The 69,055-nt window shown below is 49.1% G+C and overlaps 5 protein-coding genes across 13 annotated transcripts; 3 read left to right on the forward strand and 2 right to left on the reverse strand.

Annotated features, from left to right (window-relative positions):
• Positions 1–4,798: 4,798 nt before the first annotated feature.
• LOC112978090 (carboxypeptidase A2-like) lies at positions 4,799–13,851 on the forward strand. Its single transcript, XM_026091216.1, has 11 exons — positions 4,799–4,878; positions 7,203–7,284; positions 8,151–8,285; positions 9,073–9,171; positions 9,820–9,921; positions 10,161–10,262; positions 11,030–11,140; positions 11,503–11,593; positions 11,970–12,169; positions 13,174–13,258; positions 13,664–13,851. The coding sequence occupies exons 1-11, from the start codon at positions 4,814–4,816 to the stop codon at positions 13,849–13,851; spliced, it is 1,260 nt and encodes a 419-aa protein (XP_025947001.1). The 5' UTR covers positions 4,799–4,813.
• Positions 13,852–16,824: 2,973 nt separating this feature from the next.
• On the forward strand, positions 16,825–20,511 carry LOC112978111 (carboxypeptidase A1-like). Its single transcript, XM_026091268.1, has 11 exons — positions 16,825–16,889; positions 16,981–17,062; positions 17,417–17,551; positions 17,717–17,815; positions 17,898–17,999; positions 18,705–18,806; positions 19,163–19,273; positions 19,575–19,665; positions 19,830–20,029; positions 20,142–20,226; positions 20,324–20,511. Exons 1-11 carry the CDS (start codon positions 16,825–16,827, stop codon positions 20,509–20,511), a joined length of 1,260 nt encoding a protein of 419 aa, XP_025947053.1.
• A 299-nt stretch (positions 20,512–20,810) lies between these two features.
• LOC112978049 (carboxypeptidase A1-like) lies at positions 20,811–23,793 on the forward strand. The gene is made up of 11 exons (XM_026091108.1): positions 20,811–20,875; positions 21,150–21,231; positions 21,346–21,480; positions 21,587–21,685; positions 21,803–21,904; positions 22,036–22,137; positions 22,230–22,340; positions 22,431–22,521; positions 22,878–23,077; positions 23,384–23,468; positions 23,606–23,793. Exons 1-11 carry the CDS (start codon positions 20,811–20,813, stop codon positions 23,791–23,793), a joined length of 1,260 nt encoding a protein of 419 aa, XP_025946893.1.
• Positions 23,794–27,397: 3,604 nt separating this feature from the next.
• Positions 27,398–39,267, reverse strand: CEP41 (centrosomal protein 41). 2 transcript variants are annotated; one of them, XM_026091283.1, is made up of 11 exons: positions 39,184–39,267; positions 38,522–38,585; positions 37,656–37,703; positions 33,531–33,592; positions 32,338–32,407; positions 31,699–31,843; positions 30,445–30,596; positions 29,907–29,974; positions 29,002–29,116; positions 28,577–28,792; positions 27,399–28,099 (listed from the first exon to the last, which is right to left on the reverse strand). In XM_026091283.1, the coding sequence occupies exons 1-11, from the start codon at positions 39,214–39,216 to the stop codon at positions 27,951–27,953; spliced, it is 1,122 nt and encodes a 373-aa protein (XP_025947068.1). In that variant the 5' UTR covers positions 39,217–39,267; the 3' UTR covers positions 27,399–27,950. The 2 variants fall into 2 exon arrangements, with proteins under 2 accessions (XP_025947069.1, XP_025947068.1); XM_026091284.1 differs by lacking the exons at positions 37,656–37,703; positions 38,522–38,585; positions 39,184–39,267 and adding an exon at positions 35,990–36,296 and having other exon boundaries at positions 27,398–28,099.
• A 2,831-nt stretch (positions 39,268–42,098) lies between these two features.
• COPG2 (coatomer protein complex subunit gamma 2) lies at positions 42,099–64,718 on the reverse strand. Of its 8 annotated transcripts, none has more exons than XM_026091193.1 (25): positions 64,694–64,718; positions 62,735–62,787; positions 61,824–61,904; positions 60,900–60,971; positions 59,970–60,049; positions 59,069–59,144; positions 58,684–58,776; positions 58,146–58,386; positions 57,435–57,544; positions 56,158–56,315; positions 55,373–55,506; positions 54,587–54,654; positions 53,734–53,922; positions 52,755–52,850; positions 51,431–51,674; positions 50,470–50,545; positions 49,227–49,330; positions 48,126–48,251; positions 47,150–47,212; positions 46,883–47,022; positions 46,282–46,453; positions 45,162–45,259; positions 44,214–44,352; positions 43,708–43,806; positions 42,099–42,616 (listed from the first exon to the last, which is right to left on the reverse strand). In XM_026091193.1, exons 1-25 carry the CDS (start codon positions 64,701–64,703, stop codon positions 42,486–42,488), a joined length of 2,853 nt encoding a protein of 950 aa, XP_025946978.1. In that variant the 5' UTR covers positions 64,704–64,718; the 3' UTR covers positions 42,099–42,485. The 8 variants fall into 8 exon arrangements, 7 of the variants coding, with proteins under 7 accessions (XP_025946978.1, XP_025946976.1, XP_025946975.1 ...); XM_026091191.1 differs by lacking the exon at positions 64,694–64,718 and adding an exon at positions 64,535–64,600; XM_026091190.1 differs by lacking the exon at positions 64,694–64,718 and adding an exon at positions 63,439–64,174.
• Between the last annotated feature and the right edge of the window lie 4,337 nt (positions 64,719–69,055).

Below are 69,055 nucleotides of genomic sequence, written 5' to 3' on the forward strand. Positions count from 1 at the left end.
AAGACGTTTGGGGGATCATGGGGAAAATCCTGCTTTACTCCTTTATCGGCATTTTGACTATCTGTCTTGTCTGCTGCGTTTGTGCTCGAGTAAGATATTATTTTATTTTGTGTTTTGTGCTGACACCTGCTGGCCCTTAGCAGAACCTTACTGCAGGCCATATACAAAACTCTCCAGCTTTAAAGATTTCACAGCCTCAGAAGTTACTGTTATACCGTTGTTGTTATTATTTATAAATATTATAACCTCATGGGTTGGTGTCGCCATCGGTTTCAACGAGTCCTTAATCTTGAGGTAGAGGGGATTGGTTATATCTCTCCCAGTACCCTTCCCCATCCTGTCTTAACTAGTTAAAAATAATCAACGTGCTTGGTATCCTAAAATGCAACGTGATCCAGTAGAGTGTGTGGTGCATTAGAAACTGCTACGTGACTCAGACATGTGAAATCCCGGGACCCCTCTGGAAAGCTGAAGATCTTGATTTCCTAATTTTGCTGCTGATAATTTGAGTCTGTCAATAAGTAGCTCCACTGTGGTTGGTGTTACTACATTGGTGTATAGCTGCGAATGTTCCACAGAGATCAAAATGAGGATCCCGATCCCAAAATGATGCTAGTGATGTCTACAAACAGCGAGCGACATATGGAAATCCCTACTCATTCCTTACTCAAGGCATCCCTAAGGTGCCTTGTGGATTAGGGACATGTAAATAATCTGTTACTTACCCAAAATAATAGTTCGATCACCAGCAATGCATAATGAATTGTGTTATGGGGAATCGCACGGGATTAACTTTGATAATTCAGGAGATGAGTTACAGGTGGAGCCCCTTGCCATTTCAGTGCTACGGGTTTATCCCAAGATTGCGAGAAAAGAGACATTTCTATCCAAAAAGGTGCCCCGTGTAAAAAGAGCGGGATTTCTGAGGAGCATTGCCCTGTTAAAAGTCTCAGCAGAAATGCCAGCGACTTGAGTGCCCCCCTCAAGGCAACGGCGTTTTCCTCTGGTCCGCGCTGGGACACAGCGGCAGGGCAGGGGTGCAGGATCTGGCCCTGCTCCCCATGCTATCGCTGTGTAGGGATTAGTCAACCTTGCTTCCCAAGGCCATCACAACTGCGTCTGTCACCAGCTCGCTCACGCTGTAAGAAATAGCGCTATATGTTATCGCACTAGCTATCAAGAAAGTAATATTTATACATTCTTCTAAGTAACAACGTCTGTACGACGTGTCTTTTTCTGAAACAGATTCGACGAAAAAGCCAAGAGAAAAGATTATCTTCTGACAAAAGGGCTAGCGATTCGAAAGGTAAATACGAGTTTTGTAAGGTTATAAATAGGGTTCAAAAAAAGAAGGTGCAGAAAATGCCGGGGGCCCATGTGAGAGCGCAGGAGGAGATGCAGAACTGCCGAGACGCCAGAGGAGACAAGCAGGGCAGCAGGGGCGCAAGGAAAGCTCAGCCCAGCGTTGGTCTTTTCCCCTTTCCCGTCTCTCTCCCTCCCCTTGAACAGTCCCTTTCCTGGCGGTCTGGCGAATTGTCCACAATTTATTTTGAGCCACACGATACGAGAGGACAGGGGACAAGTGGGGCCGCAGCCTGTGGGCTCCGGCTTGGACATGCTCTGCGTGCATGGCAATGACTAATGGTCAAGCAAGAGGGTGTCTCTTCCTTCATCGCCGCATAGGCAAGCTATCTCTACTTACAGTGGTAAGAGCGGCAATTTTAAGGAACGGGACAAGTTGAACAAAGTTTGGTTTTACAAGATTTACAAGGTTTACAGCCTTTCATTGTTACTGCGTCATTATGGTCTATTCATGATTCACTGCATAAGACTATGTCCTCTCGGGATTGTGCATGGTGTCCCCCACCCTGCCTGCATTAATGCGCCTGGGCCCTGAGAGCACTAACTGCCCTGACCAGCCTCATGTGGGTCCCCCACCCACGCACCCGCTGCCCATTGACCCAAGAGCTGTTTTTAAGCTGAGGCCCTCAGCCTTGACCTTTGCGCGAGCTACAGTGGGTGTATGGCGCAGCTGGTCTCGTAGCTCCTGGCCTTGCCAGCGTGACCTCCTGGCTTGACTTTGGGCCTGCCTTGTGACTGTGGACTTGCCTGGTGACCTGGACCATGGCTGTCCCTGGTTAGTGTCACCAGACCTGCTCTGCTCCTCTTGTTTGGGTTCTGTGGGACCGCACGGCTTGTTGGTGAGGTCTCTACCCTACCTGCCTTGCTGTCACCTTTGACTTCTGGCTTGTGGCTTTGCTGCACCCCTGTTCTTGCTGCTCCCTAACTTGCTCAGGCTGTTTTGAGCCCTGAGTTGAGCACTGTGGAGCCTGACTCTCCTCCTGTGCAGGACCTTGCCCCCAGGACTTAACCCGTGGTTCAAGGCTGACCTCCAAACCCTGCAGGACATTATGGCCAGCCTACAGAGGGAGGTCACAGCCCTGTGGACTTCTGTAACACCCCCTGCAACCATATCCCCTAAGCCCTTCAGTGGGGATTAGGAGAGAGCACAGGGCTTTGAGTTTAAATGTGTTTCCCGTGTCAGTGGGTGGAGGCCCCAAATGAGGCTGGTCAGGGCAATCAGAGCCTGTTGGTGTACTCTGGGCACCAACATGTTTGGCAGGATAACTCGGCAGCCTCTGAATCCACGTGGGATGCAGCATGAGTAATGAAGCAAGCTGTAATTTTACTCTAAACTGGGTCCCTCCTTTCTGGATTAAAAGAATGAATCAACAGGAGGTTGCGGACAGTCTATCAGCTCCTTACAAAACTTTGAAGGATATAAGCTACAGGCCAAATTTGTCTTCTGTCGGAGTTATTGTAGTGCTAGAAGCAGGGAGTTCTCATGATGGTTTGTCTTCTAGGAGAAACTCCTGCAATCTGACTCATTTTGAGGGGAATGGAGACTCCTGGTTTCCCAAGGACTGGAATAGGTTAAACCTCAGAGACCATAATTATTTGGAAGACCTGAATATAGTTGGCAAGGGTCACAGGGCCCATTTTTGTCTGGCTTCCCGGCCTTGCCCTTGTGGGGAATCTTTGCTGCAGTGTCACAAGTCATTTATTAGAGCCGATGGGGGCCCTGGCTGTGTCTGCGCTGTGGAGAAGCCTGTTCATGGCATCTCCCACCAGAAGCTGTTGCGGCTGGGAGATGAGGTGTATTCCTGCATGTCCCCAGGACTGAATATTGCAGAGCTTACGCTCTCCATGGTGTGCCCCCAAGGTGCAACCATTGCAGGATGACTAATTTTTATGTGCCGAAACAAGCAGAATCCCTGCCGAAGGCTCCCTTTGTTCTCAAAAACAAGGGCCTGGCCTTTAGAGAGAGACTTATTTGGAGCTGTCCGTGATTGCACGACGAGAAGCCACTGCCCTAACTGCGGAAGGGGCAGCGTAGGAGTGGGTGTTGGGGGAGGCTCCTCAGGGAGGTCCTGACGAACGTTTTTAGAGCAATATGGGTGAGGTCTTTCTTAATGGCTTCCTCTGAGGATTGTCAGTTTTCCTTTCCTTGGCCTTCCCCCCCCCTCGATTTTGAAAGGTTTTAGCGTTGAAGGTGTGGCTCCCAGGAAGTGAAGCCAGAGGCTGATTACAGTGTAGTACTGGTTGCTCCCTCTGATGTTAGCTCCTAGGAACCCCGTCTGCAGGTATCACAGCAGGTTCAGCACCTGGCTCTCCCGCAGTAGATTTTTTAATGGCACAAAGCGTATCCAACAGCCCTGTGACTCTACCCTTCCTTCTGGGGCAATTGCAGCTGGGTACTCCCAGGACAAAAAGCAAGAGAGACAGTTCCCAAAGCCCAGCCAGGAGAGCGCCTGTCGCCGTTACTCCTTGGACACGGACGACATCGACAAAAATATCTGGGCATCTGTATGGAAGGAGAATGAGGCAGAGACTATCCTCCCTGCGGCAAGATGTAGACAGGGACCAGCACAAGAGCAAAGAGACACAGGGAGCTACTGGATCAGGGACCAGCCTTGCCCTCATTGTAAAGCTGAGAGGACCAGGCAATGGCTGTCCCAGCATTTCTCTAAACCTGTCTCACCTCCCCCTGGGGCAGACACTTCAGTAGAAGAGGACTTCTACCAAGAAATCAATCCATGACTTGCTTTCACGAGAATTTTACTGCAGCCTAATTTTTCCCTGAAGCCCTGGAAAGGCTGGCTGGATCTGTATGAAACCCCAGCAAGTGAGGATTGGGGGGAACTATATTTCAATAAAAAACAAATTTAAACCATCTGATTTCTGCCTAGAAGTGTGTAATTTATACATAAGAGTGTATTTATAGCATTCCATAGGCACAGTCTATTAAAGACAGCTTGTTTCATAGCAGGCAAGACCCCGAGCTCATTCTTCAACACAGTCACTCAAATTAATCGAATATTTCAGCCAGTGTGAGTTTTTTCTGCTGGCTACCTGTTTATAACAAGGAATGGGTTACTAGAAAACTGTAGTAGGAGAAATATTAGCATGGGAAAAGCCACAGCCAAGAGTCTACTGGCAGAGCTCCCCCCGCACCCCAGTGAGAGTTAGAACGTCCTTCAGTTTGACTCTTATTTTCTTCTACCTAGAAAAATCTTTACTACAACACCAAGGAGCTTTGTGGGCAAAGCTTTGAAAGCAGCTCCTGTTTCAGTTCTGAATGTGTCAGTGGAAAATATTTTGAGGCCCCCTATCTGTTAATTACTTTGAAAGCTCTGATACCCGTGTGAATTCGGTCACATGGAATTCAGATATGTTTTATCTGAAGAAGGCTTTCCTAACAAGTCCTATATAAATTCGCCTTTGCTAGACTGATCTGCTGTTTCCATCAAACATGAAGCTGATTTTGGTCTTCACTGCCCTCTTTGGGGCTTCCTTGTGCCTGGAAACATTTGTTGGGTGAGTTACACTTTTGCAGAAGACCTTTCATTTCAAGGCCATACTTTTCAGTTACTCCTTTTCTCATTATCTTCACTTTACAAAATCTGTTTGAGGCGTATTCTTTTCTTTTCATAACTAACTTGTCTCCAAAATATGTTAACTTAGCTCCTTGTGTATCTCAAATCACTTGGAGGTAAGGGGAATCTGGCTATGCAGTTCTACCAAAGAGTATCGTAGTCCTAATACTGCACTAAATCATACGATATAATTAAGCCACTATGAAGTTGGTGGCTTTGATACTTCAAGATTTGAATGAATCCTCCTCTTGATCTGGGTTTTCCAAGGAGATGGGTCTAGCTGCAGAGTTAAATTCATCTTAAATTCATGTTCACCGAAAGCTTTTTTCAGCTTCTGGTAGAACTAGGGATCAGCCTCAAAAACCTAGACGTGGATCTGAACCTCACTGCAAAGCTTGAATATTCAGCCTAACAGATCTGGTCCAGCAAATATTGGAGCCAGAAGATCACAACCTGGCTTCATATCTGAACAAGCTCAGGAGTTGGTGTTTGAGATTCAGGGTTTAAATTCTTTCTCACAGACCTGTGAATGTTTTGAGTTATGAGTAATCCCAAAAGATAAGAAGTGAAGCTCATTTGAAGCTTTCATGTTCCACATGATTTTAATAAATGGCCAGAAAAGAAACTCAGAATTCCCACTAAGACTTCTGTTTATGCTGTTTTCCTTCTGCAGAAGTGTGATTTTATGTACCTGAGTGATTCTGTGCTATCACTCCATAAAGTTTTATTTCCACTTCTGGTTTTAATGCATTTGCCTGAGAAATTCACTCAAAATTATATGCAGAACTATTCCAGGGAGATCCATGATCCTAGAACTAAACTTTCAGTAAAAGTCAGACTCTGTACACAGCTTCTGCCTCAATAAATGTTATTCCTTTCAGTCCTGAAATTTCACAAACCTCCAGCTTGGATCATTATTCAAGTGAAAGATTATTAGCTTCTCATTATTTTTGGAGATTCTTATTTCCCTTTACATGTTTAATCCTCTTCAGAGCCTTGCTAAGCAATTTGAATCATTATTTCCAACCATTATGTTCTAAAGTTTTATCTGCATATTGCATCACAAAATATCTCCTTTAGGTTTGCTTCCCCACAGCCTTACTGAGCATGTAAGAACCTTAATAGATGATAAAAAAAMCCCAAAAAACTAACAGATGCTTCCTGGAATATAGTGAGTGAACAGTAGATTCTAATGAATAAATATCTGTATATTAAAATGTAAGGATTAAGAACAAGAGATATAAATTTAGTTTACTAAATCGACTCTAGAGTTTATTAAGACTAGGAGAAACTATTGTGATCATTTAATCTGGTCTCCTGCATAATATAGACYGGTTTCTCTTGAATTCATTCCTGCATCACATCCAGGAGTGGTGGCTAGTGAGCCCTATCTCTTAAAAAAAGAATCCAGTCAGGAAATGGAAGCTTACAATGATGGAGAATCCAATAAAAAGTTATTGCCRTGGTAAAGTACTTCACTGTTTGTTTGACTTGGTTCTTATCCTTCTCTTCATCAGCCTGAACAAGCCCAGATTCATCAACCTCTCYGCACAGTGCTGTTTCCTTGTACCCATTTTACCAAGCAGCCTGGGTCACCCTGTGTTTAGATGTGATAAACCTGTCTTTAGAGATCTAAAAAGTACAATGTCTAGTCTAAGTTAATCACTGAGGTTACCTCTGTAACCAGTGGAGGGAGGTCCTTTCAGGAGGTGATTCATTCCACCCGACTGTCTGGAATGGTACAAGCCACCCTCTGATGGTATCAGCTTCTGGTAACAGAGGGAAGTTAGTCAACAGTCTTTGCCTAAACAACTAAAGCAAGGTGAGATGAATCCCATATTTAGTGTCTGCTCTACTTTTTTTACATAATGCTCCCCAAACATTTTATCATTTGCAAACATTTGATCATTTGCAAACTCAACCAGAATTTTTTTTTTTTTGGCAAGTTGTTGACAAAACTAATAAATAGGTGCAAGACCGATCCTTGTAACCAATTAAAAACTTGGCCACTTGATGATGTCTCGTTTCCAGTGAAACCTTAGGAACTGCCATTTAACTAGGTACTAACCTAAGGCAGTGTAGCAGGTTGGATCTGCAGGTTGCTAGTCAAACTCTTGGGTGGCACTAAGTCAAYTGCATTAGAGAAGTCTGTACTCATTGTATCAATACAAGTGACTATTCTCCAAATCCATAATCTCAATAAGAAGCAAGTTCAACAAGGTCCTTTCGCAAGACTGTTTCTCAAGGCTTGTTGATTTACTGCAGACACCAGGTTCTCCGAATCAAGGCAAGCAATGAGGAACAGATTAAACAATTACAGCTTTTGGAAGTGCTGGAACATCTTCAGGTATGTTATTACCACGGAGGCATTTGTTGACACTTCAGACCGTGGCTTCATCAGGGGTAGGACTTTGCATTGTGTTGGGAAGGTTCTCACCATAATGTGGCAGCTGCCATAAATAAACAGCTGCCACAGTAGTTGGTGTTTGATCGACAAGTTCTAGCACCAGCCTGGCAGTCAGGAGTGCCTGCATTCAAATTCTCTCTCGGCTGGGTTTGCAATCATATTTGAACCGATCTGCTCTAAACCTTAGTGTCAAAACCCCTGTTTTTAAAATGGGGGTGCTAATATTTCTGTACTTGTCTCCAAGAGTGGTGGGAGGAATTTGTTAGTTAGAGTCTATACCATATCGAAACAGTAAAGCACACGATAAAATTCTAGGTATTAGGGTTCTTATTGCCATTGCAGAGAATTTTTATTATAATTATCTTTAAAAATATTGATTTGAATAATATATAAACCAAAATTTTAAAAGTCATACAAAAGGAGAAATAAAAGCAGTGTTTCAGATTACCTAATAATGTAATATGGAGCTTTTCTTGAAACTATGACTGGTAAAAAGGAGAACAGTAAAATAATCATAATAGAAGGCTAAAATCTCCTCTTGCTTATACAACTGAAGCTCTGAAGTCAGTGAAAATGCTGACTCTAACCTCCCCCTGGGTCTTTTTTTCTTTCCCAAGTTGATCACGTTAACTGGTACAAGGTTGTGGTGAGGCTGAGCTGAAGAATGGAACATGCCATAAGCATGACGTGGCACGACGCTGCCGGAGTTGTACAATTTGGGAGAAATCAGTGTTTCTAGAGCTTTAGGGAAGCTGTCTGCAGAGCGCGCCTTCCCAAAACAAATCCATTTTCCTTCTTGTTTTCAGCTGGATTTCTGGTTAAACCCCTCTACCCCTGCTCTCCCTGTGGATGTCCGAATCCCCTTTAACAGCCTCCAAGCCGTCAAAGTCTTCCTGGAGTCCAACAACATTGAGTACTCTATCCTGATTGAAGACCTACAGGTAGACAATGCTATGGGCATATGATTAGCTTCTATATCCAGTGGAAAGAAATAGCGGTGCATGATCTGGCCTCGTTCATTAATTCATGCACTGTTCCCCGTTCTGCTTTCCGTGAGGACCGCTTTCCCTTCCCTTGCTTTTGCAGACTGTGGATCAAGTTACTGTCTCCCCAGAGATGGTCTGTGGACCACCGATGCCCTGGGAAGCTGTGGAGATCACTCTGCAGATGCTCTCTGAAGCCATTCTGAACAGTGACATTATTAAACTCTTTCGTTCCGTAGGGCTATTCTGATAAGTGAAATTTTGTGTGATCTTTTGCCATCGGAAGTTTGGGAATCACTGCAGTAAGTTACCCATAATTCAGTAAGCTGTGCTATGGACAGCTCTGGACATCACAACCCCAAAGAACTGTAYAGCACAGTGTGAGGGCAAAAACCACACTCTTGGGCACTAATCTAGTACTGTTTCATGAGCAGTAATTCCAGAATGGCATCTAAAGATTAACTCAGCGGAAACACTGCCCTTTTCTCAAGCTTTCCAATACTAATCTTGTTCATCTTAACAAGCGTTTAAAATTTAATACTGACCATTTAAATACCAGTGATCTTGCCTTCTTCGCTACAGCTAAGTCCATCAGAAACATCAGTTTGCTCCGTAGCTGTGTGAAGCTTGGGACTGTGTCCAGAGCCAGTACACAGCGGCACCATCTCGTTATTTGAGGTGAACATTGGGTGAGAAGTCTGCCAAGCAAGCAGGCTTTCCTCCACATTTGAATGGCTTGTTTTAGGTCGTACTAGATGAAGAAAAGCAAGATATGGCCCGCAGTCAGCAACGGGAGCGCGGCAGCAACACTTTCAACTATGGAGCTTACCATTCTTTAGCTGCGGTGAGTAGCTTGAATCCAACTTTTGGGGAAGATGATTCTTTTTTCTGGCTTTTTTTCACGCTCTCTTCGATCAAATCCTATACTAGGATCTAAAATTCCTTTCTGGCTTCTTCTGGTACACAGTTTTGTTTTTAAATGGATTTTTTTTTCTGTGGTCAGCACAGTGGGCCAACACTCTCCCTCGCAGTGTTGCAAGAGGCCAGTGTTGATCACACTTTTTCTTAAACTTTTGGACAGAGCTCTATCAAAATATTTCCTTCTGACCCCTCAGAGATACTTCAGAAGAGAGCGAGAAATAAATAAATCTTGAAATAGGGAAATACAGGAAAGCTGCAGCCATCAAGCAGAGCAGAGGATAAGGTATTTTTTACTACCAGAAAGTTCTTGAAGTGGATTTTGAGCTTATTCTTGGATTGAGTGGATCTTGAAGATACGGCAGTACTTCCTCATGCATCCGAGAAGCTGGGGAATAGCACTGACCACCCTAAAGTAGGGTGAGCTGGGGCTTTGGAGAGGCCATACTAATGCAGGCAGAAGGGGATAAAGTGGGTTTCACCAGATCCTACAGAATTCATCAGATCCTACGATTGTTCTGGGCAGCACAATACATAGATGGAATATAAGTGTCATGCTGACTTTTAATTTTAGATTTATGAAGAACTGGATAATATTGCACAGGAGCACAGCAGCATTGTCAGCAAGCTAAAGATTGGGGAATCCTATGAAAAGCGGCCTTTGTATGTGCTCAAGGTATGGTTCCTGTGTATATAACAGATTAAAGAGTGTGTGTACGTGTATATGTGTGACTATATACATATATATATATTTATGTATGAATATATATATACACATATACTACTATAAAATTATTATAGATTGTATTATATTATAGATATGGTACAATTCAGTCCAAAGCATCCCAGTCTCTATGGGGTGGTTGACTAAGAGGTGTCAGTAAGAGTTTTACAAGTTTCTGCTTTATTTGACAGTTCAGCACTGGAGGAACCAACCGTCCTGCAATCTGGATTGACGCTGGTATCCATTCCCGAGAGTGGGTTACCCAAGCCAGCGCAGTATGGATAGCTAATAAGGTCACTTCAGCAGTGATTGATTTTCTTTTGCCTTGGGAATGCCATTGACTGTTTAAAAGTATATCTACCGCACCTATATGTACTTAACCAGATCTGCTGCCTCTGCTTCACCTGTCCTAAAATGCAGCTGACTCCAGACAGAACATGGCAACTATTTAGACACAGARTTGAAATATTACAACAGCAGGGAGAAGTTTAGGTAGGCAAAATGTAATAGTCCAGGTGGAATTGCTGAGGACTCCAGGACTGATAGCTTTACGAGTGACTGAGGACTTTGAAAAAATTAAGATTATTTTGAGAAAATTATTATTAGTTTGCTGCTTCGGTCTGCAGACACAGAGGAGCACTGTGTGGTTACCTTTCACAAAAGTGCTAAAAAATTCCAGCTCTATTCAAATGAGCATTTAAATTCCACTGAAAATGAGTAAGCCACCAGAGATGTGCAGCATAATTATAGATTCCCAAACTGGGCTAATTCATCTCGATCCTAGTGCTAGCTTTGGTGCGTTCTCGGGGACTTGCMGGAGAGAATTTTGTTGCCCTCTTCCATTAAATCCCTGTCTTCTGAATAAAATAGTAGAACAGATTCATTGCTCTCTCCAAGCCCCAGGTTTRACAAGGAACAGTTACTGCCAGCAGATGATTAATGTTTCTTGTTTGCCTATCCAGAAAGCCAGACTTGCCTCTGTACCCAGCTGTTAGAGTGTAAGCATGAGGGAAGGAARTATGCTGATCATCACGGTGTGCCGTACTTTATCTCCGCTTAGATTGCTTCTGACTATGGCAGTGATCCATCCATCACCTCTCTGCTGAAAAAAATGGACATTTTCCTGCTGGCAGTCACAAACCCTGATGGATATGAATTCACTCAGACCAAAGTGAGTAAGCACACTGCCTCCRAGCCGATTCAGAAAGCTGTCATGCTCTTCCAAGCCGACAATAAATCTGAGGGAAGTAGGTTCCAAAAGTCCGTTTGTTAATGTTGTGACGAGGAAATGCAAGAGAGTCGGGCAGCCCAAGACACCGATTGCTTGTCTAATCCATCTTTTTTCTTCACTGTAAATTCACCAGCCCTTTGGTTGTTTCCATTGGTGCATCTTGGCAGTTAGTCCATCAGAAGTGATCTTAGGCTTGCGCCTAGGATCGCTTCCTGTCGAATGGTAACCGTTTCTGGGTAGCAGGCGTCACGCAAGCCCTGCACTTTGTTCCTTTGCAAAGCCACAGTGTTGCTTTGTTTTAGAATCGCATGTGGCGGAAGACACGCTCCAAGATTCAAGGCAGTCTGTGTGTCGGAGTTGATCCAAACAGGAACTGGGATGCAGGTTTTGGAGGTAGGAACAAGGTTTTTGGATTCRGGCTGTCACTAAGAAGAAGGTTCCCTTTCACACTCCTGGATCCTGTTACACGGGAACAGCAATCTCCTTAACATAAGGATTCCGAAAGCAAATGGTCAAATATAATAGTAGTTGCCTTTTGTAAAGATAATTTCTTACTGACTAGTTGCTAAAGAGCTGAAGATGAGACAAGTAACCTGTACCTTCTAGCAGTAAGTCTCTTCAGCATCCATACTCTGTCACTGCTGTCATCTATCAGCATTCAAGGCTTTGCTGAAGACCTGTTGTTAGGAATCGCACARCTTTGTGTTGGTCTGCTTTGTCCTTCCCTGAACACCAGTTCTTACTTTGCTCTGCTTTTGTACCAAAACAGGTCCTGGAGCCAGTAATAATCCCTGCTCTGACTCTTACCATGGGCCCAGTGCCAACTCGGAGGTGGAAGTGAAATCTATTGTAGATTTTATTAAGAATCAYGGAAATACGGTGGCCTTCCTCACCCTCCACAGCTACTCTCAGCTCCTGATGTATCCCTACGGCTATAAATGCACTAAACCAGCAGACTATGCAGAGCTGGTGAGACACATTGACTCAACTATATCTTCCTCTGTCCTTCCAGCTGGCTTTCCATACTTGAGTATTATAGTGAGATAACAGGATAAATGGGCTGAATTCAGCCATCCTATCGTAACGGTAACCATCCATGGGAGTGAACGGGAGCTGCTGCAATGCAATACCTTTAAAAGAGAAGTCTGGGTCATATGCAAACACATGCCATTCCCACCCGTTGTCAGCCCTGTTCACTCACTCCGAGGCTGGTCYGCATTTCCTTCTTTAGCTTAAATGACAGTATTCATGTCTTTGAGGGGATATGAACCATACCATCATAGGACAATTTAGGTCTGGAGGCCTCTAATCCAACTCTCTGCTCAAAGCAGGCCAGCTTTGAAGTCAGGACCAGCTTCAAAGTTAGAAGAGGCTGCTTAGAGCCTTGCCCATCTGAGTTTTGAATGTTGCCAAAGACAGATTCCACAGTTTCTTTGGGCCCATTCTGAAGTTTTCCGTGCTCGTGGGGATTTTCTTTTTCCTAATATCTCTGTGGAATTTCCTGTGGGGCGTTTTGTTTGTTGCCCCTTGTCCTTTTGCTGTACACCTCCGAGAAGAGCCTGGCTCTGTTTTTTTCTACAACCACCCATTACATAGTTGAAGTGAGCACAAAGCTGACTGCTAAGTATTGGAAAAGCTCTGAATGCCTTGGGGTTTTCTTGCATCTTCTGAACCTTTTATTGACAAGACAGTGGGTGAGATGAAACACCAGGTGATTTGATATGGAAGCTTTTATGTTAATTTGCCTGTAATATCACCTCCTCAAAATACTGTGGAAGCTGTGATTGCTGTCACTAGTATCCAGTAATGAAGACATTAATTCATTTGGCACGGCTCATTTTGGGGGGAGTGAAAGTAGGTTGTAAACCAGTTTGGAGACTTCCCTAAATAGGGTTCAGGATGGTGAAATCTGAAGATTTAGTGTCATTAAGCGTGGCTACTTTCTGACTCTTCCTTCATCCTCTGCTCTCCAGGATACCTTGGGGAGAGCTGCTGCCAGTTCCGTCCGTTCCCTGTATGGCACCGCCTATAAAGTGGGAAGCATTTGCTCTACTATCTGTGAGTATTTCGCCATTCTGAGCTTTATGGGTTATCCCAGGGAAACATGCCACGCTTTGGTCTCCCCCCAAGTTCTCTGACCCACAAGGTCCTTCACGAAGGTAGTGTTGCTTCAGCAGAGTGACACCACCAGTCAGATGTTGCCAGCTGAGCGTTCACATGAAGGCCTAATACTTGTCCCTCACAAATATTACCACCGTAAAGTTCTCTTCTGGATAGCATCGTCTCTGTGCCATATGCCCCAAACCAAGAATGCTTTCGCTTACTTGGGTATGGCCTGATCCTGAGAAATTCCCGGCATATTCAGCACAAAGTGGCTATGGTAGCCGCGAGTGCTGCGTGGAAGCATAACCCAGATCAACCCTCCATTCATCCCTTGTGGCTTTTTCTCCCTTTCTCTTTCAGACCAAGCCAGTGGAGGCAGCATTGACTGGAGCTACGATTATGGCATCAAATACTCTTTTGCCTTTGAGCTGAGAGACACAGGTAGTTACGGTTTCCTCCTGCCAGCCAGCCAAATCATCCCAACTGCAGAGGAGACCTGGCTGGGTCTGAAGACGATCATGGAGCATGTGCGAGATAATACATACTAAAAGTCGGGACGGGAATCGACTGTCTAAATTCTCTTCCCTTGACATGCTTGAGACAATTGTAACCACATGGCATATGGCTGAATAAAAAGTTTGTGTGCATTCCTCCTACAGCAATGCGTGTCTGTATATAAAGAGCATTTCATGCATATCTCTTTGGTTCTCTGCATTTGGGTTTGCATGGTAGACTCCTTACGAGGCGTTAGAGATTTTAGGACCCAGTCAAAACTCTGTAACAGGCCCTGTTGGAGTCCACCTCAACACGACACAGTAGGAGCTGGAGGGTGGAAGATGTGACTGCTCCTGTGACTGACTACTACTGAGATTTTACAAATGACCTCCAGTTAGAAAAAGAAACCAAGCCTTTTCCCACCTCGATAAAGAGGTCATCCAGGGAACTTCCGTCAGCGCAGAGGCTGAGGAAAGAATTAAAATCTAAGAGCAGTATGGCTCAGAGCAAGGGGTAAAGGTCTGCTTGGAGAAGAGGCATCCAACCCCCAGCCTGTGACTGCAGTAGCCTGTCCTGCCGTGTGGCCCCTCAGGTGGCTTCTGCAGCTACGTCTATATTAGTAAATAAATACCCGGAATTATTCCCGGGCACCATAATGCAATTATCTATACTGTTAAACTCTCGTATACACTCCCAGGTGTGATTTCAGCCCTATTCCAACTCAGATTCTCCACGTTCCCGTGATGATTTAATTTACTAGTATAGGCAGACTGTGAAACCGCCGCGCCACGAGTCGCGTTTGCACTTCCTCCTTTGGATGAAGTGCCTGAGCTATCTTCAAAACCGATTCTGCAGATCTGGCGCCACCTTTTCATCTCTTGCAGGAGCAGTGGGCGATACGTTGCGGGGGCGAGAGAGTGGGGTTGGCTAAAAAAAGCCGCTAACGGTTCTCCGCGGTGGTTAGAAGCAGAGGCAAGGAAAAGTTCGYGGACGAAGGATGCTTTGGGGCTTATCGAAGACAAAGATTCGGGCACAGCATCTGCCTGAGGATGCTGCCAAGCCACCGGCCACTGAAGGTGTCCTGGGGTGGCCTCACCGTGYGTTTGTCCCGGCCCTTTCCTCCCTCCCTAGGTTTGGCCACCGGGCATGGTTAGAGAGAGGACCACGATGGAAGGACCCCTGCCCTGACCCAGCGTGGCTGGGCTTGAGCATCCCGTGTCTCCCTCCATATGGGTGGGCTCCCTTGTTGTGTCTTCCAGCCTCCCAATTTCTTGAGCCTCACGAGCCGACAGCTTCTGGCCGTGTTTCCGAGCCACCAAGGCGTCGGGCATCATCAATCCCTGCCCCTGGTGCAATAGCTATCAAGTCTAACAGGCTTATATTGATGTCCTCTGCTTGCCCCAGCAGCTGGTGAGTTACTCACGCCGTCGGGAGCGCGGCTGGAAAACAAACACGCCCTGCGCGAGAGGGCGAAACCTGGGTTCAGGCCCAAAGGACGCAAGGCTGTTGGCAGGGAAAAGCAGGTGAAGGTGCAGGTGAGGCGCCAGGCAGCTCCACGTGGGTTCGGCACGGGGCTGGGGAAGCCTGGGCATGGAGGGACTCTGCCGTGCTGCTGCTCAACCCGTGCATCTGCTGGTCCCTCCCGTTGGCGCTCGGTGACTCTCCGGGATGGGGCCGTGTTTCCAAACTGTCCCATCCTTCCGTGGCTCGTGACGGAGCTCAAGTGCTGCTGGCTAAAGGTTGCTGGTGGGAGGCACCAGCTTGGTCCCCAGATCCACCTGAGCCGCTGCCTCTGCGTGGGCGACCCTGCGAGCGGCAGGAGCGGTGGTGGGCGACCAGCTGCAGGTGCCTTTGCACTGGGCTGGACGGGGTGGTAGAATTCAGCTCTGGTCCTGCCCTGGCTTTGAAGCTCCATCCTGGCAGAGACCATCTGAGCTTCTAGGCCATCTTGTCCCTCTTCTTCTAAGTGCATGGCTTGATGACAACGGCATCCAGTTTTGGGACCCCCCACTACCAGAGAGACACTGATAAACCAGAATGAGGTCAGTGGAGGCCACCGAGATGTTCAGCAGCTGGAGCACACGTCCTGTGAGGGACAGCTGAGGGAGCTGGACTGGTTCAGCCTGGAGAGGAGACCTACGAGCAGCTCTCCCGTACCTACAAGAAGGTTACGGAGAAGATGGAGCCAGGCTCTTCATCGCGGTGCATGATGGGGGGTGAGAAACAACAGTATGAACTGAAACAAGAGATGTTCGGACTGGATGTAAGAAAAACCCTTCCCACCATGAGGACAGAGCAGCAGTGGTCCAAATTGCCCGGAGAGCTTGTGCAGTCTCCATCCTTGAAGGGTTTCAAGACCCAACAAGGCCCTGAGTAACCTGATCTGACCCCAGAGCTGACCCTGCTTTGGGCGGGAGGTTGGACCAGAGACCTCCTGAGGTCCCTTCCAACCTGAATTATCCCGTGATCCTATGATCCTAATATCCTGCCTAAATGAGGACCTCTTTCCCCATCATCCAGGCCCCCAAAGCTTGTCCCCGGCTGTGTGGAGCAGCCCAGTGGCTCCCAACGGTGCTGGCCGGGGACGAGCTCAGAGATGCCACCACGGATGCGCGTGGGGATTCCCGGCAGGAATCGCCCGACAGCTGGTGTACTGTGAAGCCACAAAGGTCACCCGCACGTCCCTAAATCCTTCCCTCCGCTATGCAGACCCGGGACCTCCAACTCCCGCTGGGACGAGGCAGGACACGGGGAAAACGCCCTCCCCGGCCGCCCGCAGCAGGTCCGGGGCCTCGAGGAGGATATTTCCAGAGCCTCCCTGGTTTGGCGGCTCCTTTATTTGCTTCTCCAAATAAAACACACGTTTTTGGCTCCGGGGAACTGTTCCTCGCTTATCTGTTTGCTGTGTGCCCAGCAGATGTGGCCTTGGTGAGAAGGTCCTCGAGGTGCCCCAGCGGGATGCCTGGGGGGTTATATAGGTCCTCGGGGGCTGAGGCACGGCCACGGCCACGGCCACGGCCACCACCATGCGGGGCTTCTTGCTCGTCGTCGCCGTCGCGGCGGCCACCTGCGGCGAGGAGCTCTTCGTGGGGTGAGTCCGGCCGCGGAAGCCCTTTCCCGGGCGGATTGAGCGCTCCGCTACGCGATGTCTCCCTTCATCTTCCGCTCTCGCCTTCCCGCAGGGACCAGGTCCTACGCGCCGTGGCGGGTGACGAGGAGCAGCTCGCCCTGCTCCGGGACCTGGGGGAGCAGGCGGAGCTGCAGGTGAGAGCCCATCGCCCCGGCRTCGGGGCTGCGCCCCGGTCTAAGGCACGTCCACTGTGCTGCACAGCTCGGCGGCGGCGCCGGATCCACTGCCGGGAGGGCTCATCCCGTCCCCGCGCACGGCTGGGCTCTCTCCCGAGAAACGCAGCCTGCAGTGGAGACCCCATCCCACCTCGGATGCCCATCCAAGGTCAGGTGGAGCCACGTTCCTTGCCCAAGATGCTGGTGACCAAGCCGCTGTTTTCCTAGCATCCCTCGAGAAGCCGCCCAGATGTCCCCACGTGGCTCCCCGGCGCTCCCGGCAGAAGAGCCCGAGGCGCCGGTGGAGTCAACCTCCCCCTTTCCCCAAGCCAGGTTGACTTCTGGYGTGGTCCCACCAAGCCCAACCTCCCCGTGGACCTGAGGGTCCCTTTCCGGAGCCTCCAAGCCGTCAAAAGCTTCCTGGAGGCCAACGGCGTCGCCTACAGCGTCATGATCGAGGACGTGCAGGTGAGGGGCGCCCGGCGGGACACAGCTCCTCGCCTCCATCCCAGCGGGAGGAGCTGGGGACAAACCGGAGAAGGTGGAAAGCAGAAGCCATCTCCACCAGACTTTTGCAAAAAAACCCACCCGGTGGGTGGAAAAAAAGCACCAACCGGGCGCTCTCCCAACCAGGAATTGCTCGACGAGGAGAAGAGGACCATGGCGCTGTCCCGGAGGCTGGAGAGGAGCACGGGCGCTTTCGACTTTGCCTCCTACCACACCATCGAGGAGGTGGGTGGCCCGGCAGGGTGCCCCCACCCCACCCCACCCCACGTCGCCCRCGGTGGGGTGACGCCGCCGCTGTCCCCGGCAGATCTACGGCTGGATGGAGGCGCTGGCGGCGGCCCACCCCGGCCTGGTCACCAGGCTGCAGATCGGGCAGAGCTACGAGAAGCGGCCGCTCTACGTGCTGAAGGTGGGTGCTGCCGGGCACCCGCAAGCGCCGGCGCCGGCCTGGCCTCAGAGCGGAGCCATGGGAAAGTGCAGGCGTGCACAAGCCTGCACACGCGTGCACAAGCCTGCACACAAATGCACAAGCCTGCACACATGTGCACAAGCCTGCACATGCATCCACAAGCCTGCACACAGGTGCAAAAACCTGAACATGTGTGCACAAGCCCGCACACGCGTGCACAAGCCTGAACACACATGCACAAGCCTGCACACGCATGTACAAGCCTGCACAGGCGTGCACAAGCCCACACACATGTGCATAAGCCCACACACGCAAGCCTGCACACAAATGCACAAGCCTGCATGTGCACAAGCTTGCACACATGCACTCACAAGCCTGCACACGCATGTGCAAGCTGCCAGCTATGTGCACAAGCCTGCACACACGTGCACAAGCCTGTGCATGTGAGCACAAGCCTGCAGACGTGCACAAGCCTGCACACGCGTGCACAAGCCTGCAGGTGTGCGCATGAGCCTGCACAGGCATGCACAAGCCTGCACATGCACCCACAAGCATGCATACACATGCACAAGCCTGCAGACATGTGCACAAGTCTGCACACACGTGCACAAGTCTGCAGATGTGTCCACAAGCCTGCAGAYGTGCACAAGCCTGCCCACGCGTGCACAAGCGTGTGCCGCTGACGCCGGCGCGCTCCCTTCGCAGTTCAGCACGGGCGGAGCGGGCCGGCCCGCCATCTGGCTCGACACCGGCATTCACTCGCGCGAGTGGATCACCCAAGCCACCGGCGTGTGGACCGCCAACAAGGTAGGCGCCAGCGCGTTTCCCCCCCTCCATCACCGCCACGGCCTTGCAAACCGAACCCGCTGCCCCTGCGCACTGAGGTCCGGGCTCAGCTAGACTGTGCCCGGGAGGTGGCCACCGTGCCTGCTCCTATGGAAACCTCTGGGGACGGGACCTCCGACCTCCCCAGGCTTCTCCCAGCAATTTCCAAGTGCTTCCCGGGTCTCCTGTGTTGATGGTGAAGCTGGTGGCACCTCATATGGTGTTGGCCGTTGAGCTCTTCCACCACCGTGGACGTGCGGCTCCTTGGTCGCTGCCCGTCCCCCGGAGCGGCTGGCGCGGGGTTCGAGGTGGTTCCTTCTTCTCCCCTTGCCGTGCAGATAGCCGAGGAGTATGGCAAGGACCCCGCCGTGACCGCCATCCTGGACAGCATGGACATCTTCTTCGAGATCGTCACCAACCCTGACGGCTTCGCTTACACCCACAGCACCGTAAGTGCCGCGACGGGGAGGAAAAGCCTCGTCCTGACCCCCCCCCCAGGTCCAGCATCCCCCAGGACCTCCCATCCAAGGAGCTGCCTTGGACGCCCACCACGCGCGGTGGCCACCCCGGTTCTGGGTGGAGAAGAGCCCGGGGTTGCCCCATCCCACCCGGGACGTCAGCCGAGAGCTGCCGGAGCGGGTCGGCAGAGACCGTTTTCATCTCCTGGTGGGAGACACCCCGACGGGAGCCCTGGTGGCTCATCCCCACCAGTCCCGTGACGGTGTCTTCCCCGGTGTCCCTCGCTCCTAGAACCGCCTGTGGCGAAAGACGAGGTCCGTCAACGCCGGCTCCTCCTGCGTCGGCGTGGACCCCAACCGAAACTGGGACGCGGGCTTCGGAGGTACGGCGGGGCCGTGGACGGCGGGTGGTGGCACCATCCCCACGTCCGGGAGGCCGCGGAGGCGGTGAACATCCCGCATGCCTGCGAGCGAAACCCGGGTGTCGCTTCTCCCTCGGGCGCCCGCGGCACCTCGCGAGCGGGTGTCTCCTCGCTCACGTCCCCAGGACCCGGCTCCAGCAGCAACCCCTGCTCCGAAACCTACCACGGCCCCTACGCCCACTCCGAGAGCGAGGTGAGCGCCATCGCCGACTTCATCCTCCGCCACGGGAACGTCAAAGCCGCCGTCTCCATCCACAGCTACTCGCAGATGCTCATGTTCCCCTACGGCTACAAGGCGGCGCCGGCGCCCGACCGCCGGGAGCTGGTGAGGTGGCCGCATCACCCAAGGGTGGTCTCCTAGGTCCTCGGGGGGGGGGGGACAACCCCTCACCCATGCCCTTTTTTTGGGGTGGTGGTGGGGGATGTCCTCCTTGCAGAACGACCTGGCCGCCGAGGCCGTGCGAGACTTGGCCGCCGTCTACGGCACCGAGTACACCTACGGGAGCATCATCGACACCATCTGTAAGTGTCACCTCCGCTGCCACGCCGCTGCAGGGCGTGAAACCCCCCCCCCCACGGTTTTGGGTCACCTCCTCCGGCGTCCCGTCACCCTCCGCAGACCAGGCGGCCGGCACCACCGTGGACTGGGCGTACGACAACGGCGTCAAGTTCTCCTACACCTTCGAGCTGAGGGACACGGGCCGCTACGGCTTCCTGCTGCCCGCCGGCCAGATCGTCCCCACCGCCCGGGAGACCTGGTTGGCGCTGCTGGACATCATGCTGCACGCCCTGGAGCACCCCTACTAAACGGGAGCCGGGACGCCCCGGTGAGGGGCCCCGCGGGAAGAAGCCCGCCGCCCCTGTTGTCTCATCCGGCAGATTTTTCGGCACCTCGGCGCGGTCCCGCGTTTCGGGGAATAAAACCGGTATTCGCCCTGTGGCTCCTTCCCTTCCACGTGACGCCTCTCTCGGCCTCGGCAGCTCGGCCGGCGCCAGCTGCGGCCTTCCCGGCGCCGGTGCCGGACCTGTGGGAACCGGGACAGCTGGCGGCGGCACCCTTAAAAATCCGCCCCCGCCGTGCTCCGCCGACCGACCGGCCGGAGATGATGAGGGGCCTGGTGCTGCTCGCGGCCCTGGTGGCTGCGGCCGCCGGCGCCGAGACCTTCGTCGGGTAAATTCGGGATGGGGGGGGTGCGGGAACCGCGTCCCGGGTGGGAGAAGCCGGATCAACTTCTTTGCCCCCCCCCCACACACCGCGGGGATGCGGGGGGAGGCGTTTCACGCGGCGCGCCCCGACGCCACGGTGAGGGGCACCGAGCCGCGGCTCCCGTCCCATCCTGCCCGCGGGGACGCCGGCTCTAAGGGAAACTGAGGCAGGAAGGGGAGGATGTTTGGGAGCGGGGGGGGGGGGGGGGTGGGGGCGCTTCTCATCCCGCCGCCCGCAGGCACCAGGTGCTGCGCGTCCTGCCCGGCAGCGCGGCGGAGCTGCGGAGCCTGCGGGAGCTGCAGGAGCTCGAGCACCTGCAGGTAACACTGCCGCGGTGGCGGCTCGGTTGGGTGGGTTTTTTTTGGGGGGGGGGGGTTCGGCCAGCTTGCCCCCCCCCCAACCAACCCGTCTCTCCCCCCCCCCCCCCCTTGCAGCTGGATTTCTGGCTGGCGCCGCGGGGCCCCGGGGCGCCGGTGGACGTGCGGGTGCCCTTCGCCAGCCTGCAGCCCGTCAAAGCCCACCTGGAGGCTCGCGGGGTGCCCTACTCCGTCATGATCGAGGACGTGCAGGTCAGCGGGCGGCTGGCCGGGCCGCCGTCCCGTGTCCCGTATCCCATATCCCGTATCCCACCCCACCCACGACCACTCTCATCCAGCCCTTCCCCGTGTCACCCAGGCGCTGGTGGACCAGGAGCGGACGCAGACGGGACGCCGGCGGCTCCTGCCCGCTTCCACCGACGCCTTCGACTACGCCGCCTACCACAACCTGGACGAGGTACTGGCCAGCGCGGCCACGGCTTCTCTTTCATTATTATTAATTATTTATTATAATTTTTTAAGGAAACTCTAAGGTTCGGGGTTGACCGCCGCGCCGGCGGCTTCCTCCCCGCAGATCTACGCCTTCATGGACCTGCTGGTGGCCGAAAACCCCGACCTGGTCAGCAAGGTGGAGATCGGCCGGACGACCGAAGGTCGCCCCATCTACGTGCTCAAGGTGAGGCCACCGGCCCCCGCGTCCCCCCCCACCCGCAAACCGAGACCTTTGCGGCTCCGAACCCCAACTGCCCCCCAAATTAGAGCCGGAAAGGGCTTGAGTTTTGCGTTCCGGGCGCTCTGCTTCCGCAGTTCAGCAAGGGGGGCACCAAGCGCCCCGCCGTCTGGATCGACACCGGCATCCACTCCCGCGAATGGGTGACGCAGGCCAGCGGCGTCTGGTTCGCCAAGGCGGTAGGGACGGGACGGGACGGGATGGGATGGGTGCTGGGAGCGGGCTGCGCTCCGGCGGCGGCGCGGGAACCCTCACGCCCCGGCGCTTCCAGATCGCCTCGGACCACGAGAAAGATGAGGGCTTGGCCTCCATCCTCGCCGAGATGGACATCTTCCTGGAGATCGTCACCAACCCCGACGGCTTCGTCTTCACCCACACCAAGGTGCCGGCGGTGGTGGCGGTGGCGCCGGGACCCCCATCGGGCGCCGCTTCCCCCCCCTCCCCGTGCTGCTGACCGGCTCTGTCCTTCCAGAACCGCCTGTGGCGCAAGACCCGCTCCACGCACTCGGGCTCCCTCTGCGTCGGCGTCGATGCCAACCGCAACTGGGATGCGGGATTCGGAGGTCAGAGCGCTGCCCGCCGGCCCTGCGCCTTTGCGGTGCCGTTCGTCCCCGGGGAAGGGATGGGCTTTGCTCCGGGGCTGCTCCATCCCTGGAAACTGGGACGTGGGTTTGGGCTCCACCAAGACCTTGGTGTCCCCATGCACCAGCACGGTGGGGACCAGCAGTGACAACTGTCGCATCAATGCTGAGCAGGAGCCCCCAGAGTGGTCCTTGCTGGCCACCACGCAGCCAAGGGGTGGGAGATGCTTTTGGGCTCGTACCTTCGCTGCTAGGACTCACCGAGCCACCCAGCCGGGCCACCAAAGCAGCTCTCTCCATCACCCGCTGCGTTTCCATGTGTCACCTTCCCTCCGCAGGGTCCGGCTCCAGCGGGAACCCCTGCTCGGACACCTACCGCGGGCCCTACGCCAACTCGGAGCCTGAGGTGAAGGCCATCGTGGACTTCGTGAAGAACCACGGGAACATCAAGGCCTTCATCTCCATCCACAGCTACTCGCAGCTCCTGCTCTACCCCTACGGCTACACCACCACCCCCGCGGCCGACCAGAAGGAGCTGGTAGGGCGGACGCGGGGGTGCAGAGGGGGCCAGGAGGCCGCCGGGTCTCATTCTCCTGCGAGGTGGCTCCAAGCCTCCTCCTGCTCCGGTTGCTTGTGCGACTGCTGCCCGTGGCCTCGTCTTCCCGGGTTAAGCTCTTCCCTTTTAGCCGTCCCACCGTGCCCGGCCGACTAGCACCCGGATGTGCCGGAGCAGCCACCATCCCGCCCTACGGAGCGGGATGTCCGCGAGCCGAACGTCTCCTGGGGGGGCCGCATCCTCCCCTTTCTCCGGCTCATCCGTCTCCCTTCTGCCTCTTCCCCGCAGCACCAGGTGGCCCAAAAGGCCGTCGCAGCGCTGGCTTCCGCGTACGGGACCGCGTACGAGTACGGCAGCATCATCACAACCATCTGTAAGTACCCGGTGCTTGTCCGCCGAAACCCCTCGCACCCGGAAAAGGTCCCGGCGCGGTGGGACGCATCCCCGTCGGCGGTACTCAGCGAGGACAGGCTAACCCGCTGCCTCTGGTCGCTGCCTTTCCCCGGTTAGATGAGGCGAGCGGAGGAACCATCGACTGGACCTACAACCAGGGCATTAAGTACTCCTTCACCTTTGAGCTGCGGGACACGGGCCGCTACGGCTTCCTGCTGCCCGCCAGCCAGATCATCCCCACCGCCCAGGAGACCTGGTTGGCGCTGAGGGTCATCATGCTGCACGCGCTGGAGCACCCCTACTAAACGGGGGCCGGGGGGGGAGGGGAACAACGTGATAAATAAACATAAAGCTGGAGGAGAAGCGTCTCTTGTCGTTGCCCCTTTTCCCAGTTCCGTGGGAAAGCGCCGTCCTTCATCCCATACCGCTTGAACCGAGCTCACCAAGGCCGGGTCTCGTTGCTGCTCCGTTTTGTCTAACCCTTTTGCTGCCGTGGGGGCATTTACCGTGATGGTCACGCCGGAAAGCGGTGCCGCTTGCCTCTGTGGTATCCCTTCTCCTCCTGCCTGGATCCGGGCTGTAAGGAAGCCGACAGCTTCTGGGAAAAGGGAGGGGAAGGCAGGGGAACCTAAGGTCCCCGCGCTGCCTTGACCAACCGAGGGCCCGACGCAGTTTCTTCCGCCCCAAGCTCTGCCGTGTCGTTTTGGGGTCGAACGGGGCCGCGCGGCGCCGTCGGAAAGGTCTCCCCGTGCCGGTGGGAGCCAGGGCAGGGCCCACGCCGACCCCTGCTCTCCGCAAGCGCTGCTCCAAGCTTTCCGGTAGTCTTCAGACCTCACATTGAAACGCGGTACCCAGCCACACGGTGTCATTGATTTTTTATTAAATTAAACAATTTAAAGTCCCACGCTATTATATAGAGCTCCTTCCTCCCACACCAGGCACCACCAAGGCAGAAGACCAAAAAAAACCCACACACATCCACCAAGAGAGCAAGAAGACGGGAAGGCACACGGCGCTTTTCCTTCGATGCCCAGGACTGAGGAGCTTAAACAGCTCAGACTAGTTTCATCCCTCTGGTTCAGGTTTCCCACAGCCTGGAGCAGCCAGGGATTTCAGCCCTTTCTCCAACAGCTGGATAGCAAAACCAGGACTTGGTGTAAGCCAACACAGACAACCCCTGCTCTTGTCTCTGGTTTCACCCAGATGCCTTTTAGAGTTGCTCGCGTCTGTAACAGCACTTCCAAGTGCTCGTGGAGCTGAAGTCTCCTTTTTGCAAGCCGGTGGCACCCTGCACGCTCTGCTGGTCCCTGGTTTAAGCACGTAACAAACGTTCTCTTGGCTCTCACCCCTCTTGCGCACATTAAGCTTCAGCCGTATTGATCAACCATATCATTTTCCAGGCACAAGAGCACTGTCAACCGGTCCAGGCAAGATACCAGCTGAATTATGGATGAGGCGCCATTTAGTTCAACTTTTTATTTCACATCAACATAAAAACAGAGCTGCCGTACAAACCAGAAAGGGGCAGCGGACTTGGGACGTCAAGATCACAACGGGCAACTGTGCGAGCCACGGTTATTCCCCAACCAACGCTTGGCGTTTCTGCGAGGCGTCAATGTCCAACTCTTTCCATGGATATCCACCTACTCAGTAAGGGTCTCCCTGAGCCGTTTAGCCAGCGGGGAAACCAAAGCCCAGAGAGGCGAGCCGGCTTCCCAAGGCTGCATAAAACTGTGGACAAGAACGAGGTCCCTGCGGCTCCCACTTGGGGCTCAACCGTTTCAACAAATACTTCCAAGCAGCGATGCTGCAGTTCGGTGAAAAGATAAGCAGTCTGAACGGGAAAGACACCCTGCTTCGTTCAAGAGAAGGACATCTGCCAACAGAGCGACCAGAAGTCTTCCCTCCCAGAGGCGTGATAAAGCCAGAAGGCAACAGAGCAGACCAGTTGGTAGGACCATGCTAAGACCAGCTAAAGCTGGGCTGAAACGAGATGGTATTTCCACAGCCAGTCCTAGTGACTTCTTAAACCTAACACCCGACCGGCCCGACTCTCTTAATACGCGCACACGCCCGCGCTCCCTACAGCAACCCGGCGCACCGGGTGACCCTCAGTGGGCAGCCTGGAAGGACACCTTGTACAGATCACAGCTGGCTGGTCCACATGAAAGCGTCCACGGACGTCCGTGGGAAGCGGGGAGCTCTACCTCCATCTCACTGCCATCAGATGTCGTTACGTATAAAAATACAGAGCTATATTTAACCACAAACGCGTTCAACTCTTATGACTCCTCGTAGCAGTTGGGTACTTTTCAGGACTCTATTTACAACCTTTCTGGATTTTTAAGGGCACGATACGGTCGGTGATAAAAGCGCAGGCTGGAGGTATCGCTACTGGGCCCGATCCTGAGAGACGCCAAGCGCTAGCGCGGCCCAGGGCTGCCCGTCAGGCTCGAGGGCACATCGTGCCCGGCAGGATCAGGCCCCACGGTTTGACAGGGCTGAGGAGGATCGGAACGAAACCACCAGTCCCCAGCCACGGGAACATCACCTGCACGAGCCCTCCTCCGATCTGAGATTCGGCTAGAGACCCCGGAGCTGCGGTTCATGCTCTGCTACCAACATTTGACGCTAAAACGAGCGAACGCGAACCTGGGAAGAGAGCGGGACTGGTTTCCAGAGGCGGAAAGGCTCCTCATTAAACAACCCCTTCCCTGCTTCCACGAGGATTGTTGCGATTATTCGCACAGGTCCCAGGCCCAGCGGCAATATTCGCTCCTGTAGTAGAGGTTTAAGTGTAGGTAGCGATAAACGCGCTCGGAGATGTTGAGTCTTAAACTTGAGGAATTTGGGGGGTCTGTTAATACTTACTTGGCTACATCAAAAGGGAGGGAAAACCCCCAAAGCCACACACAGAAAGCACAAAACCCAAGAAGCCAAAGCTGGACTAAGCTCTGTAATACCATGGGTAAAGGCTAGACAGCGGGGTCTCTACGTAGCCATCCCAAAAGTCTCTAACAGGCAGCACATTTCTGCCTTTTCCACACCATCAGCTTCGTCACGGAGGAGTTTCGGATGGTTTCTAGGTCAGCCAGCCAATACTGATATGGCTGGAAGCGCTGATTTGATGAAAGCTGGGGTACTTGTTTGCCACAAAATCTCCAGGCCCCACTGAGCTACCACAATCGTGACCCTGCTAGGTTTCAGGGACTCTAATTAGAGAGGAAAAAGCAAATTTTCCTTCAGTCACCCTAACCTTAAAGACGCTACTCCAAAAATAGTGGCAAAGGCACAGTTCGGAATAACCATCAAGCCTCTACACCAGGCATGGGCCCTGTGGAGCTCTTTGCCGCTCCAATAAGGGACACGATTTACCTCCAAGTATCACGAAAGGATTTACGAAGCAAAATGAAGTCCTGCCTCCCAACCTTGCCTCCCGTTGGCCTGTATCACAGGGAAGACAGGCTTGCTGGCAGAAGAGCGACCGACTGTCTCCTCAACTTACTTCGTAGTTCTCTGCAACGACGATGAGCAGCAGCCTGCTCTTGCAAGGAGGAGGAAGAAGAAACCACTGGTTTGCAGATGAACCCAGGAGATCCCAGTGTACAGACGGGGTAAGAGGGGCACGGCAGCCAATCCCGTCTTAAGAGAAGTCAACCAAAATCCTTCTCAGCACACGTCAGAGCATTACCCTCATCTCCTTTAGAAACCAAACCACCACAGAGTAGCTTTCTCCATAACCACCGTGAGGAACAAAGCAGAAAAGCGTAATTAAAGGTCAAACATTCCAGACAATAAGAGGGAAAACCAAGTTATCTTCCCATCCAACTCGCTTTTAAAAATACAGAACTATTTCGCAAACTGTCCATGAGTAAAGATGACTGTCAGGTTACAGTGCCATGCTGGGCGTTATTTCCAAAAAAAATCTTTATTACAAATAATTTTGTTCATTAACATAATATTAAAAAAAATGATGGAATCCCCTCTCCATCATTTTGGCAATTTGTTCAATGTCTGTATCGCTGCTACTAGACACCAAGGGTTTTGCTCACAGACGATTTCTGGCCCATTTACCTTCACACGTGTTCGCCTATTAGCACAGTCCACAGTTTTGGTCCCAGTGCCGAAGGCGTATTTGTTACGGACACAAATTCATTAAGTCTGAACTACAAGTTTCACAGAACTGTTTCTACCGGTCCCCGGCTTTCCTACCAGTTTCCTCCCTCCCCTAGAAACCAGTTATGTCGACACCGTCCTGACGCTGCACGGCCTTCTCAAAGCGACACCACTCCCGCTTCTAGGAAACATCAACCCCTCCAGCTCCCCCAGCCTTACCCAAGCTGCCAGTTTTATACCGCTGCTGCTTTCCTTTGCGGATTCCTAAAACGACAAACGGGCCGTACTGCTCGCGGTTCCCAGAACCTGGGCATTCATTTATTCAGCTGCAAAGAGACACCGCCGCCTATTTCCACGGCCTGTTTTGGAGGCTGCTGCTGCTGAGCGAGCGGGCGGCGAGAGATCCGGCCGAGCCCACGGCACCAGGGAGACTGTGGTTGCTCCTCACAGTCGCCGCCTTGGAATCGCGCCCTGAAGAACCACGGCTCAGACGGCCTGCAGAAAAAAAAGAGATCGGAAACCCAAATGCAGTTGCGCCCGTGCCAGAGCACCTGAACGACCTGCTGCCCCTCTCTGGCTCTCCGGCTCTCGCTGCAACGTACAGCACCATCGCTAGCTCGGTGGGGGTTTCTGGAGAGCCTCAATCTAGCTGGGCTGGAGCAAAAGGCCTAAACAACTCAAAAAACCTACTAGCTACCAGGAAAACCTCAAGGCATTTAAAGCTAGAGGGCAGCACGGCATATGCCTGCCCTCAGCAGACCCAGGATTGTGCTCTCACCTAGCTATATAAGATTTAAGTCCCGTGGGATCAATGTGACACAGGTTTTGGCATCCCTTCTCCACCAGTTTTGAAACAACCCTCCTCCTCCCAGCAATATCCTGGGAAGAAAGGCTACGGCAAAGCAGAGAGCTGCTGCTAGGCAGGCTCAAGAGCTACAGGAAGTAATTCCGGCATTACTCAGGGAGTCTTACTGGCAGTATCTGAAGGGATCTGCTCCTCTTCTAGGTAATACTTCATCTTTTGTAGATCGTCTGCAGTAAATCTCCATTTGTTCTCAGCACGTGGGGGTGGCGCTTTGGGAGTGGCCTTTTTTCGGGCAGATCCGGCGTGAGTTGCCACCTGGCACGACACTGGGAGCGAACCCGTGACCAGTCCTTCCGGGATCTTCTGTGCAAGGACTTTGAGGCCTGCAGACATACAGATCACATGTTATCCGTGACCACCAGCTAAGGGGGTCCAAGATGGGATCGGTGATTTTACCGGTCACAAATGAAACCCTCAAGAGAGCTGAACATCAAGCTCTTTCGCTCCGTCTCCAGCTTGTGCAACCCTTGCTCTCAGTTTCACACCAAGTCTATGCACCCGAGATCTCAGAGTCCTGCCCATCCCCGCTCACCTCCAGACAACATGAACAAGTTCTCGAAGCCCCTCTCGCACATGGTTGTAGCAGCCTGGCTGGCTATCCTCTCATCATCATCGTACAAAATAATAATTTTTCCATGTGCGTTTTTCTGATAGGTGGAAGAGCTAAAGATCATACTTGATTTATCAACTTAGATTGACTGTTAGTATCTTTTAAAAAGAAGAGACAAACAAACGGGACCGGAGGCAAAAAGAGCCCCTGTTTGACTTGTAGCTATCAAGCAGGAACGCCTCTCTTTCACCTGTGTATTAAAGCTGATTTCTGAGTAGCTGAAGCTTGCCAGATATTGCAAGGACTCTGCTTAACCCCTGCAGCCCCTAGGAGCACTCGTTCCACCACTGCTCTGAAGGCTATTCAGTAACAGACAGTAGCAAGAAGCACCTTCGTCACCATCCTCCCCTCTCCCTCGCAGCCCCCACAAGGTAACGACCTGGGGAATTACCAGCCTAATCCTAGCTAATAATCCTCTTTCTATCCTCCAGAGGAAAGGCAATCCCCATCGAGGCGCTGAGGGGAAGCCAAAGGATTTGGATCAACGCCTCCCTCAAGTCGCCCAGCAGCAGCAGGGGACAGGTGCCCAGGCAGTGAGGATCTGCCTTCCAGCGGCAAGAGCATATCCCAAGAAATGCCACATTCAGGCAGCTCCCAGAGAAATCAACGGGTTTTATAACCTCTGGGTTCAAACCCGGCATCTAACGGTTGCAGCAGGGCCCCGCCAGGTAATCACCGCCAGCACAAAGCATTTCCCTTCCCAGCCTTCTCGAAACCCTGAGATTTTGTTGGCTAATCATCGTCCAGTCACGGTGATTGCTATATCTCCGTTTTTTTGGGAAGCTCCCCCCAGTGCTCTTGAATCCCAGCACTTTTATAAAGGATACATATTCCAGAATGCTATTGGTATATGGATTCATGGTTCTAGATAGCGTTGCAATAGGGTACGAATGAGCTGCAGAGGAAAAAAAAAAAGAGAGAGAAAAATCATATTGTGGCTGAACACCAACCATCACGCAATCTAGAATACAACTGACACTGGCTTGTAAGAGTACGAGAGACTTGGAAACCCACTGAATAAGGGATTCACATCATCTCAGTCCCTCTCCCCTTTCCAGGAGGGAATGTCAGCGCTGGATGAGTGCAGAGAGCAATCATCAGAATAGCTACTTGCAGAAGAAGAGGTTTCCAAAAGTTCTCTGAGTTTGAAAGATCCCAATTCCCCTTCCCGCTGACATCGCTCCCCTTTGCCTCCTGACCACAGTTACTGGGACTCCCTCTGTGGAGGGAGGAGACACTGTTGGAGACACTGATGCCCATCTTGGGGGGGGAAAAAAATGAAGACAGCCAGAATCCGGCACAAAGAGCTTGAACATATGAACCCAGCTGACGCCGGGCTGCTGCGGGATTCTGGCCCTCTCTTACCTCCCACGATATGGCATTGGTCGTAGGCATCGCGATCTCGTACGTCCAGAAGCAGGAAGGGGCAGTCGGGATAAGGCGTGTCTTTAGCCTGAGGGTCCGCTTTCTTCGGGGTGTCCTTTTCTATATCTAGTTCACCAACACCACTTATAACGCTACAAGGGGAAAGAGGAGGTTATGATGCAAGCTCTCACTCCGTGAATCCTTCTGTACCTCTTCACCACGTCAGGATGCTTTTCTATGATTTTATTTTCTATTTTCCAACAGCTCTTTCACATTCCAATGCAGCAAGACACCACACGAAACGGAGCCTTTCTGTGCATTTGTTAACAAAAGTCTATGGGAATCAAATCGACAAGCACATCAAAAGAAACGTTTTCATTTTTACCTATATAAATAATTCTTTCCGTGGTAGAACAGAGTACAGCCTTGCTATGTGAACATGCCAAATGCTTCCGGATCAGTCAAATCCAGGTGTTTTATTCAGTGTCCTAAGTGACTTCACTACAGTATTTGAGCCGAGGGAGAATAATCCTAACAAGTTGCCAAAGCAGAGCTCTCAGTAGTCCGGGCAGAGTAAATACCTGTCAATAACCCACCAGCAGCGCCCTGCGGAGGTTTCCCGTTTCCTATTCCATCGCTAGGTTGGATACAGGACGCTGAATGGAAACCTCCAGAATAAGAACACCACGTTCTGCTCAAGATACTCTCACTGGTCGCTAAATTGATAGCTGTGGTAGATGAGCTCCACGCCTGCCAGGCTAACATCAAGTCTTCTGTTAGCATTTGCACAGATACAGCAAATGCAGGGCTGGGACCAAGTTTCCTCTTACGGTGTCTTCCTGGTATCTCTGACCTTGACTGGTGATGTGTTGGATTTGGAAATTGGACTCTCATTCTCAAATCACTGGAAAATCCACTAAGACCATCAGGAAGGCACGTAACCGAGTTTACCAGAGCAGTTTATAACACGGATTCCTGAACGCAGGGAACTGGACTGAATCCCACCAGTGTATTTCCCTGGTAGCTCTTTCAGCAGCCATCAGATGGTGACAGCGTCCGGTTACAACCTTGAACCCAACTAACTCCAAGAGGAGAACCTGCCAATGCTCTCTCTCACACACATCTCCAGTCCTTCAGATTTGGGCTTTAATGAGAAATACAACAGAAGCTACTAGTACCAAATTAAAATAATTAGCAGCATAAAAACAATTATCTGTTAAGATGAGAGGAAAAGTGTGTATTATTATCAGGCACCTCTGCAGCGTGGATCGATACGACTCGCCGGCTCCTGCGTTGTTTATGAACAGAAGCGGATTAAGCGGTGCCTCACGGGGGCTTCCTTTCCCGTTTGTCCCCGCTGTGAGTTCAGCATCTGCGTCCGAGGTAGCAGAATCACCATCTGGGGAGAGAACAGGGTACGAAGAATTAAAACGCTGCAGGAAATAAGTTAGTTTTAAGCCCCGTTTCTATTCTTAGAGGAAAGCATGTCTCTTAAAGACATCCTTGTCTTTATCCTCTTACAAGACTGACTCACTGAGAGTCTCATATTAAAAATAAGAAAGAGCCAGGTGATTTTTAAGAGCTCGAGATCTCAGTTTTAAGAACTCACTAAAAACGTTACAGTCCATTTAATTCTGATGCACGATATCTACTGAGTTACTGCAATATGCAGCACGAGGCCTTTCTTCGAGGCATCTTATTTGCAAACCTTCCTGCTTTTATGAGCCGTGCATCCCAAACTGGAACGGCTGCAGGCCAGGCCAGAGCTTAAATTATTTTTATCTTTGATTAAAAGACTTGCCGAGCAGCCAGCTAAGTCTGCCAGGACACGGTTCAAAATACGACAGCGAACTACAGCTCTTTCTCTTTTGTGCTTACAATAAATATTGTTACCTTCCAGCTTCTGGATCTCCTCGTTTGTCACTTCTAATGTTTCATCAGATAGAGAAGCAACCTGGATGGCCTGCGCGAAACAAAAGCGAACAACAATACTGTGATATGAATACGCCGGTGTCAATGAAAGAGGGGGATCAGCTTAAGGAAAAACGAGGCTCATGCCAAAACACGTTTAACTCGGCGAAACCTCTACTGGACTTCAAGGACAAATATAGCGTCTATTTGAGGCCCATACTGCGGACGTGTCTTTTTACTGAACGGAAGTTGTAGCAAAAGGAAAGATCATCCAGCCTTAAAATAAAGAAAACTCAGATATATCATGTTGGCCAAATCGAATACCAGAACTTCTTCTAACTTTTATGAAGTTCGGTCACTGGCTGCAGACAAAACATTTCACGATACGTACTACACAGGAGAAAACTAAAAAACCAGCACATAGCTAATTGCTCTGTGACAGCAGACCTACGATAGTCATATATTACATTAGTTCATCGCAATAGCGAGAGTCACAGGATTGGTTTTAACAGTCCAGTGGAACCAAATACACACTTCCGTAAAGCCTGCTCCTTTAACATTTGTGAGCTTAACCTTTCCTTTTCTTCTCTCCTTAAAGGAAGCCTCTCTTCTGTTAGTTTTTATCAATTTTCTTGAACCAACATAGAAGCAAACAGCTCTATTTCCTGATCATATTTCCCTTTTTTTTTAAATTATTTTGATTCATTATGCATTACTTTTTTTTAATTAAAAAATATGCAGAAAGCTTTGAAGTCACAACCTTCCTGCTTTCAGCTGTGACAACCTGACACAAAGCTCCACGAGATCTGATCTGAATATTACAAAAGAAAAGGGCTGTGTAAAGTAAGAGGCTCAAAGATCCTCTTAAGTGAATAATAATTAATAATAATAAAAGGGTTGGATTTTGAAACACTCAGAATCATTGCAACCTTCCATTTCCAGCTAAAAGCGTTTGGCTACTCTGAAAACATTGGCCGATACGGTTCGCTTTTATTAAGGGAAATCTACAGGAGCAGGAAGCAGGAGCGGAAGAAGCTGCGGAAGAATCCGATTACAAAAGGACATTTACTGTCCAAGGCTACATAATTACATATAAGGCTTTGGACAAAGCAAGGACGCCGTTAACAAGAGATAACGACGACTTTGGAAACCAGAGAGAAAAGAGCCGTACGTACCAGCTGGGCAAAAGTAGTCACCTTCAGTCTTTTAAACAGCTCGTCTTTCTTGTACCTGTAATCTTCAAGAACAAAACAGAAGAGGACAAGGTGATTTCTCCCAGGCATTCCCAGTTTTTTGCCAAAGCCAGGCAAATAGTCCCAGCTATTCTTAGAGGCGGCATCGCGGGGCTGTAAGCTTTGCTCTGCAGGCTCAGAGCAAACCTGAAGGTTTTGTGCAGGGTAATATTGGCTCGAAAGAGAGATCTTGCCCCCCACACACGCCTGAAACGGAGAAGATGGATTTAGTTGCTTCTAGACTCTGTATCTTTTGGGCTTGGACTAGATGATCTCCAGGGGTCCCTTCCAACCTCAGCGATTCTGTGGCTTTCTTCTCTCGCTGGGGGAAGGAAGCGTTTTCACAAATTTATCACCTTCCCTGCTGCTCTTTGAGGCCCAGCACTGTCGCAAAGTCTCTTAAATCAAACGATAAAACTCTGATGACCTGAATTTTTGTGTAATTTCCAGCAGAATCAGAGCATAAGTATCTCAGACTACGTTTTTTTTTTAAATACCAAGCAGTGCTTTTATATAAAACGGTACCGATTAAAATGTTCCAGGTTTTCTTGCTTTACCTGGAAGTTAAATTCCGAATCCCACGACTTGTTTTCACAGCTAYGCGAAGAAGGGGAGAACTGACACGAGGCGTTTCACGCGGACAACGCAACGGCAGAACGGCGCGGGCACCGGCTCGACGCACGCGTAACCTCTGCAGACAAACCGGACTCGCCGAACCTTAAGCTTGAAGGCAGAGCTTGGACAGCAAGAAAACCGAGCAGCCTGTCCGAAGGACTGGCAAAAAAAAAAAAAAAAACCCAAAACCAAAAACCAAACAGAGCAGCGATTAACAGCGCTGCGTAAGCGATGACAAGGATGGAAGCGCGATCGCGTACGGATACTTGAGATGGGCAAACAGCAGGGAGAGAGAAGCCGTCCGGGTGAAACAAAAGGGCGGATGCAGGAGGAGAGAGAAGCTAAGACAAATATCGGTAGGAACATCTCGATACGGACTCGCCTCCCACGGGAAGCAACGCAAGCCCCACGCTGTGGAAAATGTACAACTAGGAAGAAGAGAGAAGAGGAAACCGTATGGGGGCGGGGGGAGAAAAAAAATCAATCCTGCACTAGCAGGGAAATTTATGGGAGATGAACAAAATTGAGTGCGCAGCTCTTAAAGCCGTTAGAAGCCGTCCTCTAATTAAGCTAAAAATCTCCTTAAAAAAAAAAAAAGAAATTGCTTCTCTATTTTTTCTAAATATGAAGAATCCTTCGCATTTTCCTAATAATGTTAATAACCGTTGGAGGATGTTCCAAACTGGCCCCTCTCCAACTGCTCGGCTAAGGGGGCTAATACTGGACTACAGGACCTTAATCAAATCCAGCCAGTTAAGCAATTCTAAATCCCACCATCTGTTGCCTGCTCTGTAGCTTAAGTGAAGGAGGATGGGGGAGAAGGTGAGGGGGCTCCAATCCATATTTCTGTAAAAAAAACACCAAAAGAATTACAACAAAATGAGCTTTTGGGGTGTAGCAGGACAGACACTAAGAGATATTGTGAGCTTTGGACTCTAGTTTTTTAACCTTCCTATCCCCTCACTCTTAAATATACTTTCTGGGAGGTCGGCCAACTGATTTTCAGCATTTCAGAGCAAACAGGCTCCCCAAATTCAACCTCGCGCTTAATATAACTTTTTTCGGACTATAAAGCTGTACATACTTGTTGCTAAACAACCTGAGTTGCAAAAAAACCAAAAAAGAGCCCATCCAAAATAACCCAGCGGTCTGCGATTTCCAGTGCACGTTTCAGATCACGGCTCTAAAGCACAAGATCTGCCCGTAAATTCGATTTCAGAACGGCAATTAGCCCCGCAGGGCTTTTATCCACTGCCGCCGCCTCACAAGCCAGCATTTCCAATAACTCCAAAAGAACGGCGACAGCTTTCTTCCGGGCGGCCCATTTCACCTGCCCAACACAAAATCCACAGGTTATGCGTGGGCAAATGGTCAAAATTCCCTAGCCATGGACAAAAAGACTCCGTTAATTCAGCTGCGTGGACCGAACAGCAAGAGATGGGATCCCTGTTTAATTTATAATGAAAAATACACGCAGCGAAGCTTAAGAGGAGCTGGATGGATGCAAACACTGACTAAGCAGCACCTTCTCCGTCACTGTGCTCATACCGTACGGCTGCGGATGGTTTCCACCCCCTTCAAACACGGATTATTTACTGCAGAACAAGCCTTTATGACCTAAATCTTGGCTTTTCCGCCCGAGATCATTTCTATCAACACAGAGAACTGTTGCTATTACTAAGCTTGCCCTGGAGCAAGCTGTTTTGAACGCGCGGGCCAGCTTCCCGGCTAACACCCCAAAGCTCAGCCAAAGCGCCGCTTCCGACCACAAAAGCAACGCTACGTACCCGGCGCTATCCCGGAAGATCCGTTTGGATTTTCCGACATGGTGATTCGGCAAACTGCTCCGAAGCTATAAACCGCTCTGGTGTACGTTCAGGGAAGTTCTTCCCCGTGCTTCAGCAACGAGCGAAGCCACGTCGAAGAACGGGAAGGGAGCCGGTGCCTCCGCTCAGGTCAGTCCTCCAGAGGACAAGTAATCGCAGTTGCAGCTATCTCATCATTTTTGATTCCGCGTTAGGCGCGCGGTGTTGGGTCCCACTCTCTCACGTTACACCAGAGACAGAGAGTTGACTGTACCGGGTTTTTAAAGTCGTGTCCAAACGGTGTCATCTATCCATGAGAAATCAAGGCAGAGAAGTTTCTGAACTGCCAGGGAACACAAGGTGCCTATTCAGCACCGCTATAATGAGGAAGTTTCTACAGGTCTCTAGAACCGAGACTAAACAAGAGAGCTCCTACGTACAATGGAATTAAATTCACAGCAGAGATTTAAAACCAACTGGACCAACACAACAAGATTTTCAGCACGGATAAAAAGCGATGGCAATCCAGCGTTAAGTGCTGAAATCTCAGTCAGTCGACAAAGGATTTGGGGAAACAAGGTCATTTCTCTTTTGATTTTCCCCCAAAGAGCCACAATATTTAAAAAACAGCAACAAAGGCACATTTTGCACAAAGGCAGGCACAAATACATTTACACAGCAGATAAATGACCTCCCTTACAATCTGAGCATTATCATGGTAGGGAAACAAAGTAAGTGGTTGTAAGAGCCAAAAACGAACGTTCAAAACCCTAACAATCCTCATTTTTTGTGGGGATTTCTCTTTCACATCAATAAAGGCAGCTTTTGGATTTAATGGTTTTCCTGTCTCACTATGCAAAAATAATAATAATAATAATAATAATGACAGTAATTGAAAATAAAGAAGTATAACATTAGCTTTATTTGAAAGAATTAAAAAAGAAGTCAGAAGTCGTTATTGGAAAAATGGACTGTAATAAAATTTAGGCAGGCTTTTGTTAGTGTGAATGACCCACAGTGTTAAAGACATCGATGTTAGCAATTCCGGTGAAATCTGTGAGTTACACAGGGATGAGGTTTGACTCTTTCCTATCTTGAAGTATTCCGATAGAAATCTAAGTATGCTAAAATTATATACATATATATGCACATGCGCATATATATGTGTGTGTGCGCGCGCGTGTGTGTGTATAAAGAGTTCGAGTTCAAGCATACCATTATCTGAAACAAAAATAAAGTCCTAGGAGTGCAGTTTCAGCCTTCCAGGTGAGTCTAGGTTAGTGTTCTTAATCCACAGAACTTTATCCTACCTGGCTTCCATTCAAAACCAAAATCTGTACAAAGAAAGTTCTAGAAAAACTCCTAGACCTGTCTGCCCGCTATCTTACTTAAGTTAAAATTGTAAAGTACTGCGAGAGGCAGAGAAATGGAAGATACCCAGCAGAGAAACAAGGTAAACAGCTAAGCACTACGGCCCAGTGCTCTCGCATCCTACCACGGCGAGCTTCTAATGTCCATTCCTGTAAATACCTGGAGGCATCGTTACAGAGCGGAGATTTCTGAGCAAACGAAGGGCCTGGGGTTCAATGCTTTTTCAGTTTTGAACAACCCGCCGCAAGTTAAATTCTGCACCTCGCAAGATACTCACTTCTTTTGATCTCCTCCAGCTTCTCGGTGTATTTTGTCAAACTATTACCTGTAACGAAGATCAAACAGCTTGTAACGGTTCTTCATTAGCGGTTTTCTTCAGCAAGATTAAAGGCTGAAAATATTACTGAAGGAACAAACCAGGAAGCGTTCGTTCCGGATCCTCTTTCGCTGTGACAATACGAGGCAACCATAAATCAAAAGCAACGTGACGTTCCTCCTTGCCTCCTTCTCTCGCACCCAGCTTAAGAGCCAAGTCAGTCAAAGGACTTGCTGGACTCACGCTACCAACTGTCTCTGGGAATGGGCAGTGCTCCATAGGTTCAAACCTCCATGCCGGATAGAGGAGGTCACCAGGAACGTTCGTGCCTAGCAGGAGCCCAAATCTTCTACGTATACTCACAGCATATTTCGATTCCTCTACAGATTACAGATTTTAATCCGGATTCCGACACACCGCTTGAAGCGTGACTACGGACAAGCTGCCCCTTTCCCAACACTTTTGTTTTGGATACTATTGGCAAATATTACTGGACAAAATCCAACTGCCTTATCGACAAAAAGCCCAGAGCCCCCTCCGAATAATTATTTCGATTTACATCCTTGCCAAGATATTATTTTATACGAAGAAAGCCCATATATAGCAATTGCAGGCCCAGTAACCTCGGTGGGAACCGCCACATCAGCGCCTGCCATCGGTGACAAGCTGAGACGCCACAATTGCGATGCGAGTTCCGACGCAGATGCATCATCAGCCACAACGTAAAGCGGCTCAGGGCACAGAGGCAGTTAAGACACTCACAATAATGACGTTTGTACGCTCTTATGTCTACCTGTGGCAGTTTTTACTGTGCTGATTTCACTTACCAGTGTCAAGGCGAGTCTTTATATGTTGATATTTAGGATTCTGAGGGATCCGCCTGGTTAAATACTGTTTTAAAAAGGAGACGAAAAACATGAAGTCGATAGGCAGCCACGTATGAGTTTTAAAGGCTGAGAAGCCTTACCAAAAAAGGGAATCTAACGAGCTCTACAAGACAGCCAGAAAGGAAGGTGAGAGCAGGGCCATCGTCTCAAACGTCCCCCGCTCTCAGGCACCGGAAAGGCCTCTGTAGCCCCAGGAACCCCGCCAGATCGCCACTTTGAAGCCTCAAAGGCAGCTTTCTCCCCCTTCCTCTCTCCGCGCCTCCAAGTCGCCCCCAGAGCGCGGCCGCCCCGAGGGGACCCCCGGCCCGGCGCGGCCCCCCCCGCCGGGCCCTTCCCCCCCCCCACCCCAGGGAACCGCCTCCCCGGGAGGCTGCTCCGGTCCCTGGAAACCCCCAGAGTCCCCGGGGGCTCCGGGGCCACCGCCCGCGGCCCCTGCGGCCCCCCGGTCCCGGGACACCCCGGCGCCTCCCCAGGCCGCCCGCCTCAGGGGCGAAGGCCCCCCGCGCCCCGAGCCGGACTCCCGGGCACCCGCCGCTCAGCGAGGCGGGGACGGCAGGGGAAGGTCCCCCCCGCCCCGGCCCCGGCCCCGGCCCCGCGCCCACCTCCGGGTCGCCGACGCTTCTCCTCGCCGACATCTTCCCGCAGCGGCCGCCGAGCCGTCCCCGCGCCCCCTTCGCTCCCGCCTGCCCGCCCGCCGTTCGGCTCCGGCGCCCCACCCCGCAACAACCCCCGCCCCGATTGGCCGCCCGCCGCCCCCGCGGCCAATCAGACGCCTCGTAGCGGCGGCGGCGGCTGACAGCGCTCAATGGTTGCCGGGCAACGGGGGACGCCGCCGCGGCACGCGTCACAACGCGGCGGCGGCGGCGGGAGGAGAAGGAGCCCCCCCCTCGCAGGGGGGACGGGCCGCGCATGCGCGGCGCTGGCACCGCCTCGGGAGCGCCCCGCCCACCGCCGCCGTGGGGGGCGTGACCTGCCGCCTCTCAGGGGGAGGGTGGGCGCAGAGCAGGGAGACCTGCCCGGGGGCGTGGCTTGGCGAGCAGGGGGCGGAGCTTATTCAATGAAGGCGGTGCTTGCGTGGGAATGGGGCGGGACTTTGCCTGGGGAAGACCCTCAGCTCCCCCCCGATCCCCCCATGGGGGCCAGCGTCCCCCTGACTCCCCCCAGCCCTCGTGCCCGGGTCCTTGTTCCCCCTTGGCAGCGTGCTCACGAAACCCTAAAAACCCTACACAGATATATATAAATATATTTAAAATATATATATAAATAGGATATAGGTACAGGCCGGTTTCTCCTGTGCTGCTCTCGAGGCAGCAAAGGCTGCTGCTTAAAGCGTGCGGGAAGGCCGGCATTTAGATTCCCTTCCCCTTCAGCGGTGCTGGCGCAGGCGTTTGGGGGGGGGGGGCTGTGTTAGGGAATTCTCCTGCTGCTCCGATTTCTTCCGAGCCCGGACAAGAGCACGGCAGGAGAAGGGAGCTCACGCTGAAGACGTGGTTTGTTCTTCTTCTGAAGCGGGGGGGGCTCCAGCTCCTATTCGTGGGATTCGGTTAGAAACTGGCCCTAACGCCGGTTCTCCAGGCAAATGGCCGAACGCGAGCGAAGCTCGAGAGCAAAACGCCGCCGCCTTTTTGCAGCGAGGCAGATTCGCGCGAGCGTTTGGCAAGTTCTGGTCTCCAAGCCCGGCTTTCCGCTGCAATTTAACGCGTGGCGGCRCCAGGCTTTCTCCGGGCTAAAGCTCGCTTACAGCAGCGAGGTACGAGCTGGTTAAGGCGAGCAAGAGGCGGAGACGGAAGGACGGAGAATTTGCTCCGCGGGGCTGGGGTAACTTTCCTTTAGAGGCTGATTCATAGTTTTCCAAGCTTAAGGGAAAGTGCAAACACCCAAGGCAAAGTCTGGTGGGTGCTGAGAGCAGGAAGAGGTCCAGAGGCTGAACGTGACTCGAGGGCAGAGAAGCACGAGCCTTTTCGGTGGCCGGACCACGCAAAGTGATTATTTGTCGCTATTAGTAGCACGAGGACCTTCAACTTGTGTCATCCAGTGGAAGAACTGCTCTGTTCTTCCAAAGCAGAGATGCTTTTAGTAAGATCTTAGAGCTGGCTTTACACCCCCACGACGTACTTCATATTCAAGCGTTTTGTAGGAATTGTGGCTACTTCTCAGACGTCAAAGCAAAAATCTAGCCTAACCCCTACCTTCACGAACTTTCTGCGGTATTCTAGACGTGGGATGTAAATCAATGTCGTTAAGATTGCAATTAAGAAAATCATCATTTAACAAGGTACCTGGCAGAAAAGTTGCTCGTGTGTCCTACAGGGTTCGTGCTGGGATGGGCGGCTCCGGTTAGCCACCACCAGCGTTGCCGGAGCCTGAGGAGCACCGTGCTTCGCACCGGGGGCATCTGGTGGGCTGCAGACCGAGCTGCTGCAGTTCCTGCGCTTAAGCCTTGCTGCCTTCTTCCAATGGGAAGGTGCTTCCCATGTCCATGGTCTCTGTGCTGGACGACGGCATTAGCCGCTACCCCCAGCTGGAGGATCTGACAGGCTTCCTGAATGCATATCTGAACCTCATCAACTCCTTCTGAGCTGCTGCAGCTCAGTTGTTTCTGTTTAGGAGTCAGGTTTTGGGGGCAGGGGGAAACCTTGATTTACTTCCAGATCCAACAGCCCGTACTAAGAACCTAAATCTTCGGCTGGCAAACTGCGGCATCCATGTATGCAGTTGAATTCTCTGAGCTCCGGAAAAGATCAGCCTCCAGGAAGGCATGGACAGAACCGTCAGCCTAAGTCAAGTCACAAGATGCTGAGAGCACTTCCAGGCCCGCACTGACCTCGCTTCTTGACTTGCCCGTCTCTGTCTTTAGGGCCCGAGGGGGAGGAGGGCTCGAGGAACAGGCACACCTGAGGGGAGGAAGAGTACGTACATCATGTGTTGATGAGCGTGCTTCCAAGATGCGTGTGCTTCCAAGATGCGTGACAGATGTTTCTCCGCATTTTAACTGAGTTGCTGCATAGACAGTTTAAATTATATCCCTGTGGTAAGCGTTATAAAACCTGACTAGCCTTTCAGGACTGATAAATCTTGAAACTGTCTCTGAACTTGTCCACACCAAATACAGCAGGGGAGCTGGAGCTGTTACACTAGAGCTGCACCCGGAGAGGGGCATTTAAGCACCATAATTCGTGATACAGGAGGTTTTCACAGCTTTGAGTCCAGGAAAAGGGCCGCACCGTTGCTTGGTAATATCTGACGTAAGGGTCAGAAGTGTTGTTCCAAAGTGCAAAATTAATATACCACTATAGGTTACGTTTAATCTCTCTCTGCACGTTGATCTTTTTCTATGAAACAGAGGAGACGATCATCAAGAATTTGACTGTAAGTGTACAAGTGGGCAGTCTCTGCAAGTTTTGTGGTTTTAACTGCTTATGTTTCGAAACGTAAGCATCGCCTTAGGAATAAGGGGCTTCTGCTGTAGCCACTATGGGCTACTTTTTCTGAACTGAAGATTTGGAAGCAGACAGAATTACAACAAGAAGTTTTTATTTTATTAACAGTAATTCATATGGATTCCACCACTTGGATCAGTGTTTATTTTCTGTTAATAAAAATCATTTTTGACAAAAGTTCGACAGCGTTTTCTTACCATCTAGCACATCTTAATACTTTCCCTGCGCTACTGCAAGTGGCCGGAGATGCAATAAGTTAGACAGGAACATGTAAGTGACAGTGAGGGAAGGGACACGGAAAAGGCTCAGTATCAGCCAGCCACTACTGTAACATCATACAAAATATTTACCAAATTGAGGAATAAAAACTACATGCAGAGGGACAGACAGGCTGCTCGATATCCGGCAGATTCCCAACCGGTGCTTGCTAGGATATTCCCACCTCAGTAGATGTATTGTAACACTTAGCCTACAGAAGCCAGGATAACATCTACAGGCGTCTCCTCCTTGCTCCTAACCGTCACCTGCATGGTCACTCCATCTCCTAGCGCAAGCCTGGATCTTACCAGCACGTCGTGGCCACCTCTGTACACACCTGGCAACAAAGCAAGATTTGGCACATTATATTTATTATTATATATAATATATATATTATTTGACACTATAACAGCGGAGAGGCTCAGATAGTAGTGATCCAGCCCTAACACAGAAGCCTGGCAAATGCAAACCAGATTCGGTCTCCAGCCAGTTGCAGGGAGGGGGGGAACGACAAAAACTTCACTAAGCACTTGAGGCTAAGAGTGAAGATAATAGATACCGTCCTAATTAGAGGGCCAAAGTCAGCAGGTACTGCTGGAGGGCTGGGCAGTTTTAATGGGTAAAAAACAGAAAACAAACAGCCGAAGTTCGCTTCCAGTTCGAGGAGGCAACAAATACTGTATTTCTGCCTTGAAGGCAACGTCGATTGGCTCAATGCCCTTGCCGTGAGGGAAGAACGGGCGCTTGGAAGAGATGCTCTTGGAGGCAGTTCAGACTGCAGGATGAGCCATCTCTCCTGGTGAGGACTCCAGCTCCTCTTTAACAGCATGATGCAAAGACTATGCAGAGATTCTTGGAGTTAACAACTCCGCACCTGAAATAAATGTGAGATCTGACCCCTCTGTCAGACCACAAGGCACTGTGTTCACTGCAGTTTTGCTTTAACAGCTGAAATAAAGAGTTTTGTAGGGTGTTTACATTTCCAGGGATTGCCAAAACTGTAAGCCTGGACCACAGTTACCAGACAAAGAGCTCTGGGAATGGCAGGCCAATTTAGGACATGTTTTTGGTGACAGGAACTTGAAAATAAAATGGTCCTAGGAATCCCCTACCGAGATAGCAACTTGCAGGGAATTTAGTTTGAGCATCTTTCTCTGGAAGTCGCTCCATCCACAGGTTTCAGTATCCTTCCCCGCAAGCAGGATGCCTCCATCCCGAGGGATGCAGAGCCTGGCCTGAGCACACCTAGGACAGCACACTCCAAACTAGCACCCGCTGCATTTAGCTCGCTGGCTTACCGCAGCTTTCTACAGGAAAAAAACTCTATTCAAGGACAGAATCTCCTAAGCCATTTCCCTTCATTTAGTAAAAAAAAATCCGTCTGCGTGGGACCAAGGAAACATCAAGCGCAGTAGTGTGAATACGTACCGGCTAAGCAGAGCGTGTGAGAATTTTTGTTCTCTGGCACTTTATCTGATCTCTCGCATGGCTGCATGCCCAAGAACTTGATGATATTATTGACAGCTTCTGCATTCGGAGATTTAAGAACAACGTTATCTCCAGGTTGACGCCAAGCTTTCTGTCAGAGCTAATTCACAGTTCAAGAACATACTCTAAGCACCCACATGGCTTAACCATTTCCATTTGCTATCCCGGTGGTGACCCCACCAACACACCAACCTTGTGATGTCCCTTCTGCTGCCGTAACGGCCCAGGAGAACATCCCGCCCCGCAATCAGTCTCCACAAGAGAGCGCTGCCAAGTTTCCAGTCACTACAGCCCCATGCTGCACCACAGAGCCTCGTTGCTAGGACATGTTACGTTAGAAGGCATCGGATTCTCCTCCTACCACACTAAGTATTTCCCCATCACGGAAGAATTACCAAGGATCGCTATGTGGGTCACCAACAAACACGGAGGAGAGATCATCTCACCGTCAAGGGTTTTAATTGAGCTGAGTGCAAAGGTTTCTTCTTTCTCAAAGTCATCTCCTACTTCTTCCCATGCAGCTGCAAAGTTAGGCTTTAAGACCTTCTGGATATGATCGGACACGGTCACCTCCAAATCTTCTAACTGGCAGAAAAGCAAGGGAGATTTTCAGCTACCAGTTACACAAAGGATCCTAATCTTAGAAAGAGGAAAATAAACAAGGAGGGACTGCAGCATTTTGCCAAAACAACTCTGGCATGCTAGGCTTTAATTTCAGAAGTGTATACTAACAATATCTAAAAAGCACAGAAGAAAAGTAGCATTTATGGTGGTCATCTGCAAAGCTTAACACATTTACACAAAACCATCAGTGAGACCAAAGGAGAGCAGGAAATACGGCAATCGCTTAGCAAGTCAAAGCCTGTTCTAGCCCTTACCGGACATCTAAGGAGAGAGACTTTCCCAGAAGGCAGAAGCAGCCTTTACTTCCCCCAGACCCAGGAAGCTACRGTCTTTGGCACACCCCCAAGAGACAGGCACCTTCCCGAGACGATTCGCATTTCAGCGATTGGTAACATCAACACAACACACAGGAGTGCAAATGCTTGGGGTGGAGGGAAAGAGTGGGTCACAGTTCTGAAAAGAGACCATGGAAATTACTCCTTCCTTCCTGTGTATCCCCACAAATCCTATCTCCACATGGTGCTAAAGCTACACCAGCTTTTAGCAGAAGCAAGTTTTTGGGGGAAGGATCTAAATAAGGCATACAATCTAAAGCTAGAGTATTTTGGAAATGGTGTTTCAGGCAGTCCTCCCATTCTCTCCTGTTGGCTTCAGATCCGAAAGGAAACTAGGGCGATCCAATGGAAAGGAAACTGCCAACCCAATGGTCACGTATGCAGAATTACAGTAGCAAGGAAGAAAAAATAAAAGCGTGAACAGTCCCATCTTACCACATATTCATCATCATAGCCATCTTCTTCTGGCACGCCTGTGTTTGGGTCACAGTCTCGAACGGTGAACTTCATAGTGCAACTGAAAGTACAAGCAACTGGGGAGCAGAGGAAAAGCACATATAAGTCAGCGGTACAATTTCCTCCGCTTAAGCCCTCGCTTCCCAAAAAAGAACCAGGAATGGCACAGATTAGCTTTTTCCCCTGAAAGATACAGACATAGCAGAGGTCACAGCACTTTTCCACTTCACATAAAATTTCCCCAGACTAATACGAAGGCCAAAGGAGGCTTTTAGAGGAAGAGTATGCCAGGGCCATAGTGTGCAACAAGCACAGGGCCGCTGCTTCGCAGCATGCTGCGGTGCGATCTGGTCAGCAGCGGTCACCAGGAGAAACTCTGCCGGGGTTTCTGTCAAGCGGATTATGATCCAAAACCACAGTCCAGGGAATTCAGACTAGTTTTAATCGTCTCYGACATTAAAGCAGTAACCAAGGAACCCAACTCACTGACGCCCTGAGTCACGTTAAGCCAACTCCGAATCCATTCAGGTTTCTTTTAAGTGCAGATAATAAAAGCAAAAATGAACAAAGCAACCAAAAACAAAAACCACAAAAAGACCACACCTACTTTCATGCCCTAAAGAAAACCTCTCATTTCTAAGGTTCACACYCATTTCTAATTCACTAGAAAGGGGGAAAACTGCATTAGTCAAAAACATTTTTTTTTTTTTTAATGTAGAGGCCCAAACTACCAATCAGTATTTTTCACTTGCATTTTCCTTTTACAGATTCTGTTCCTGACTACTACCAACAAACATTCATATTTCTAAATGTGATTTCCTTGACTCAAGGTAACAAATTCAGTTTCCTCTAATTATCTGCATAATCTCCATTTTTCTTTAATATCTCATTTTTGCCATCCAATACCCATCAGTTAAAAAGTGCCTATAATACGTTGCACAAATACAGTCCTACATAAGAACTAGCGAGTGTGACGCACAAGAAAAAGCGCTAGGACCCCAATAGCCACTCAAATGCCACACCCTGAACATATCTGTTATTGAAAAAAACCCTCATTTGAGGGATTTCTCACGCAGAACGATTCCCTCCCAATTGTTACCTGCAGTGGGATCATCCTGGGGCAACTGGACAAGCGTGTAACACATGCCCGGCTGGTTGTAAGCGAGGTTGGGCGCTGGGATGCAACAAATCACATCGTAAGCATCCGACGGCTCCATCTGCACAGTGACCCTCTCTAACAGCTGATCATTTAACGTGTTTGTGCAGTCAAACTGCAGAATTAAAAAATAAAATAAAATCAGAAGGATTTCAGCAYAGAAGAAACATTTCTAATCAAGAATTGTCCCCGGATCAGCTACAATGCTTCACTGCGGATGGCAGATGTCCCACTCCTTTGACCCAACCCTGCCATTCTCACTGAACGCTTTCTCTTTCCAATTTTACTAGAATTCTCTAACAGATGGGATCACAACCCCCGTCCTCTTCCGATCACAAAGGCAAGCTTTCTTCTCGTTAGCCCCAGTAAAAGCAAGCTAGAAGTATCCAGGCACCACACACCCTCTTAACTCTACTGTGCAACACCTTTACAGGGAAGCTCTCTCCTCCGCAGGGCACAGTGACAATGTTGATTATGCCACCCGCGGGACACATTAAGCRCCAGCTCCTATCGCAGACCAATAAAAGTGTTTATCTTGCCTTACCTGGAAAACTATGTGGTTTGTGAACATGTGTTTAATACAACGAACAAAATACTCTGTTTCTGCTTCTGTGAGCTGCACYGGTTCCGAAGACTTGAATAAAGGACCCAAGTTCTTAAACTCAGGAATGGCTGCCAGTTGCTCTGCGCGGAAAGGAGAAAAAGATGACAGAGACTTAACGACAGGAGCGCTCATCACTCCTCCCTGACTCGTGGGAGAACAAGGCGCCTTCCCACCGAGCGCTAGAGACCCACTGATTTTCTCCCCTACCTTGGAATATATCCTGACGCGAAGGAGCAACTTTCTCAGGCTTGCTGGTCACTAGGGCAATCTCTGCGAAGACAGAAGCAAAGGCACCGCGCCGTCAGCTCCATAACGCAGAAGTTTTAAAAGCCTTTAGATCTCCACTAGAAATTCATTAAGCTGTTAGTGTTTCACACATTTCTACTGCAAGTCATTGCCAACCTGGTTCCTTGCACACACTAAAAYAGCTCTTATTCTGCTAAGGAACATTGGATTGTAACAAGAGGGGAGAGATTTGAGTCGTAACAAATAGAATCCACTTTAGTCCAAAACCGAAGCATGACTGCGTTCACCACCCCGTAAGAAAACTAGTCACACCGACTACGTGACCACTCCAGCTTCAGTGCACACTATAGCCCCAGCCACGATACGTGAGCAAAGCACCATTTATGACAAGCTGCCATTTCTCAGAAGGCATAAACTTATTTACCCTGCTTAAGYGAAACCCTGCAACTCATGTAGTTTGAAATAGAGCAGCTCCTATTCCCCACATTTTATAGGTAGGAAGAGAAAAAGGAGAAGGGAAGAAAAAAAAAGGTATTTTCTAAAAAGAATTATGCAAGGTCAAAATGCAACAATTGTTCAAGACCATGGCATAAATCCAGTGAAGTGGWGTTAAGTGTTTCCGGAATGTACTTTCCCTCAAACACCTACAAACTAATAAATTCCGATCCGCAGATCCCTTTCTGATAAAGGGCAACAACCAAATAAGCAGAACAAATACTGACTTTCTTGCCATTGCTATAATCCTTTGGGAGAGGCTCTGTTTTCCTGTATCTGTGAAGATCAGGCAGGCTTCGTACTGCAAGGCCAGTGACACCGTAAGCTGTACGGTRCTTAGCCACCTCCAGTCTTGGCCTGACAGATACTAAATATTACGGCAACCTTAATGCTTATAGTCTTACCTGGAGCACAGACTATTTAAAAGGAGCTTGAGTGTTACCTGCTTTCTGTTCAAAGACTGGTGCGGTAGCTAGTGGAACTGTTTTCATATCAAAAGGTTTGTCGGAAGGCTCCAGCGTGTATTGATGCAGGGCTTTCTCCATGCCAGGGACAGAGACGGTCAACCCTGCAAAGCAGAATCACACGCTGAAGATTTCAGTTTTAACAGTAGAGCGTCAGAGGCCTGGATGCACTACGATGTTCAGAAGCAAACAGTGCAAATTTTGGATGGCTGACTGCACCAAAAGCAACAAGGTGGTCTGAGTTTGAAAAAAAAAAAAAAGGTCTGTGTCTCAGTTACCACCCTCTTGAAGACAAAGAAGGAAATTTATTAAGCGCTATTTATTAAGAGTATTTATTAAGCGTTCTTCTCTGTAGCTTGCCCATTGGCTCAGGCTGAGGAGAAAAACTTCTTGCAAGGAGTCTGGAGTTTACAGCTTGCATAGATAAGGTTTGGACTTTGGCTACTAAAAGCTGGTAAATACATCTCCATCTCTCAGTAAACACATGCACATACATGCACGCACACTGTAAATACTTCGAGGCACTGAATAGAATAAAAAAAACACTGCTCTGAAAATGAGAGAGAAAGTTGCCGTTCCAGTAGGTAGCTGGAGTCTAAGCAGCGTGAGCAGTTTACTCAAGAGAAGTCATCCTTCAGTAGTTTGTAYTTTGAATATTTTGCTTGCATAACCCTTCAACCAAGGGCCATAAAACATCTTTATAACCAACCCTCACCACAAGATGCGTCATCCCCATTTCATAATGGAAAAGACGGAGCAAAGGTTAAGCAACTTGTCCCAAGTGAAAGAGAAGGCAGCGATGAAAGAAGCCCAACCCGCATTCCTCCTCCATTTCCTAGATAATACTCCCCAGGTCTTGCTCAATCCGGTRTTCTCAGCTTCACAAGCACTTCACAGCAAAGCGACAGTGTCAAGAGAAACACGTGGCTCTGGCCCTTCCAGCTATTCTGACCAAAGTTACTCTAGATGCCTCACAGAAAACTGCTCTTGTAGCAACAACAACAAAATCGATCCATAATACAGAACACGAAATAACAGCTCAGACTTCTAGAGGGCATTAAATCCTTTCCATCACTGACCATTAAAAATATAGGCAGCATTCAGTGCTATCTGTCTCTGTTGTAGCACATTCAAGTAGAACGTTGCTCTGTCCCGAACTTCATCATCACTGTCCATCATGCACCTGTTTGGGGAACAAGAGGATAACAGTCAACCGGCTGAGGATGTCACGAGAGCAGAGCTAAAAATGGCACCGACCAGACCGGACTTGATACTGCAACGCAACTCTCTGAATGCATTTGCAAGTTATGCAAAGAAAGGTTCATACAACTTAGTAGCTGTCACAGCCCAACATTAATATGCAAGTGCCACACGAGAAAACTAAGATCAAAGGAGATGTTCTACAACCTACCAAGTGTGCATGGTGTTATATACACATGTACTAGCCATAAAATATTAGGTATGGGTAATTCTGATGGGCACCATGCGGTTGCACGTTCTTTTTCTACAGCTTTGTTTTGACATATAAGAAAAGCGGAAGAAATGCATGAAGATTACAAAAAACTACGTGGAGGTTGCTATTTCAGAACTTAAGAAGGGCTTGTGTCCTTAAATATTTGCMTAGTTCTTCCAATTATAGCAGGTGGTTTGTAAAGAGAGATCACCTCTCAGCAACTCCTGCTTTTTAAGCTTCAAGCAAGTCACCTGTTGTAGCAGTGACGCCCTTGCATCTACGTACAGGTTGCCTTCTGCCTGAAGCACCTCATAATTTGAATTATTCCTCTCACCGCAGCAGTCAGACATGGCAAGGGTTTACGATACACTACGGTGCTATACAGATGAAGAATGTGACATTTACCGTACAGAGGATTTAAGGAGGCTGAACGGTCTTAACCAGAGATGCGCAGACCTGTGGAACTAGAACACTACTCAGCCATGTGCAAGTTATTATTTATGGATGACACGGAACTATACTTTCTTCAAGGGATGCAAAAATATACACGCTTGCTACAGCACAGTAGATCTACTGCCCACTGAGGAACATCTCAGACTGGATTAACAAGCCATGAAAAGGCTGTCAGATGTCCCCATGACTAATTACATCTTTTATTCGCATACCTGCAGCAGCCCCGCACTCCCTTCAGCCAGGAAGGAGGGGTAGAAGAAAGCCATCTGCCGACCCTTCTGTTGAGCACGTCAGTGCGTCCTGACAGACGCCAGGGCAAGTTCTGGCTGGGTCTGACCTTGTTTCTTCTGTGGAGCCAGACAGCCCGGTGTCACCGACGGGCTCAGCACATGCGCACCGCAGCTGTACCCACTCACCTCTGCAAAAGCACCAAGATGCTCGGAAGAAGATTCTCATTTTGGGCACCAAACTTGGCTAGCGCACTCACAGCGGCTAGAGAAGAAAGCAGGCAGATGTCAGAGGGGGTGAAGCTATGTGCAAACACATTTTCACGATCCGATTCAGAGCACTGCGCACACTATTGCCCTGAAGTTCCAGTTACGCAGGTTTTCACTTCCACGCCATAAACCCTAACACAAGTGAAGAAAACTCCTCCCGTCTCCTACCCAGTCATATTCCTGCTACTTCTATTTTAAATGGAAATAGTTTAGTGCAAGGGAAAGGCTCAGCGTAGGGGTTAGGAAGTAGTAACAGAACAAGGACAGCTAGCAGCCCTGCAACTCTGTTCCAAGCGAGTTCTCTGCACGATAAGGTTGGTTCAAGCTCCATGGCTCATTCCAGTTTTTGGCGCCTCCGGCACGTACAATCACGAGGTTTCTAGAGTGGCTCAGTAAGCTCTGCGGGGGGGCTCTAGATCTGCTCCCAGGTCACAGGGAGGAAATGGCAACTGAAAGGGCTGCTGCCAAAATCAAGTGCCACCTGGCCCAGGATTTATCCGTGAGCTCGTTTTGCTTCCTCCTTCCCCATGCTTCCACCACCAATAATCAGATCAAACTGATCCCGACACATTTCCAATGTCAAGACCCGACTGCGAAAAAAGGCTCAATGCTTCAAAGGGTTCATTGTAAAGACCTTCCACAGGAAGGAATCATCACTGTGCAACAGATTCCCGAGAAGAAATCCTCRTCTTGCGCGTGGCGGAGATTTCCACAAAAACAGAATATGCATCAAGCCCTGAAGAGTTTTCCTTAATTAAGCCCACAGCAGACAACTAGGCCTTAATTACAGAAATAACAGCGTTCCCCTTTCCACGTATTGCCTCTCCCGAAGGTCAAGAGGGGCACAAAGAAGGGACTGCAGCATTTGAGCTGAACTTACCAGCTCTCACAGCCTCGTTCTCCAGCACCACCCTGTTGAATATGAAGCGGATGTACTTGGACGGGGACGGAGTCCTCGGCCCCTCTTTCCCCAGCAGGTGCAGGATCTTGGTGGCTAGAACAGTATGTTCGCAGTCCTCAATGAACTCGCAGAGGTGAGCCAAACCCGACTCCTTACTCTCGGGATTCTCCTCAATGATGCTAATTATGCAGTCCACAATGGCTCGCTTGTACTCGAAGCCGCCCTGCGAAGGGAAAGGCGAGGACGCTCACGCAGCGGGCAGAGCTCAGACTGCAGCGCTGCTCGGCTCTCGTCAAGCCTCAATTACTTCTTTCCATACAGAAAATAAACGCGTTTGTAGATAAAGAGAAAAGAGGAGACGGGCTGCATAACCTAACAGGCTTCTCCCCGCTCCAGCCGGCCAATACAGACGCGTCTTCTGAGCAGTTCTTCAGATTAGTTTTTGATGGTCTAATGCGTAAGCGCATTTCAGACAGGTCCGACCCCCGAGATAAGCAAGGCCTTGCTAATCAGTCAGGCCCTGTCACTGTTGTAGACCTGTGGGATAATGGTCTATGATCATCTGTGATCCTCCCTGCCGCGGGGTAAACAGTGGATACAAAGGGTGATCTTCGGTCGGATGCCCATGCCGGTGAGGGGTGAGGCAACGCGCAGGGCGAGGCGAAGGTCTCACCGCTCACGTTGCTCCACCCAAAACGACACCTGGGGCGAGGCGGGAGTCTCGCAGCCTGGTGTTGTTGATAGGGGCAAAAGAAAACAGGCCAGCAGCCATTGACACCCTCCGCTGAGCTCGGCAAGGACCAAACATCCCATAGTCTTTGACTCAGCCCCACCTTGCCAAGAGTATAAATTCAGTGCATAAACGATCCTCCATTTCGAGGACGAGAACACCAACCTATGGATGGGTYGACGGGCCTGGACCTCTCTCCTCCCCAAAACAGGGAGGCCTTTTTGGTAAGGTTTGCRCCTCTGACAACGTCGGACGTTATCCCGGGAAAAATACCATTGTTGAAAGCGCTTAATTATCAGTTTGAGCTCAGAAGAAGTAGAATTTGTGGCAGTAAGTGCATTTATCACCGGCAACCCTGAACCTGTTGATGTGTCGCTTTAACAAATTGTTTATTTTGTTCAACTTTGTGAACCTGACTCAGTGAAAGTCCTTTTAGGAGGGCTCTGGCAGGTAAAGTTGATTACCCCTTTCCCTCCCTTCACGCGACAGTAACAAGGCCTGACTGACATCAGACCCCCTTCATACTATCGGAGCTGCCTGCCAATAACTACGCAAAGAAAGTGTTAAACGTACATCGTCCCTGAGCATATTGGAGAGGAAGGTCATCATGACGCTGTGTTTCCGGGGATACTTCTGGCACAAAGCACTGATAGCCTGCACTACAACTACCTGCAAAACAACAGAGAAGGACTTTAGGCATGTGCACTTATTTCTCTACGAAGAATACAAGCTTCTCACACAGGCACTATCTCAAGCTGTCACCGTGACAGGTTAAATTCATGTACGAGAAGGATAAAATCAGGTGGACTCTCAGCACCTATGTATTACCAACTCCTCTACGCTAGCATGTTGCCAGGCCTGGCCCTGACAGAGGGACTGTATTTAGGACAAACTACGTTAATTCAAATACCTCCCCTCCCTCCCTCTGCCCAGTCACGATGGTGGCCCAATTCTAACTGAAATAGTTGCATTTTGTCATTAAAACCCTTTGCAATTTCAAACTCTTTCCCTTTGCTCATGAAAACAGTAACGTAAGAGCACCGTACGCTGGCAGACATTGACTTTGTACAGACACATCACGCTCCTCAAGGCAGCTCTATGATGCAAAAGGGACAAAGGTACAGGCGAACTCCCAGCCTTAGCCAAGTTATTACCCGAGGTTACAGTGACTACACAAATTCATTGGAAATCTACAGTTCACACTGTTTCTTAACTATCAGACTGAAGYGATACAGACTCAATTAGAACGGTTAAAACCACTCTTCCTCTCCAAAGAGGCAACCAGAAGGCAGTACAAGGTGTGGCAGGATACTGCACTAGAGCCAGGAACCCGCCAAAGGATTTTTATCCTTTTTTTGGGGGGGGGGAAGGGAGGAATGAAACAGCACGTTTAGTCAGTTAAAAAACAGAGGATCACATCTTTTGAACTTCAAGCCGGCTTTGCTGTGCCAGACTAAGTCACTGAAGGATTAACAGATGGGAAAAGCTTCATAAAAACAAGAATGGGAGAAAAACCTGCAGCTGGAAAGAGCAGAGGCCTCCAATGCCACACCTTAAACTCATCTGATATTTCTGACACGAAGGAAGAGATCTGTTTCATGAGCCTGTCTACACTGCTCTCACTCCCTGTCTTCAGCARGGTGGTGATGGCGAGAGTAGCAATGCTGCGGTTGGAGTCGGTGATGAGGTTTTCCAGGTCCAGGTTGCAGGCAGTTACGGCAGATGGATGCTTCATGGCCACCTGTAAAGAAGGTAATTCCGACAATCAGACGGCAGCGGTAACACCCTGCAATTCAAAGCTTTCTACGTGGCAAGGATTAAAGCCCTTCCTTTTTCAAGCACTGCTCTGTTCCACAAGTACTGTAAAGAACYGTGACGAAACCTGCATTTATTCAGGCACCATGATTGCTGGCAGGATACAATCAAGGCTCAGGTTCCTGCGTTTCAGCTTCTGAAATGAACTCCTCTAGCTGCAAATTACAGCTCATAAGTTTAACAGTCACAAGACATGACCCAAGTCTTGCTCTGTTTCTCTCAGGGTGGGCAGCTTTGAAATCAGAATGTCATTTTATTTCCTTCACATGTATCTTATTCACACATTTCACAGCACTAAAAATGTGAGACTCTACTTCCTTATGGTTGAGAGTTCACAAGTTTTCCAACTATAACTGGCTATAGCCTTGTGGTCCAGAAATGACCACACACAGCTGGAGTCCAGCTAAGATTTCTGTCACAACAGGAGATTTGGCATGGAAAAGCCAATCCTCCAGCACGGAATAGTTCTGAACACAGTAATCACAAGAGCAATTGCTCTACTTTAGGCAACACACCATCAGGCACTGAAGTCTGGCTTCCTCTGATGCTCTGAGACTTATGCTTATTTAGAAGGTCTTGGAAGCACTCACTTTATTAAGGGTCCGTACAGCTGCATATCTCAAGACAGGTTTGGGAGAACTACAGAAAAGCTGCAGCACTGAAAATAAAGAATCAAGAGAAGTAACTCATGACAAAATATTAGAGTAGAGATTCTCTAACAAAAACTGGCTCCCAATACTCTAGGCACCTGCAACCTCTGGGGAGGGAAAAAGAGCCTTTATGCGCAGTTTCCTATACCAGATGACACCAGGGAAGTTGCCTTGCGCCAATACTTTGATACTGAGAGCTGCAAACACTGTAGTCAGAATTCACCACAGCAGAAGAACAGATACAGTCTCTTTCCAAGGAAAAGGAGTAGAGAGAAAAGTCTAATGGGTCCACATTCAACTAGGTATTGCTAAATGTTCATACAGCTCTACTCACTATTTACCACTAGTTTCATAATCAAATTAAAAACAACCTGTTTTCCATCTTATATAATAATATGTGATAAACTACAATACAAGCTGCCTATCTGTGTCATCAAGTTCTCCTCTACCATTCCCCCCCATCCCTGCTTCCTGCAGTTGGAAAAAGACAAATATCACCCTGTGCCTTTACTGTCCATTCTCTAGAGCGTTGGATGAAATGGGTGGAAAAAAAAAGGAATCAACCTGCTTCCCATCTACAAGCCTCCTAACTTAGAAAGGATCATAAATTTAAGTTTTATGAGCACAGTATTTTAGTTATGCTTCAAAGTCTTTAACGTGTGTTTTGCCACCCTTTCTTTCGTAGTGTTCCTACGTTAGTGCTAGGAAGGATTCTTTACGACCAACCTGAAACGGCAGGTGCCAGCTCCCTCGCTGTGCAGTTTGGAAGATGGATGATTGCGGAGGCGGCTTCATAAATAACCATTTCATGCTTATTTCGCAGACAGCTCTCAATGAAGTCAAACAACGGGCTTTCATGTCTGCAAGGCGAAGGTGTTTCACACTGTGATGCTGAACTATGTCCAAACCATTACAACTGCACTTCGGAGAACTTGACAGAAAGCGCAGTTAGCGCACTGGCTCTTCCATTTTTCACACTGATATTTTGCTCTATTCATAAGGCAGATTAATGCTTGAACTCTAAACTAGCCATTTAACATTATTACTCTATATTATTTTCTACTAGCCTAAACTGATGCATTCTGGAAATAAAAACTTTATTACTAATCATGTTTCATACGCCACTAAAAAATTTCCACTGACAAAAGAATTTCATCAGAAGTTCTCAGATAACTGTATCTTATTCTACTAGGATGAGAAATCGGAACAGGAGAGATACCTTTGTTTAAACAGTACGGGTAGATTCTTACTGCATTTGAAGTGCATCTAACTAGACATAGTACGAAACACTGCACCTCCTCAGAGATTATTCTGCAGTTTTTATTCCTACTCTGAACCTAGTTTTGGTGATATGGTAGTYAAAAAAAAAAAATTTGCATTTCATTTTTAACGCCACAGCTTTCTCTTATCAGTCTGTAGATGTTCACAGTCTTCATGAAATGCAAACTTCCCAGCTACTGTTGAACTCGAACTATGATTATTTTTTAATTCACATGCTGTCTCTCACTTACCCCTCTTCAGATTCTTTCAAGAGTTTGCTTGCAATTCGGATCAGCATGCAGTACGCAAACTGGGATTTCAGTCCAGATTTAGTGAACTTATTCAGCATCTTGGAAACTGCAAGGCGATCATTTTTTCTAAGGTGATAGAGCAGCCCCAGAGCATGATACTAGAAAATCAGAAGGAAAAGTGACATGCGCACAAGAACGTGTGAAGACATTACATACATACCACAGTAGGAAAAGACAGATTTTGAGACACACAAGAGAGATAATATTCACTGTTTTCTTGCAAAAGTGCTTTCTAGCCCTAAATGATTTCATTTTCCTTGCATGTAACAGATCTACAGATCTTCTTAACAGATCTTCCCCCTCCTATCTACCATAGGACAGCCCCAACATGTTTCTAGAGAGCAAGAGAGCCATGAAATCAATGTTTTCTCCCTTTTCTCTCCATTGAACGCCAGGACTTCTCATGTCTCGGGTGACTAAGCTATACTGCACAATAATGCTTGCATGTCTGGTACAATAACATCCAAGATATCCCAAGTGCTTTAAATGACAGCTGACCCTACAAAAACCCTTGAGGTATTTACAGAGAGAATCCAAAGTGCAAAGTACAGAAAAACATTCCCAGTTACTTGCCAAGTTTTTTTGCCATAAGACATTTACAGTAAGGCTTAACGAAGCCGCTAACTGTGGCAGGAACAAAGTTGTTTTTGCACTGTTGTTTCTGATTGTGGATCTGTGACACTGTTTGACTGAACATACAGAGTATTTTCATTTCCATAACTGTTTGGAATATTTACGTGAAGATTTTACTTATACAGACATCTCACTGATATTCAGGCTATCTCCAGTGATCCTATAGCAGATGGAAAACTTTATGAAGGCAAAGAAGTAGTGCTGGTGATTTGGGAAGCAGTAAATAAGATCATTCCTTGAGCTTAGAAAGCTCAAATTCAAAATCCTTTTTCTGCAATGACAACTGTGAAGCCAGTTAGCAGCATTTCAGCTATCAAAAGATTAGCAGGGAAAGGGCAGAGGACTGCAGTAAACAGCTGACTCATAGCTAAGGATCTCGCACAGGGATCATGAAGAAGCTCATGATTTTTGAAGTGGTAGAGTCATTTCCCTCAAATCCCAATCCTTGTTTTTTTTTAAAAAAAAAGGGAAAAAAGAAAAAAGGTTACTTCTACGGTTCTATGGTTATCTTAAGAACTTACAGAATACCATTAATACACTATAGCTTGTTTAGACCTTTCTGGGGCACCCCCCCCGAAACGTACCTGGACCATAATGTTGTCACTAGAAGCCGCTTCCTGAGCCTCGTTGATCCACCGTTTTACCACGTCATAACTGATCTTCATCATATGCTGGAAGAGGCCACAAATTGAGACTGCAAACAAACTAACATCAGAAGCACTGAGAAGTACCATGAGCTGTGTCTTCAGGCTTCATTACGTTCAATTGCTTTAAGAAAATCTAGGGCTTTGTGGCATAGTATCGGAAACAAAGAGCATCTCCCAAATATGTATTTTGTATGGAGGCACCCCTACTGATAAAAAGAAAAGTAACTCAGAGAGCTTTTGTTTCCATTCTAACAGGACAGAAGGAAAAACCAGAACAATTCACCTCTGCCTACTGTTACTCCACCAGGAAGACTGCAGTGATCAGTATTAATGCAGCTTCTTCTTCGCTTTCTCAGGCTCCCACACAGCTCTACTCCACCCTATCAGCTGGACCTCTTACTTCCTATTCTGTCTCACTGATTTACCAACACAGCCAGTCTCTTTAACCTATGCACCTAGAATCCACTTTTTCTTATGTATCAGACTCAAACTACTATGCTTTCACTCGTATCTTTGCGCTGAGTAAAAATATTAATCTACAGAGATTTTCTCCAGCCTTTTCTCTTAAACAGGAGAGGCAAAGTTCACAGCAAACTTCTTTATCTGGCCCTCCTCCTACATATTAGGAAAAATAATCGCGTATTATACCTTTATCAGGGCAGGAATTCTGTTGATTTGGTTTTTGCACAGCACAAAGCAGCCTGTGTTTATATTCTTTTCCAGAACTGATAAGCTCTTTCACTGTCATCAGCGTTGGTTTTTGCACAGCACAAAGCAGGTTGCTTTTACCTTCTGTTACAAAACTGATAAGTAGTTTTTCAGGGTTACGTGGCTTAACTTTTGAGAACATAAAGGCAAGGCTCCTTTCCAGAGAAATGCATGTTTGACCCTAAACACATACAAAGATGACTGAGCACTCCGCAGTCAGTTATTACAACAGACGCACTGTAAAACTATGGAACGCTAAGGAAAGAGTTACGGAAGAGAGAGGCTGCTTGAAACACAGGAAACTCCATTTCTGCTATTTTTTTGTTTCTTTTTCAAAGAGGAGGCAAAGACTACTCATGTTAAAGGAAAAGGAGATGAAGAAAGAACCAAAGGCCAGCCAAAGCGCTACACGTATAATAGACTATCCCTCCCAACCACAACAATACACGGATTTACAATAATCTACTTCTTCACTTACTAAGGAAGACACCAGTGCAGAACTGGACACACTGGGGACTTTGTCCACAATAGCTTGCTTCATGTATCTCTCAATGGCTTGTAACATTGTACCCTATGAAAGAGTAAAGAAAAGGGTTGATACTCAGCCTCCGGAGGAAGAGCACAAAAGTTCAAGACAGGAATGTATGCAGGGCATATTCAAAGAGCTCTAGGAAAAAAGCTTCGAGTTATCAAACTAATCCTCAACACGCATAGTCTTGCAAGGGAGATATGACTATCAGCTACCCGCTCCCGAAAGTTCAGTGACATGACCAAAGTTTACAGCAAAGCAGTCCCAGAACAAAACTACAGCTCCAAAGCTCCTGCCTTCTCACACGCAAAACAACGGCGTGACTTGTACTTACATCAGTGATCCTGCAGAGTGCTCTGATGGCTGGGCCTCGGTACACATCTTCCTTCCCTGTCATGTCTTTGGTCAAACTAAAATAATCAAAGAGAGGCTTTTAACACTTCTTTAACATCTCAGTGTCTCAGTCCTTTGGGGGAAATTCAGCTCATTCTATTTAGCTGAAGCTAATATCAAACTATTCCCATATAACTGCTAACTAGGATTAGTACTGGCTAGAAACAACTTCTTAATAATCAGCATTTTGAAAATTATTAACATCAGATTCTGCAGACATACAGAACATTAAAAAAGACACAGTCCATAAAATTGCTTTGCTTTGGGATTGGTTTATTTAGCTCAGTCACTCTCTTCTTAAGGTTCCTCTTCTTTCTAAACTTCAGTATTATCTAAATCAGAATTTCATGTAGTAGTTTTCCAAACAGTTTCAAAACCAATCTCTTAGCAATTTCCAGAGATTTTAGTTCTCACATCAACATTAGCATCTGCTCTGTAGTGAAAAATAATTGACAGGTCAGTTGGCAGCAGTGTACTGAGAGCTGCTCTGCTGTTCCCTAACTGCTCCGACAGCAAAGTAAAGCAGAAGTCACAAGTGGGTTTTGATAAAAAAAAATTAAGCACCAGTAACTTGAAAAACGAAGATGACAGAATAGGAACCAACTGCTAAACTGTATGCAAGTCTTTTGCCCCGCCCCCCTTTTTTTAAGAAAGGCAAACTAACATAGTCTAAGAAAACTAAATTTCATATGGTGATACTCTGTTTTACAGAACAGTTTWTTTTCCCTTGTTGTATGCTTTATAAAGCATAACTGCAAAACCCATAGCAGCTAAACCAAACACATTAAGATACAACTACGTGTACCAGAGCTCTCGTACTGTGTTTTCTGTAGTTCTACTACCTGCTGGTGACAATGATGACATCTTCAGAGATATTGGCCATCTCTTTGATAGTAAGATAACACATTCTTCTAAGGGTTTGCTGTGAAAATGTATTGCAAAAAAACATCATCGGTGTGCAGAAGCCATACAATTATCTGTTAAAAGTTTTAAAACCAACTTCCTCTGACCTACTTTTTATTGTCAAACAGAAACATCCAAAGAGCACTGACATTTTAACTCCTTGAAAGCAAAAGACATGTTTTGCATTAAAAATAACTATCTTCTAGAATATGGATATAAGAAGTGTCACAAACACTCTGTTACTTCTTTAAACAGCTGCATATGAAACCTTCAGGCAAATCTCTAAAAATCTAATGCGCTAGTTCATTTTTAACAAAAATGAAAAAGATCCCTTGCATAAAGCATACTCCTCTAAGTTATGGTGCTCTTATGTGGTCTGCAAAAGAGATCAGAAATGGACTTTACAAAGGGCATAGTAAAAAGTCTCATCCAGCATTTTCAGGATGTTCTCACCACTCTGTGCTGAGTTATGAATAAAGSAAGCTATTCTAGGGCATACTACTATCTGATTTACAGGCAACTTTATTTTATTTTGACAGTTAAGCAAACAGGGGTTATTTGCAAGTGCAAGGCACATTCATATAATTATAGTGATTTGTATACTAAGCCTTTCTACGTTCGCATTCTTTACAACAGGAAATTAATTCAGGGAAGGGGAAAAAAAAAMCCTGCAGAGGTAACTATATGTTATTATGCAATCAATTATTTCCAAACTATGGATTGCCTTTAGCAAGTCACTTGCGCGCAGAGCTTGTTCTCTGAAGCGTTTGCTCCATGTTCTTCCCACATCAAAATASTCAACTGTTTTGCAATTACTGCGAATGCAGCCAAAAGCAGGGAGGCAAAATCATTAAATGCCAGGCACTTACATCATTAGATTGAAATAATCTAGTCATTGCAAAAAAAGCTTCTGTGGCTTCAGTGGTTCCAAAATGTTCACCCTGGAAACAGCAAATGAGAAGTGAGAGATTAGCCAAAGCATCACTGTCCACTAGCGTCCACCCCTCTCTCCTAACGCCTACCCTCGTACCGACAATCCTTCTTGAAAGAAGTCTTCTCATCTGAGAAAGTCCCTCCCTCACCTTGTGTTTCTCAGACAGCGCCTGCTACGATGACCAGTTCTTACCTACTTGGCTTCAATATAAACGTCATCCACAGCTGTACAATAATGGAATAGAGTTTGTCAATTAACCTGTGTTTCCTCTTTTGACTTTAAAGTATCAGCAGTTAATTTTGCTTCATCTGTGTTAATGAGAAGGATCCCTTTGCAATCTACTTACCTTGTGACTTGTGCCAACTAAGACTGAACAGCATAGGTTCATCCTAACTGATCGTAACTCTGTGTTAAATTCTGCCCGATACGGCAGGAAATCTGGTCTATGTGGATGCATAAAGTAAATCTGCTTCCTTATCACACTTCCAATTTCTCCACAAACAAAAAGACCCCTTTCACTTCATGGCCTATGTCTTTACCTGAACTCAGTTATCCCCATTTTTGCTAGACAAGTAAGAACAACTCTTAATTACACAATGCCACAGCAAATAAACACGGACCAACTGGCAGCTCTCACTTGGCACTCGGAAAAGTCTTAACTGCTTCAGTGACATAGCTCAGCTCACCTTAGCAGGGCAGTCACAAGTGAGAACATAGTACTACAGAACAAACACTCCATTTCTGATATCGTTAAAAACCGCCTTTCAGTCCAACAGGAAAAGGTATACAATTTTTTTCACTGAAAATTATCAGAAATTAGCTCCAGGAACATGCATTTGAATTAGGAAGAAATGATTACCTGGTTCAGCAAGTAAAGGATCTTGGTAAGTATGTGCAGGCATCTTCGTGGATTTATAGGGGTCTCATTAAAGATACGTGCCTACAAACACAGCACAAATACCGTATTACGGTGTAACCCAACCATAATAATTTTTCCCTTTACAACAGACATTAAAGCAGTTTATTTTCAGCCAAGTGGCTTATAACTTTTTCATTTTAAAATGCAACCCAATGAACTTATCCTTGCTGTTCAGTCCATGCACGTTCAGCTTGCTGGATGGGCAGCAATCTGAACAAAGGACAACGACACAGTTCATCAGGCTCTAAATTCACAGCTTAATCAAGACTAGTTCTGGACCATTGGCACTAATAAAAATACTTTAAAATAACAGCATAATTTTAAAATTTTCAACTCAATTCCTTTCATAGTATCTGCTGCCCACTACTCAGCGCTAGTCTGTGGGAACACTGAACTAAAATTACTAAGTTCCTACTTATAGCTCTTCGCACCCAAAGATTTCCCCCAATATTTAACCACACATCCATCTCACCACTTGCAATTGCTCTTGAAGTATATCAAAAGAAGCAGGAAGACTCATTATGAACATTATTGACCCATTATTATATTCAGCTATATGCTGAATCACAGGAAAACAGACCATCTCTTCAGAAGCACCTTGGGGGATGCTGTGTATCCGCACGGAAGGCAGAAGCCTATTCCGATCCAAATCCCACACATCAAACCCTCCCGTAGCAAACTTCATGTGCACTTAATTTACCTACCCTATGAATTTAAACTAACTATCCATCAAACTAACTATCCATTTAGCCATCCACGTTTCCTACAATTTGCGTCACACATCTTTCTTAAGCTGCTAACGCATCCTGACCAGAGGCAGTTAAACAATATTATGCAGCGACTCTTCATACCTCCTGAAGCACAGCACTCTTCTCCAAATGCTGGAAAGGATTAGAGCCACTACCTGAATAACAAAAGAGACCTCTCAGTTAGGGAAACGCTCTCATCACGTAGACACAACAGAACTGAACGTGCAGGAACCATCCCTAAGCTCTACGAAAACATCTCACCACGTGTAGTACAAACCTGACAGTGACATTCCCCTCTGAATAACTGATGTTCTCCAACAACAGCTTTCAATCTACTTTCTGAAGTTATACATTGCGAGTTCCAGGAGGAAAAGGAGGACACATTAAACACAGCTGGAGAGCGAGGAGGAAAAAAGGTATTTACTATTAAAGCTGTCTTAATACCCGCTTTACATGAGACTCTACTCCTTTTCTTCCTAGACTCCCTTATTTTTTATTTCAGGCACAGAAAGCACTGAACACGTCAGGGTGCAGCTGCTGCTAAGGATCTGAAATAAGAGTATATTGATTAATGTACCACTGAAAAGGGCTACTCAGCAAACTCCAAAAACAGTATGACTGCGTCATATCACAAAATCATTAATACTAGTCTATCTTCACAGAGCAACTTTGCAGACTTTGTAACAGTCCAGATCCAGACCCAGACCTTGAGAAGTTGCCTGCCAGCTAAAAACAAGAGCTGCAAAGGACTTCAAAAAGATTTCGGAGGGGAAAACACGACGTGAAGCACAAATCCATCTCTCTACCTGTTGTAGGGGAACGTAAATATCTTCCACAGTGTAACTCCTGTACCCTGTTTCGGAGAATCATCTACACCCAAAATACAGTTTGAGATCATTTGCTGGAAAGCAGAAGGAAGCCTTTAGTTTCAGAGAAGATAAGGAAGGTAAGAGAGGCTGTCTTCTTTTTAGGATTCGTGAGCAGAAGCCTAACTGAAGAGCTCCGAATGATTTTTTGGAAGTGACACTTCTCAGTTGGCAGCATACAGGGCAGACAAGCTTTCTGATCCAGGTTCACAATGAAAACACCTCTCAGGATCACTGTTATGGTCATGTAAATCCCTGCAGATCTTTGGTGCTGCTTCTGGACCCTTTTCCTACAGCAATTCCCGTTCTTACACCCCAAGCAGAATGAAATTAAGAATGAAACAGAACTCAACCCAACAGGGCATATTTTCATGTGGCTTAAAAGATCTCTGAGCAGCAGCAACAGACAACGGATACGGCGTTCGCAATTCAAGCCAGCACCAGTTGCTACACGCAAGCCGGACGTAACTCCAGATGATTTTGCAGAGCGAAAACATCAAGCTGATGGCTTCATCCAGCACCTCCCTGCCTAACGGGATTTCTTTCCCTCTCAGCACTGCGGCGGTGGGTGGCTCCACGGTTCCCTCTGCGCACGGTAGCAACGGCCCAGGGGGGCAGGCGACAGGCTCGGCCTGCAGCCCCCAGGCCGGGGGGGGAGGTGGGGCCGGGGCAGCGCCCCGAAGGAGGCTGTGGCACCGGAGAGCAGGCCGGGCCCAGCGCCACCTCCGGCGACCGTTATTCCCCCCCCCGAGACCGTTACCCCTTCCCTCAATGGCCGTTATTCCCCTCCCCCAGAGACCGTTATCCCTTCTCTCAGTGGCCGTTATTCCCCCGCCCCCAACGGCCGTTACCCCTTCCCTCAACGGCCGTTACCCCTTCCCTCAACGGCCGTTATTCCCCCTCCCCCAACGGCCGTTACTTCTGCCCCCTCCTCAGCGGCCGTTACAGGCCGCGGCTCGCGCTGCGCTCCCACTGGCCGCTCCCCTCCTGGCTGGGCCGACCGAGCCCGGCCGCCGCCCCGCCGCCAGCCCCGTACCGGCCTCCTCGTCCTTCTTGTCAAACTTCTTAATCATTTCGCCGCCGCCGGTCGCTCTCCCCGCCCTCCCCCCCCGCTCCCGCCGAACCGCACCGCACCGCCGCGGCAACACCCGCCGGAAGTCCCGCCCCTCCCCGGGGAAAGGGAGGGGAACCTCACCCTTTGCCATCCGACTGGACCGCGGAGCTGTCACTCAAACCCCCCCTCCCTGGGGAGCCCGGCGCGCCGAGCCGCGCGACTTCCGCCTCGCCTGGGGCCACGCCCCCTGCCGAGCCGGGGGGCGGGGCTGGGGCAGAGTGGGCGGGGACTCCAGGGGCGGGGCCGGCGGGAGGCGGGAGGGGCGGCTTAAGGGGGCCGCGCCGCCATTTTGTGAGGCGTTTTCGGCCTCCTCGCTGAGGCGGCCCGGGCCGGTTTTTTGCTCCCTCAGGGACCCCCCTCAACCGCCAGAAATTCGGTTTATTGACCCCACACCGCCGTCCTGCCACGGACTGTGGGGCAGTTCACGGGGCGCCGGAGCCGCTGGCCGCCCAGCACGGGACGTGGCCGTGCCGGAAGCCATCGTCGCTGGGCACGGCCATGACGTGGTGGCTCTCAAAAAGCGAGGAGAGGCGCAGGGGCTCCCGCCGAGGGGCCACTGCCACCGCCATGCCCCGGGACTCGCCTCGCCGCTCCGGGCCTGGAACGAAGCACAGAGGGAAAGGGCGGGAGCTGCGAGGGGCGTCGTGCCAGGCCGGGGCCCCTCTGGTGCTGCACGCCTCCGCGCACCCCGTGTCTGGGGGTTATCTGCGCTTTTCCCTTCTTTTGCTAGCTAGCTTTCCCTCTTTTCCCTTCTTGTGCTAGCTCCGGTAAATGGCATTTTTCGGAGTCTGAGTACCTTTCTTGCTGGGATTGTAATGAGCCAGCACCTCATGCTGCAAAACAGCCGCGTGGAACAGAAATGAGGTGAAAACGGAGATCTTCACTTAAAAAAACAAAACACTTGACTCTCACAGTGTGGGGATTGCTCAGAGCTCATGGTGGGGCAATCTCAGGCGGGTATTTGGACACATCCACAGGCCAGCTGCGAAAAATCTGTCTTCTACTTTGGGCACCTCTGAGCTTTCGCCACCCAAAGGTGCCAGCTGCCCCTTCCCGCACCGCCTCTCCCTTCAGAGGTGGGAGATTCAAGCGGTGAGAGATGGAGATAAAGAGTCCTCAGCAGGTATTATACACGAGCATTACTGACAGCTACTTTCCAGAGTATTCAGGTGCCTAACGCTGGGATCACGGGGAGAAGAGTTAGCACACCCCAAGGCTCGGGCTGTCGCTGCCAAGCAGGCAGACGGAGCAGGGAAATCCTGCCGAATCTTGGGTTAGCACCGCCCATGAGCCAGGTGCTCTCCTCTCCCTGCAGAATCCCTGCTGCTGCCTGTGGCTGCAGCTCCTTCGCAGAGGAAGGAGGTCCTTGGAGGGACTCACCCTGGCAGCACGCTGCTGGCAGCGCACAGCAACACCCGGCAGGGCCGGAAGGACTGGATGTTTTGGTGGTTCTGCCAAGGCGAAAGGGTGATCCCTAATGCCTGCTCGCTTTGTCGGAGCAGGAGGTGCCTCCCTTCAGGAGGAGCTCACCAATAAGCGTTTCTTCAGGCTGCTCAGCCGAAGACAGCCCTGATAACTTGCTACACTCTCATATAAGGAGCAGTCAGATCCCTTCACTCAGTGCTCCTACAGACCCACATTTTCAGCAGAGGATTCCCTGCTCTTGGTTACCTTCAAAGACCTCACCCTTGGCCAGGAGTTCAGCTGCTCCTCTTGCTATTATAAGTAAGAGGAGAAGCCCAGCTCTTCTGAGAAGTACTGAGGCAACAGATCAGCTCTTGGGATTGGAAATCAAGCAGTACTGAGCAGGGAGCTTGGCATTTATGGAGGAGAGGAATGGGAAGGAAAGGGCTGTACTGAAAATTATAGAGGATAGGGGGTCTCTGATAAGTGCTATAGGAAGGTCTGAATGCTAAATTAGTTCAATATAAATTAGGAGAACAGGCTGAGAGGAGGCAGCAACCCTGAAGAGAACAGAGGATGGGAGAAAAGGAGGACGAAAAGGCAGTGAGCAGACCCTGTCCTGGTAAGGCATTCGAGGCATGCCGTGCCTTACCTGACCAGTGATATGATCATGCCTCATCATCTCGGAATCTGTGTGTCCATTAAACTTTATCAACTCAATCAACGAAAAATAGATTTGGCAAGCTGATGTAGTTTTCACATGCACAAAGCTTTAGCTATTACATGGAGGTATTAAATGGTGACCAGTGATGTAAGGGACAATCCGTATGGTTCCCCATGCTGGATGTGTGCAGGGCAAATTGCTGCATTGGTCTAGGATGACCACAGCTTTCATTTGGGTGCCTGAGAGGTGTCTTCACTCACCACCTTTACCAACTTTACTCATCCCAGCTTTGCAGTAGGTGCTGGATGTGTTCAGCCCATCCCTCCCTCCCCTTCTCAGGGAACRGTAAATTCCCACCTGGCTTAGGCAGAGCTTGGTAGTGGAGCTGCGGATATTGCCTTTTCATTTGCTTCTCAGCATAGCTTTTCGAGAACCGTCCTTCTGCCTCAAAATCACTGTCTTTGGAGAACCTAAGGTGTGAAGCGAAAACCAGACTCAGTAAAGCAGCCCAAGATCCCAGGGATAGCTCTGTSTTATTTGGCTATGCCTCTGAATGTTTTTTAGCAGCGGTAACTTGTGCTAAAAAAAAATGAGTAGCCCCTTYTATGGGTCAGGCAGAAGAAGGCAAGTGGGTATTGCAGGGCCTTGGACCCTTGAAGGGTTGGGTCTACAGCAGACTCTGAGACACCCCTGGCAATCCCGAGTACCGAAAAGGCTCCGTAACTTTGATTTAGGAGCTGGGGGAGATGCTCGGCTCAGCCCACCTGAGCATCATTATAAAACAGGGACTAGCTGGCAGGGTGGCCCAGGAGCGTAGACAGCACGGAGGGAATGAGGAGCCGCGGAAATACTTGGGCTAAAACATAGGTGCAGGATTGTTCTTTCTTACCGATTGAAACTATGCAAGGATCTTAAYCACCACTGAAAAAAATAGCTTACTTTTCTCCTTGCGTTTAGAAGAGGCAAATCACAGCTTTGCTACCTGCGCCGGGTCCCTTTCTTAGTGTCAGATCGAAGTTACAGCTCAAGGTTYGTGCCTGGGCTCTAGCAGAGATTATGTAGGAAAGGAAAGCGGTTCAAATACACCTGAACAGAAGACATTTCCCAGCCATTTCTGTAGGAAAAGTCGCCTTTGCCTCTGTTGGCTCCTTCTGTTGTGTCTTCTGCAAGGAAAAGTGAATCTGACTCCTGGGAGTCGTCCTCTGTAAGAGAACGGAAAATTAAACCGAGGTAGATGTGAGTTATTACTGTGCTGGATTTAAAACATCCACCTTAACTCAAGAGGAATTTCCTGGCGCTTGTTCAGGGTAGCGTAAAGAGGTTTTGTACCAGGAATGAGGAAATTTGGATGACCAGGGTGTTTCTGTGAGAAGTAAAAGCAAATTCAGTAACTGCTAAAGGAGGGAAGCAATGGAGGCCAAACACGCAAGGCAGTCGTGTATACAATCCTGATGCAAACAAGTGTGTTCTCCGAAACCACCATATGAAGCTAGCTGAGGCGTGTAAGTAAATAATACCTTTTGAGTTGCTCTTGGTGGTGGTCTGGTTTGTTTTTTGAATATTGTAGTTTCTCTTTGCTGGCACAGAGACTGAGGTTCAGCTTAAAAGATAAACTAAAGTTGGTGTAATTCCACAGAAGTGATGGTGGGACTCATCTCACCTAACTTCAACTGCCTAAAAGTTAGGCATCTAACCCCTGCAGGAGATGGAGGCGTTAGGCTCTGTTTTGACCGTAACCCCTTAAGCAGCAGGACCAGTTCCATTGTTTTGTTTTTAACCTGGATGTGTTTTTATCTGCACATGGCCAGGAACAGGCAGCTGAGCTGCCCAGCCATGGCGATGGTGCAAGGGTGAAGGCAAAGAGCAAAGATGGGGCAGCGTCACCGAAGTCTGTCAGACTTCAAACCTGCAGATAGCCAGGACCGAACCCGCAGTCCCTGGCTATGGTTTCTTGTTATGTTTAATACGGTGTAACTGAAGAGTGCGCCCAAAAGGCTGGTCCTCTTTCCACCCCTGGCTGCCCATGCCAGGTGACTCCCTTGGGTAGCGGAACTAAAGGATTGGCTCATTGATCAGCAGGATGTGGACCCAGGGGYGCGGTTTGATTTCCGTCAGATCATTGGCATGATCTGCATTGCCCCAAAGCCACACAATCATTGAGCCAATGTTTAGCGTCTCCCTCCCAGCTCACTCAACGTTACTGCTTTCCTCAGAGCTGAGCCTTTGGGATCTCTCCAGCCCTCAACAGACCTTCTCGATAGCTTAGAAATGAAGCTCGTTACTTGTGTGTCAATGAACAGTGACGTATTTTACCGTTYCGAATTGCTCTTTGGTGAAGAATGCCATGGGGTTAGACTTCAAGTTAGGAAGGGGAT

Source organism: Apteryx rowi, unplaced genomic scaffold, assembly GCF_003343035.1.
Source record: "Apteryx rowi isolate R43461 unplaced genomic scaffold, aptRow1 scaffold_9, whole genome shotgun sequence".
NCBI classification, from domain to species: domain Eukaryota; kingdom Metazoa; phylum Chordata; class Aves; order Apterygiformes; family Apterygidae; genus Apteryx; species Apteryx rowi.

Excerpts from the sequence above, each read along its gene's own strand:
- LOC112978049 (XM_026091108.1), top strand. The coding sequence starts at position 20,811 with ATGAGGGGCCTGGTGCTGCTCGCGGCCCTGGTGGCTGCGGCCGCCGGC. Across the intron at positions 21,905-22,035 it reads GCCCCATCTACGTGCTCAAG|TTCAGCAAGGGGGGCACCAA; the intron begins GTGAGGCCACCG and ends CTGCTTCCGCAG. Across the intron at positions 22,138-22,229 it reads GCGTCTGGTTCGCCAAGGCG|ATCGCCTCGGACCACGAGAA; the intron begins GTAGGGACGGGA and ends CGGCGCTTCCAG.
- CEP41 (XM_026091283.1), bottom strand. The coding sequence starts at position 39,216 with ATGTCGGCGAGGAGAAGCGTCGGCGACCCGGAG. Across the intron at positions 38,586-39,183 it reads GAAGCGTCGGCGACCCGGAG|TATTTAACCAGGCGGATCCC; the intron begins GTGGGCGCGGGG and ends TTTTTAAAACAG. Across the intron at positions 31,844-32,337 it reads GGAGATCCAGAAGCTGGAAG|ATGGTGATTCTGCTACCTCG; the intron begins GTAACAATATTT and ends TTCTCTCCCCAG.